This window comes from Bos indicus, chromosome 20, assembly GCF_029378745.1.
Source record: "Bos indicus isolate NIAB-ARS_2022 breed Sahiwal x Tharparkar chromosome 20, NIAB-ARS_B.indTharparkar_mat_pri_1.0, whole genome shotgun sequence".
In the NCBI taxonomy this organism is placed as follows: domain Eukaryota; kingdom Metazoa; phylum Chordata; class Mammalia; order Artiodactyla; family Bovidae; genus Bos; species Bos indicus.
This window is the reverse complement of record NC_091779.1, coordinates 50,244,486-50,316,574: the sequence shown is the minus strand read 5'-3', so window position 1 is coordinate 50,316,574 and position 72,089 is coordinate 50,244,486.

The window sequence follows — 72,089 nt, the reverse complement described above, 5'->3', positions numbered from 1 at the left end:
ATAATAGCCTCTAAGTCTGGCAGGCTTCTCAGGGAGTCTCCAATGGTAAACGAATCTGCCTGCAATGCAGGAGACCCAGGTTCGATCCCTGGGTCAGGAAGATCTCCTGGAGAAGGAAATGCAACCCACTCCAGTATTCTTGCCTAGAGAATCCTGTGGACAGAGGAGCCTGGTGGGCTCCTGTCCACAGGGTCGCACAGTGTCGGACACGACTGAAGCAACTTAGCATGCATGAATGCATTAAATATCTAAAATATTATTTCTTAACATCTCTTAACTACATGAAAAATAAAGAATAGTTCATGTGACATATTTTGTTATCTAAATCATGATTTACCTTCCATATTATATTTTTTACTCTGAAAAGAGTTCTTAATATATAAAAGTGAAATCATGAGAATCATAAGGAAAGCTCAGGCCATCATTAAGTTTTCCATTTCTTTGATTTTAATTGTTTCTTTTAGTTTTGCATTTCTTATTCATCTAGTTGTTTTCCTATATTCACCCCCTGCTTCCTCCATGGAAATGTGCATTTACCTGGATAGCAGCATTTGACTGAGAATTGGTTAATGACATGAAAACAAAAGGTGATACTTACAAGTTTAGGGTCTTATTTCTTTAAAGCAAGGAAGCCTCTTTCCTTCCTGGAGGTAATATCCCCTCATGAGCCATATGTAACTTTTATTCTTCCTGCAGTTGTGAGGGTAGGACCAGGAGTCACAGAGAAAAAAGTGTATTGAAGATGAAGATGACCCCCTAACCCTCCTGAAGCACTGTTGTATGAGTTGTTACATCTATGTTTATATGTTATTTAAACCTTTGGATCAGCTATATAAAAGGTAATATGTATCTTGCTTAAATGTTTGGGGTTTCTTTGTTATACCAGCTTACAGCTGACATCAAAGTTGGTTAAGAAAAACATAACCCCTGGTCTCCAGGATTAGATAATTATTATTTTTACTAAAGATAATATCCTTTCACAGTCTGATAGAAATTTATAATGGTTAGTTACATGTATTATAAAAGTTTATGTGATTATCCAGTTAATTTCTGATTAGCCGTTTCTCCATGTTCAGATATAAATTCTATCATTGACTCTTATTTGAAAAAATAAAAAAATGTTAACACACATCAATACACTTGTATTTCTGTTACCTTTCTTTCAAATAATTCACATGCCTTTTTAAAGTCTACAGTGATGATCAACCAACTATTAAAATGGATAATTCATTGGTAACTCTTTTGATAATCCTTAGTGACCTTGGATTTTCAGCTTTGTCAACCTCTCAATAACCACTTATAAAAGTCAGATGAAAGAATTGGTCCCTCAAGAAATCCCTTAAATGAAGTAAATTTTAAAATCTTTTCATGCATTACACTGCCAATCACTGTGGCTAGTCCCAGTCAAGCTCCATAATTAGTATTCCATGGTAGGGATTCCCACCTGTGCTATGTTGTACAACATCCTGAAGTGAAGAGGGGTATAGGAAAGAAAGGCTCCCCGCAGACCTCTACATGACAGAATGTGTGAATCAATTTTAATTAATTCTGCCTCTTTAAATCTGCATGCTCTTTAGGAAAGATCGCTATCTGCCTCAGACGCTGTGGCAAGATAATTAACAGAAGCCCTGCTGGATACTGATAACATAGGCAGCAGCTGATACCTGTGACACAAACTCCCTGGCATCCAAGTACCATAGAACTATGAGAGGAAAGGACATGGAGTGCAGCTCAGCATTAATTGTGCTAAATAAGAGCAACGTTAGCAGCGCACATTATAGGGTATTATTTATCTAGCATGTAACGGAAGTAAAGAAAATTGCTTCTAAAACACTGTCGCTGGTGATGTATAGAACAGTCTTATGGACTCTGTGGGAGAGGGAGAGGGTGGGAAGATTTAGGAGAATGGCATTGAAACATGTAAAATAGCATGTATGAAACGAGATGCCAGTCCAGGTTCGATGCAGGATACTGGGTGCTTGGGGCTAGTGCACTGGGACGACCCAGAGGGATGGTATGGGGAGGGAGGAGGGAGGAGGGTTCAGGATGGGGAACACATGTATACCTGTGGTGGATTCATTTTGATATTTGGCAAAACTAATACAATTATGTAAAGTTTAAAAATAAAAAAAAAAAAAAAAAAAAAAAAACACTGTCGCTGTTCTGCAAATATCTTAAGACCATTCTGGAAGAGTATCTCTAAATACAACCACCCATAGTTCCTATCATAAGCAGCAGTGTGTGCATGATACCCTGCATCCCAACTGGCAGAAAGTAAATAAGTCAAACAAAAATTATACCTAAAAGAAAAAACTAGAAAGTGGTAAATTACAAAAGTCAAGATTAAACATTATATGAATATCTCTAACATCCATTTATCATATAGTTTGTGTTTGTCAGAGCCTGTGCTCTTTCCTTTTTCTTATAAAAGTAAGAATTCTCTAATTAGGAATAATTGAATAGTATTAAGCAAGCCTTGTGTTGAGCTTCCTGGTGGTACAGATGGTAAAGAATTGGCCTGCAATTCAGGAAAGACTTGGGTTCCACCCCTAGGGTGGGAAGATCTCCTGGAGGAGGAAATGGCAATCCACTCCAGTATTCTTGCCTGGAGAATCCCATGGATAGAAGACCCTGGTGGAATATGGTCCATGAGGTTTCAAAGACTCAGACTTAACTAAAGAGTTGGAGACAACTAAGTGATTAAGTACACACACACAAGCAAGGCTGGTATACTTTGTTTGTTTTAACAATACTAGAACCCGACATCATCTTTTTTAGTTCCAAGATTTGTTCATCCATTCAATGACAATGTTCACTGTTACAAGAGCCTAATATTTATTTATCTATTTACTTACAGTGGTCAATGGAGAGGTCACAACATTTTATACTAATGTATACAGTGAGACTTTGAAGGAGGAAATGACAATCCACGCTAGTATTCTTGGCTGGATAATCCCATGGACAGAGAAGCCTGGTGAGTTACAGTCCACAAGGTCACAAAGTGTCAGACCTGACTGAACATGAACGCACAAAGTGGGGGTGATGGAAAAAAGAACCGTCTCTATCTTCAACACGATTCCAAGAGTCACTCTTTGTTAAGAAACATAACATTCTCTAGTTAATTTCAAATTTTCACTTCCAATAATGTTCTATCATACATCCTCTAAGGAGTCTTATATTTAGAGTTTGTATTCTATATTTTTTATTATCTATTGAGAAAATAAGAGGATTTTAAAAGTGGATAAGATCCATTTTGCATAAGGAAATGAGTGAACTCAGGCTCAGAGAAGTCAAAACACTTAACTAAGTCATGGAGGTGGAATTAGACTCGGCAACCTGGGCTTCTAACTTGTGATCCAGCATGTATTTCAGTAGCAAGACTGCTTTGCAATTTCAGAAAAAGAACACTTAGATTTATTTCAAGGAGGCCACCACAAATGGACTCTTTCTTCAAAAACCTTACTTTATTCTTCCCATTTTCTTCAACCTCTAGTTTGCACATACACACTTCAAAACTGAAATGATACTTTCCTGTCCTCGTTCTAAACAATTCTAAGAAAATGTTTTACCCTGTTTTTTGCATAAAGCAAAAACACTATGAATAAACAATATGAAAAAAAAAGTTTCTGCTTGCCTCAGGAAAACTGTTTTTTGAAGACATAAAAGTAATTGAAATAGCATACTTATCAATCAGTGCTTGCTTCAATGCCCTTTCCTATTTTCATTCATTCATAGAGAGCTCTCATGCCATAAATGACACCCAATCCAAACTGTCCCTTGAATTGCAAGACTGGACCTAAATTCACCAGGTTAGGAAATTATTTTTGTTACTTTTTTAAAAATTTTTTATTTATTTTAAATGGAGGCTTATTACTGTACATATTGTGGTTTCTGCCATACTTAAATATGAATTGACCATAGGTATACATATTTCCTCTATAACTCTGTCCTCAGAGTTCCAAAGAATAGCAAGGAAAGATAAGAAAGCCTTCCTCAGCAATCAATGCAAAGAAATAGAAGAAAACAACAGAATGGGAAAAACTAGAGATCTCTTCAAGAAAATTAGAGATAGCAAGGGAATATTTCATGCAAAGATGGGCTCAATAAAGGACAGGAATGCTATGGACATAACAGAAGCAGAAGATATTAAGAAGAGGTGCCAAGAATACACAGAAGAACTGTACAAAAAAGAGCTTCACGACCAAGATAATAATGATGGTGTGATCACTCACCTAGAGCCAGACATCCTGGAACATGAAGTCAAATGGGCCTTTTACCATCACTACGAAGAAAGCTCATAGAGGTGATGGAATTCCAGTTGAGCTATTTCAAATCCCAAAAGATGATGCTGTGAAAGTGCTGCACAACAATATGCTATCAAATTTAGAAAACTCAGCAGTGGCCACAGGACTGGAAAAGGTCAGTTTTCATTCCAATCCCAAAGAAAAGCAATGCCAAAGAATGCTCACACTACCACACAATTGCATTCATCTCACACGCTAGTAAAGTAAAGCTCAAAATTTTCCAAACAAGGCTTCAGCAATACATGAACCGTGAACTTCCAGATGTTCAAGCTGGTTTTAGAAAAGGCAGAGGAACCAGAGATCAAACTGCCAGCATCTGTTGGATCATGGAAAAAGCAAGAGAGTTCCAGAAAAACATCTATTTCTGCTTTATTGACTATGCCAAAGCCTTTGACTGTGTGGATCACAATAAACTGTGGAAAATTCTGAAAGAGATGGGAATACCAGACCACCTGACCTGTCTCCTGTGAAAGCTGTGTGCAGGTCAAGAAGCACCAGTTAGAACCGGACATGGAACAACAGACTGTTCCCAAATAGGAAAAGGAATCCATCAAGGCTGTATATTGTCACCCTGCTTATTTAACTTATATGCAGAGTACATCATGAGAAATGCTGGGCTGGAAGAAGCACAAGCTGGAGTAAAGACTGCAGGGAAAAAGATCAATAACCTCAGATATGCAGATGACACCACCCTTATGGCAGAAAGGGAAGAGGAACTAAAAAGCCTCTTGATGAAAGTGAAAGTGGAGAGTGAAAAAGTTGCCTTAAAGCTCAACATTCAGAAAACAAAGATCATGGCATCTGGTTCCACCACTTCATGGGAAGTAGATGGGGAAACAGTGGAAGCAGTGTCAGACTTTATTTTTCTGGGCTCCAAATTCACTGCAGATGGTGACTGCAGCCATGAAATTAAAAGACGCTTACTCCTTGGAAGGAAAGTTATGACCAACCTAGATAGCATATTCAAAAGCAGAGATATTACTTTGCCAACAAAGGTCCATCTAGTCAAGGTCATGGTTTTTCCAGTGGTCATGTATGGATGTGAGAGTTGTACCATGAAGAAAGCTGAGCGCTGAAGAATTGTCACTTTTGAACTGCGGTGTTGGAGAAGCCTCTTGAGAGTCCCTTGAACCACAAGGAGATCCAACCAGTCCATCCTGAAGGAAATCAGTCCTGGGTGTTCATTGGAAGGACCGATACTGAAGCTGAAAGTCCAATACTTTGGCCACTTCTTGAGAGGAGTTGACTCATTGGAAAAGACTCTGATGCTGGGAGGGATTGGGGGCAGGAAGAGAAAGGGACGACAGAGGATGAGATGGCTGGATGGCATCACCGACTCGATGGACGTGAGTTTGAGTGAACTCTGGGAGATGGTGATGGACAGGGATGCCTGGCGTGCTGCAATTCATGGGGTCTCAAAGAGTTGGCACAACTGAGTGACTGAACTGAACTGAACTGAACTGATACATATGTCCTCTTTCCTCTTTCATCCCTCCCACCCTATACTCTAGGAAACCAGAACTGAGAAAAGACATGTGTACCCCAATGTTCATCGCAGCACTCTTTACAATAGCTAGGACATGGAAACAACTTAGATGTCCATCAGCAGATGAATGAGTAAGGAAATTGTGGCACTTGTACACAATGGAATATTGCTCAGCTATAAAAAGGAATGCATTTCATTTTGTTCTAATGAAGTGGATGAGCCTGGAGCCTATCATACCAAGTAATGTCAGAAATAGTAAGAAATTATTTTTAATGAAACTCTATGTATATCTGTCCCTGATAGCTCCCTTCTGAGATGTCCTTAAAGTTCTGTCAAGATGTTGTTATCATTTGTGTTACTGAGGTTCTTGGGAGAAGCAGAACCAATAGAATGTGTCTTTATAGAGAGAGCTTGACTCTTGTGATTGTGGCAGCTGACAAGTCTGAAATCTTCTGGATGGGCTGGAAACCCAGAAAAGAAATGCTGCAGTTCTTGTGCTGGCAGAATCCCCCTTCCTTGGAGAAGATCAGTCTTTTTTTAAGGTTTTCATTTTTCTTCAGGCCTTAATGAGGCCCACTTACATTATGAAGCACAATTGCTTTATTCAAAGTCTATGGATTTAAATGTTAATTTCACAAAGTATATCCTTACAACAGCATCCAGATTATTTTAAAGACATATCTGTGTAGTAGGCCCTAGTCAAAGGGACACATACATTTAACATCACATATCTTATACCAGCAAATTAAATAAACATTTTTCTTGACTGACATTTTTTTTCTAGGGGTCTTTTTGAGAAATTGTCCACAGTAAACAGCTGACACACTGCTTATAAACGAAGTTTGTATGTGAGGGCATGTGTGCTCAGTCACTCAGTCATGTCTGACTCTTTGTGATCCCATGGACCATAACCTGCCAGGTTCCTCTATCCATGGGATGTTCCAGGCAAGAATACAAGTGGATTGTATTTCTTTTCCAGGGAATTCTATTTCCTTATCCAGGGAATCTTCCCAACCCAGGGATTGAACCCACATATCTTGAATCTCCTGCACTGCTATGCGGGTAGTTTACTACTAATGCCACCTGGGAAGCCCCAAAACAATGACTAGCAAATAGAAAATACTCAATAGGTACTTGAAAAATAGAAGAATGAAATAATAAATTAAGTCATATATTATGGTATATTATTTTCAGAGAAGGAAATTATGTTAAAAATTACCTCATTATGTAAACATATGTACTGTTTAAATACTGAAATTCTCCTGCATTGCAGTAATTGAAATTCAATATGAACAAGACATAATTAGAGCACAACCTCTTATGTATGTAACACAAATATCCAGACCCACAACACACACAAAAATCATTCACTACTTTGTTTATGGTTGACAATAATTGTGCTCCTATGGGAAATTAAAATTTTAAATTCTTTTTTTCATTATTCATGCAAGTATCATTTGCTTTAGTGATATGCTTAGGCTTCTTACATTGTTTCACAAATAGGGCTCAAACATTTTTTTATATCTCATACATAACTGTCTTTTTGTCATACTTCCTTAATATGTGTTTTTCAGGTGGCGCTAGTGGTCAAGAAACTGCCTGTCATTTTAAATGACATTTTAAAGGTTCCAAACTTACACTCATATTGACAGGTCTCCATCTCAAAAAAACCCAGGTAACAAAGATAACTAGAATTAAATTGATGTTCCCTTGTTCATGATATTTCAAGAAGTAGTAGTCTTCCTGATTTATAGCCTAGATCTTATACTAACAGCATTTCATGTTGAAAATGTTTTAATTATGCTATCCCTTAAATCTTTACAAAAACCTGTTAAAATGAACTAATTCTTTTTTTCTTTTTAAAAATAACTTTAATTATTTTTAATTTTTTATTTTTTTCTTTACAATATTGTATTGGTTCTGCCACACATCAACTAACTTTTTGTATTTCAGTAAAAAATGGAAACTGCCTGGGGAAGGGGGTACCTATATCTACTTGTATGAAGCGCATGTGACCTGCAGCATGCCACCTTGGACTCTGTGATTACAAAATAATGAATAATCCCAGTATTAAGTGCTACATAAATGTTTGTCAAACTGTACTAAACTTTTGTGGAAACATTTTAAAAGGCTAATTGTACTGAAACCTTCTAGATTTTTGACTATACAAGAAAATATTTTTCTGTGTTCATCCTTCTAATATAAGCATTAAGAAACATTTGAGAGGCTTATGATAAGGATATGCACTATAATAACTTTATGCCTTATCTCTCAAATCTCCTATGAATGCACCAGAGTAGGCCTTGGTATTTATCCCAACATTAGACAATTGTGAATACTAATAATTATTTTACTTTTTGATTCAGGGAATTATTTAAATCAATTTTTCTGTACCAAGAGTTAGCTCATCTGGGAAAGAAACTCTTCTATCAGAAAAAGTGATGCTTTAATTGGTCATTAAAAAGGTCTTAAATGTCTTATTTAAAGATCGTTAAAGGTCTTATTCCTCTTGCTGAATTCATAGTTAACTCTAAAGAAAATGTTTAATAAATTACAAAATGTAGGTGTTCCCCCATCAAGCTGTTCAATTACAAATAATAATCTATGTATAACTTATTGCACCTTAATAATTAAAACTTAACTTCTACAGAATTTCAGATTTGCAAGTTTTCAAATACACACACACACACACACACACACATAATTTAGCCTTAAAAATGAAATCGTTCTAGGTTATACACCTAGTAAGCAGACTGATAAAGTCAATCATATTTTAATAGAAAATTCAGCCCATGTTTTAATACTAATTACATGTGTGTGTTTGCACCTACACATGTGTACATATGTGTTTAAGCCTAGTCAAGCTATGATTTTTTCCAGTGGTCATGTATGGATGTGAGAGTAGGACTATAAAGAAATATGAGCACTGAAGAATTAATGCTTTTGAACTGTGGTGTTGGAGAAGACTCTTGAGCATCCCTTGGACTGCAAGGAGATGCAACCAGACCATCCTAAAGGAAATTGGTCCTGAATATTCACTGGAAGGACTGATGCTGAAGCTGAAACTCCAATACTTTGGCCATGTGATGTGAAGAACTGATTCACTGGAAAAAACCCTGAGAATGATGGGAAAGATTAAAGGCAGGAGAAGTTGGGGATGACAGAGGATGAGATGGTTAGATGGCATCACCAACTTGATGGACATTAGTTTGAGCAAGCTCTGGGAGTGGGTGATGGACAGGGAAATCTGGCGTGCTGCAGTCCACAGGTTGCAAAGAGTTGGACATGACTGAGCAACTGAACTGACCTTTGATATGTGGATATAGATGAACTCAGTTTTTTAAAGTGCATGGTTCTTATATAGAAAGAGTAGTAATAATAATATGGGGAGATTATTACTAATTGATCTTCACTTAAGAAAAAGAAATATCAATTCTATCACAGAGATATTTTGACATTTATATTTGTGTTCCAGGCAGTAAGTAGTTCTTAAAAAAATAGTATTACATCATTGTGTTTTAAAGTTTGTTTTTAAATATATAGCATAATAGAATAGTATTATTTATTTTAAAAACACTTATGAATCATTCATTTTATGTTAAAAAATTAGACATTCATTACTCTCAATGATTTAGATTCCAATATAATATACTGAGTGGGGCAGAAAGTTGTATTACCATCTTTTTGTCAAGAGAACCATTTATAACCTTGAAATCTGAGCTGAGACCATTTGAATCCACATCACTTAATGATCAGGACTGAGAACTGAAAAGGATTCCCTGGTGTCTCAGATGGTAAAGAATCTGCCTGCAATGCAAGAGACCTGGGTTTGATCCCTGGGTCAGGAAGATCCCCTGGAGAAGGGAATGGCAACCCACTCAAGTATTCTTGCCTGGAGAATCCCATGGACAGAACAGCCTGGTGGGCTAGGGCCCATGTGGTCACAAAGAGTCAGATATGACTGAGCAACTAAAATAGAACATCATCTGTGCTACACTGATAATTGTGTTGTCTAGGACATTCTTTTACAGAAAGATAAGAGTGTAAACTAGTAATTTTACTCTTTGGTTCAGGTACTTCCTATAAACATATTTATCTGGACAAAGAATGTATTCATCTGGGCAAACAAATCTTTATCAGGGTATTAGTTATCTTACATGAGCAAGCAATTTGATTTTCAAACAACCATTTAGTTTTCATTATCTGCTTGGAGATCAACCCCTTTTCCTGCACACCAATTCTAAACTACAGTGTTATAACCTGCTTATTTCCAACCACTGCCCTGCATGAAAATATCCTCCATAAACCACTTAAGCCCAGTTCCCCAAACACTAAAACCACATAACACTAAATATCTATGTTTACATCTAGATGTTTAAGGCACTTCACATCTACCTTGATTCTACCTAGAATCTATCTTGATTCTATCAAGAATCTTGATATTCTACATCACTGCCATAAGTCTAATACACCATGCTAACATGTGGGTGTGTCGTATTTTCAAAAGTCAAGAACTGACAATCTACTGGCTTTTTATCTGCACTGCAATCTAATAATCTAAGTATCTTAATAAATGTGCTGAATAATTGAACATTCTTATATATTATCAATAACCTCAGATATGCAGATGACACCACCCTTATGGCAGAAAGTGAAGAGGAACTAAAAAGCCTCTTGTGAGGTTTAAGTGACAGTGAAAGTTGAAAGTGGAGCGTGAAAATGTTGGCTTATATATTATCTTATATATTATCAATAACTTCAGATATGCAGATGATACCACCCTTATGGCAGAAAGTGAAGAGGAACTAAAAAGCCTCTTGTGAGGTTTAAGTGAAAGTGAAAGGTGAAAGTGGAGAGTGAAAAAGTTGGCTTAAAGCTCAATATTCAGAAAACGAAGATCATGGCATCCGGTCCCATCACTTCATGGGAAATAGATGGGGAAACAGTGGAAACAGTGTTAGACTTTATTTTTCTGGGCTCCAAAATCACTACAGATGGTGACTGCAGCCATGAAATTAAAAGATGCTTACTCCTTGGAAGGAAAGTTATGACCAAACTAGATAGCATATTCAAAAGCAGAGACATTACTTTGCCAACAAAGGTTCGTCTAGTCAAGGCTATGGTTTTTCCTGTGGTCATGTATGGATGTGAGAGTTGGACTGTGAAGAAGGCTGAGCACTGAAGAATTGATGCTTTTGAACTGTGGTGTTGGAGAAGACTCTTGAGAGTCCCTTGGACTGCAAGGAGATCCAACCAGTCCATTCTGAAGGAGATCAGCCCTGGGATTTCTTTGGAAGGAATGATGCTAAAGCTGAAACTCCAGTACTTTGGCCACCTCATGTGAAGAGCTGACTCATTGGAAAAGACTCTGATGCTGGGAGGGATCGGGGGCAGGAGGAGAAGGGGATGACAGAGGATGAGATGGCTGGATGGCATCACTGACTCGATGGACATGAGCCTGAGTGAACTCTGGGAGTTGGTGATGGACAGGGAGGCCTGGTGTGCTGTGATTCATGGGGTCGCAAAGAGTCGGACACGACTGAGAGACTGATCTGATCTGATCTGATATATTGTTTGTCTCTTAAAAAAGGACAAGCATCTCAGAACCACTTCTGTAAGACTTTACCTTCCCTTATCAATAAAATAATAAAAAGCTGCCTTATGTTTTATTTAACTTAATGTCAAAGCATATTTCTATGTGATACATTTTCCTTTAGTTCAAATAACATAAATGATCAGAAGCTATCTATATCAAAATATAAAGGGAAGCACTTTTATCTTCCTGTTTAGATTATGATATTAATTTGTGAAATAATGTGAAAGAAGAGTTACGATATGCTCACAATTTAAATGTAAATGTAACTGAATATACTTAAGTGATTAAATATGGTCAATTTCATTAAACATGTAAAATGTATGAATGTAAATTTCTATAGACATGAAAAATGAAATGTATCAATGGTTCTTGCACATGAGTTTCATAGACTTTTCTACTTGAATCTCTGAAAATTTGTTAAGTTAATTCAGTTTCTCGTTTAGCAACCTGTTCCATCTTTTGGTCTATAATCTATAAATAGTAAGAGTATAAAGCTTAAAAGATGGACCCACATGCCATTTCTCCCACTGTGCCATAAAAATGGTAAGCTACTGGCTAAAGATGTTTCAAATTTAGGTAAAACTTGATTGTTTTCTTTTGGATCATTGAGTGATTTTTCCCTTCTAAAATTTAGCTATGTTTATTCTATCAAGTGAAATTAACTCTACATAAATAATATAATATTTTAGAACCACAAAGAACACACAGTCTTGGGAAGGGAACAATAATAAAGATACGGAAATCCATCCAATTTCCTTTTTCATCAATTAGATAATTAAAGTCTAGAATTTTTACCCCAGGTTCCTTTGATTCTTTCTCTCTATGACTTACAGAAACGTGTAAGGCATTTTTATATTATATAAAAAGCTGAGATAATATGAGCTTGACAAATTTACATAAGAAACCTAATAAAAGTTTAGTATGTACATACATACTGTATCATTGTTCACATTTAACTTTGAAATAATTTGATTTTGCTGAAAGGTCGAAAGGAATCCTCAACATATTCTATACATTCTCTAATCAGATTCTTACATTGTTCATTTTGCCTCACTTACTGTGTTATTTATGCTCTAACATCCAATGTATGTTTTAATGAAACAGTTATGAGTAAATTGCAGATATTTTGAGTCTGTTCTTCTAAATTCTTTAGCTTCACTTCTCCTGGAAAATCACTGCATAGTCAGTATACAGGAATACATTTTTTATCAATAATTGCCAAATCCAAGCTGTAGTGATATCCCACTATTGTCCTTTATATATATTTATGAGTATGTGTGTGTATTTTTCCTTCTTTGCTATCATGGTTATATAAATACATGAAGGAAGGAAGGAAGAAAAGAATGAAGGAGAAGAGAGGGAAGAAAGCAGGAAGTAAGGTAGAAAGGTAGGAAAGAAAAATGCAAAACGTTTTCCTTATAGCAGACTTCTAAAAAATGTAGAATGAATTGCCAAAATGGAGAATGAAATTAGAGGGTAAAGGTATAATGAAGAATATGGCACTATATAGTCTCAAAGATTATCCCCCAAATTACTTTTTACATATGAAGGGAAATATTGCTCTATACTGGAAAAAAAAAACATCAAGTATCACCTAAATTACATTAATGAAGGCTCAAAGTGAACTTCAGCACTAATGGGAAACATTATTAGCACTTTCTTTGTGATATGATACCCTGAGAAGGGTATGACATCACTTCATGGTGCTGTGCTTAGTCTTTCAGTAGTGTCCAATTCTTTGTGACCCCATGGACTGTAGCCTGCCAGGTACTCTGTCCATGGGAATTCTCCAGGCAAGAATACAAGAATTGGTTGACATGCCCTCCTCCAGGGGATCTTCCCAATCCAGGCATTGAACCCAACCCAGGTATCCTGCATTGCAGGTGGATTCTTTACCATCTGTGTCACTAGAGGGGTATGACACCATTTCCATGGTATTCTTGCCTAAAATGACTAACCTGAATGCAGTCATGAAGAAATATCTGGAGAAGTCTAACTATGGGTTGGAAAAAATGGCGACCCACTCCAGTATTCTTTCCTGAAAAATCTAATGGATAGAAGAGCCTGGTGGCTACAGTCCAGTGGGGTCACAAAACACCCAACATGACTGAGTGACTGAGCATGAGCACATTGTTACTCAGTTGCTAAGCTGCGCCTGACTTTTTGTGACCCCGTGGACTGTACCATTCCAGGTTCCTCTGTTCTCCACTCTCTCTCAGAGTTTGCTCAAATTCATGTTGATTGAGTCCGTGATGCCAACAAACCATCTCATCTTCTGCTTCCCCCTTCTCCTTTTGCCCTCCATCTTTCCCAGCATTAGGTTCTTTTACAATGAGTCAGCTCATCGCATCAGGTGGCCAAAGTACTGGAGCTTTCAGCTTCAGCATCAAACCTTCCAATGAATATTTTGGGTTGATTTCATTCTATCAAATACATTGCCTATGCTCTTCACAAATACTAAGATCATGAAAGAAAGTCTGAGAGATTGTTACAGATTAAAGGACATTCAAAATATATAACAATGATATGCACTGAATCCTAGAATGGGGGGATACTGTGTATTTTATATGCATATAATTAATAAAAATGACTGATGTAATTCTTGTCTTTTTCCTTACATCAAATAAAAGAGCACAGTATTAGTGAAAACAATGAATTTCAAGATGCCATGACAATCAAACTTGAATTAAAGTATATGTTCACTTTATTCTTATTTCCATGATTCAGGACAAAAGACAAGCATCAGAGATTGCTATGAAATAAGGCCTATGTCTGTGCACCAAATCACTGAGTCTAAGACTGCTCCCTGTTCATCATTATTAAAGAAACTTCACATCCAAAATGCATACCTTTAGAAACTGAAGCAGCTGAATGACACTAATGATACACTAAGGAGTAAATTTTAAAATATCTATTGAATACAGAATATAAATATGATTGCAAGGCAGGGGAGAATGATATGTCCAGACTATCATAGTAATTAACTATGTGAGAAAGCCTTTGTTGATACAGGTCTAGTGAAGAGAGTCTATCACTCAGTTGAATAGGAGAGCTCCCTGTTTTTGGGCCAGCATAATTCACAGATTTGCAGAAGACTGTGAGAGATCTAGAATCCCATGTCACGTGAGTTAGTGACTGTTACCAGTAACTTCTAGAGTTAATCATTTTCACAAATTAAAGTACAGGAAACTTGTCAGCAAGAGTAATTTTTTTACCAAATAGTCAGCTAGACTATTTGCACTGCCATTTAAATACTCCAGAGTTTCAAAAACAGCTTGATTTTCATCTTGGGTGTATGTGTATGTATAGTTTCTTTCTACACAGACCAGGTAAAATCTACAGATCAGAATGGGACTGATTTTGAATTTTAAGTCTTTTGAGACATAAATCTTACAGAAGATATAATTTGACAGAATGCATTCAATAGATATATCCTTACTAGACATATCATATGTACACATATCTAGTTTACTACATGTATTATAGTTTAAAATAATTAAATGTTTTACTGACATTTTTCCTAATTTTAAAATCTGGTCACACCTGCACTGAGATGTACACACACCACACATTACTGATTTTATTTTTTTTTAAATTATGAGACAATTCTACTTGCAGTAGGTTTTGAAAATCTATTTTAAAAATCTAATTATACACTTCCTAAATTCCATGGTAAGAAGAGTTATCTAAATAAAGTAAATCTTCAAAACTTTCAGAATATATTTTATTTACATCCTTAGAGCATATATAATTTTTAAACAAGATACACACAAGTGTATGCTACTTGTATGCTACACAAGTAGCATAAAAAATATTTTAAGAAGTCAACTACATTAAAGTTTAAATATTAAATGTACAATCTAATTTTTAAAAGGGAAGAAACAAATGAAATTATTTATCATATAGAAATCAACTTATAGATATTGAAAACAAACATATGATTACCAAAGGGAAAATGTGAGAGGGAAGGGATAAATCAGAAACTTGGGAATTAAAAAGATTCATAAAAAGTACAATTTAACTATCATCCTAGCAAAACAACCACTGGATTTCTAAGTATTAACAAAGATGTAGACAATAGGGATAATTTCTTTAAATTCCATTTCAGTATATGTGCTCTTAAAAATGTGCATTCCATATCCACAAAATTCAACTTCCAGATATCCTAGAAATTTGTTTGTACAAGTACAGACAGACATGCATAAGAAGCTTTATAGTAGACTCATTTGCAGGAAGAAAAATTAAAACACCAAGGGAGGAATAAATAAATACCAGAATACATACATTAAAACTGTGCAGTAGTCAAAATGTGCAAAACTGACTACATTTGTGAAATACACATGAATTGTTGGAATATTATATTGAATTATAAAGTCATACTGCTAAGGATAGGCAAATTATAAGTCCATTTTGCACGCTTTAATATATTTAAAACAGTGCTCTAGAAACAGTCTGATGGGATGGGAGTGAATGAGAAAATGGAATATGCACTTGGGAGACTTCAATTTAATAAGTAAAATTTTATTCCTAAAGATAGGTGGTGAGTACACATTACACACTAAATTTCTTTGCATATTTTTATATGCATAAGAAATTTCATAATACACCTACATAGTTTTATACTTATTATATGTATTTGACCATGATTGGACTGTTTGCAAAATAGACTATACTGAATCTCATGCTTGTGGATTTTTAAAAATCCATTTTGCCTAGGAATTGATCTTATTTAATGTGATTTTACAAAGTTTTGGGACATTTTGAATACTAAGATGCTGCATGGTATACAGACAAACAGAATATTCAATTTTCTTGAGGTCTTTGAATGTATGTAAGTATAAAATTAGCTTGGACTTTGAATGCCACTTAATTGTGTATAAACACTAAATTATTAATCAATAGTCATCTTAGATTGACTCCTTAATGTTGGCATTTCAATAGAAAAGCATTATTTTTTGAACTGATAGAACTGTTTTGTTTGCATTTTCAACTAAACAGGAGAAAGTAAATTAAATCAAGATGCAGCTATCTCAAGAGAATATTAGGTTTATTGACTGATAAAACAGATTAAACCCAACCAAACCCATTCAAATCAGTTAATTAAAAATGAGGACAATTTCATGATATAATAATCACCTAAATATACGAAGCTTATAGTCACTGTGCAATATTTATTTATGGTTTTAAATGTACAATCCAGCTTGTTCCAAGGAGTTGTGAACCAAAATCAGTAACACCAATTATACCTAGCCACCTGAATGAGTAGTACTGAACAAAATTTTATACCTAAAATTTCTTTAAAACTATATCATTTGGAAGCTGGGGAATGAAAGCTTACTATAGTTAAACAAAATATAATTTTCCCTTATATCAAAGCTTTATTAAAAAGTAATTAATTATACCACGACTTTCAGTTCAGTTCAATTCAGTTGCTCAGTCGTGTCCGACTCTTTGCAACCCCATGAATTGCACCATGCCAGGCCTCCCTGTCCATCACCAACTCCTGGAGTTCACTCAGACTCACGTCCATCGAGTCGGTGATGACATCCAGCCATCTTATCCTCTATTGTCCCCTTCTCCTCCTGCCCCCAATCCCTCCCAGCATCAGAGCCTTTTCCAATGAGTCAGCGCTTCGCATGAGGTGGCCAAAGTACTGGAGTTTCAGCTTTAGCATCATTCCTCCCAAAGAACACCCAGGATTGATCTTCTTTAAAATGGACTGGTTGGATCTCCTTGCAGTCCAAGGGACTCTCAAGAGTCTTCTCCAACACCACAGTCCAAAAGCATCAATTCTTCCACACTCAGCTTTCTTCACAGTCCAACTCTCACATCCATATATGACCACAGGAAAAACCATAGTCTTGACTAGATGGGCCTTTGTTGGCAAAGTAATGTCTCTGCTTTTGAATATGCTATCTAATTTGTTCATAACTTTCCTTCCAAGGAGTAAGCCTTTAGAACACTGTCATTTTTAAAAGCCATATTTCTCTTTCAACTCACAGTTTCTGTATAGAGCACAGTCATTTAAACTATGGTCTCTGAGTAAAAACCGAAAATATTTCTTAACAGGATGATTGGATAATTCATTGTAGTTATCAGGTTATCAATATTGCATTTACAAATTCAGTGAAAGAATTCAGAAAAGTTTGATCTTGGCATTTGGAATTATTATCTAAATCTTCTTACTCTTAGGATATAGCAGAAAGACTGAACTCACATGAGTTTTCAACTTAGTATAACTATCTCAGGCTCTGTTTCTCATAAACTATAGGACTCATACAACCTATTTTCTTCTATAAATTGTAGTCAAGACACATCAGAAAGGCAGTATCTTAATTCAATTCTAAGTAAAATGCAGTTTGAAAATTCTATCATCTGGAAACTAAACATGTATCACAATGCATTCCAAAATAAATAGAACTGAAAAACTCCATTCAAAAGCATTCAGTTATTGAGTGTTTATTATATTGCAGGAAATAGACAAGACACAGGAGCACAATATTGAAAAGATACAGAAACAGCATTAAAGCATTTATAACATATTCTGTGTGTGTGTATCCCCAGTTGTGTCCAACTCTTTGCAATCCCATGGAGAGTAGCCCGCCAGACTCCTCTGTTCATGGAATTTTCCGGGCAAGAATACTGGAATGGATTGCCTTTCCTAAAGAATGCAGACAGATCACCACTGTGCCACCTGGGAAGCCCTATTTATAACCTAAATGGATTTAAAATGTAGAGTGTGATTTGTCCATACAGTATTGTTTTTTTGTTATTAGCATAATGGTAGAATAAATAAAGTTTTGTTTTCTGAGAAATAAAGGTGACAGGAACTTAGAACAGCAGCATTTCAGTAGTGTGAAACTAAGAGAAGCTATATTCAGTTGTTTAACTTTGCCTTTAAAGAGGGAAAGTATTAAAGATACAGGTGGGATGATCCCAACACTGGGAGCCAGGACAAATAGACTCTACTTGAGTTCCTGCCACTGGCTTCTTGTTTAGTCATAAGTGATCACTTTTGTTCTCTGGGATTCATTTTTTTAAATTGTTTATTAATCCTTTATTGGCCATATCATTTACAAGTATCTTTTCCCAGTCAGTAGGCTGTATTTTTGTTTTCTTTGTGGTTTCTTTTGCTGTTCAACCACTTTTAAGTTTCAATTCAGTTCGGTTCACTCACTCAGTCGTGTCCGACTCTTTGCGACCCCATGGACTTCAGGACCCCAGGCTTCCCTATCCATCACCAACTCCTGGAGCTTACTCAAACTCATGTCGATACAGTCAATGCTGCCATCCAACCATCTCATCTTCTGTCATCCCCTTCTCCTCCCGCCTTCAATCTTTCCCAGCATCAGGGTCTTTTCAAATGAGTCAGTTCTTTGTATCAGGTGGCCAAAGTATTGAAGCTTCAGCTTCAGCATCAGTCCTTCCAATGAATATTTAGGAGGGATTTCCTTTAAAGTTTAATTAGAAACAATTTGTTCATTTTTGTTTTTATTGTCTTTAAGAAACAAAAACAAACAAAAAAGATTGTTGCAATTTATGTCAAGGAATGTTCTATGTTTTCCTCTAGGAATTTTATAGTATCCAGTCTTACATTTAGGCCTTTAATTCATTTTTATTTTTTAAAATGTTATTGGAGAATGTTCTAATTTCATTTTTTTACATGTAGCTGTCTAGTTTCCCACAACATTTATTGAAGAAATCGTCTTTTCTCCACTGTATAGTTTTGCCTCTCCTGTCATAGATTAGGTGACCATAGGTGTATGGGTTTATTTCTGAGTTCTTTATTCTGTACCATTAATCTATATGTCTATTTTTTTTTCTGTCAGTACCATACTCTTGATTACTGTAGCTTTTTACTATAGTCTAAAGTCAGAGAATATGATTCCTCTAGCTCTTATTCATCCTCAAGTTTGTTTTGGCTATTTGAGGTTTTCAGTGTTTCAATACAAATTTTTAAATTATTTGTTCTAGTTCTGTGAAAAAATACTTTGGTATTTTGATAGAAAAAGAAAGCCATTGGTATTTTGATAGAATCTGTAGATAGCCTTGGGCAGTATGGTTATTTTAACAATGTTAATTCTCTCAATCCAATAACACAGTGCATCTTTCTACTTGTCTTAGAGTTTTATGGGTACAGGCCTTTTGCCTCTGTAGGTAGGTTTGTTTCTAGGTATTTTATTCTTTTTGATGTGACAGTAAATGGGACTGTTTTCTTAATTCCTATTTCCGATACTTTGCTATTAGTGTATAGAAATGCAATAGATTTCTTTATGTTACTTTTGTATTCTGTATCTTAACTGAATTCATTGATGAGTTCTAGAAGTTTTCTGGTGGTGTCTTTAGGATTTTTTAAACATATGACATCATTTTCAAACAGTGACAGTTTTATTTCTTCCTTTCCAATTTAGATTCCTTATATTTCTATTTCTTCTCTGATAACTGTGTGTATAACTTCAAAAACTATGTAGCATAAAAGTAGTAAGAATGGGCACCCTTATCTTGTTTCTGATCTTAGAGGAAGTGTTTAATTTTCTCACAATTAAGTATGATGTTAGCTCTAAGTCTGTCATATATGGGCTTTATTATGTTCAGGAGATCCTCTGGAAAAAGAAATGGCAACCGACTCCAGTATGCTTGCCTGAGAAATCCAGAGCAGAGAGGACCCTGGTGGGCTACAGTCCATGGGGTAGCAAAATAGATGCAACTTAGCAACTAAATAACAACATGATCCCTCTATACTCACTTTCTGGAGAGTTTTTATAATAAGTCGATGCTGATTTTTATCAAAAGTTTTTCCTTTGTCTATCACGATGATAATATAATTTACATTCTTCAATTTGTTAATGTGTGTATCACATTGTATGATTTGTAAGTATTGATAAATCCTTGCATCTCAGGGATAAATCCCACTTGATCACTGTGTATGAGCCTTTTAGTATATTGTTGCATTCAGTTTTCTAGTATTTTATTGAGGATTTTTGCAACACTATTCACTAGGGATATTGACCTATAATTTTTTTTTTTTGCATGTGATATTATGTCTACTTTTGGTATCAGGGTTTTGCTAACCTCACAGAATGAGTTTGGAAGTGTTCTTTAATATTTGGCAAAACTAATACAATTATGTAAAGTTTAAAAATAAAATAAAATTAAAAAAATAAAATAAAATCTATTATAAAAAAATAAACTGTGATTTTTTGTAAAAGTTTCAGAAAGATAGGTGTTATTTTTCTCTAAATGCTTTGTAGAATTCACCTGTAAAGACATCTGGTCCTGGACTTTTGCTTGTTGGGACTTTTTTTTTTTTTAATTACTGCTCAGATTTAATTACTGTTAACTGATCTCTTCCTATTTTGTATTTACTGGTTCAATCTTGAGAAATTGTATTTTTTAAAAAAAATTTCTTCTACAATGCCATTTTACTGGTTTGCAGTTGATTATTGTAGTCTCCTATGGTCCTTTGTATTTTTGTGGTATTGGTTATAATTTCTTCTTTCTCATTTTGTTATTTTATTGATTTGGGCCCTCTCCCTTTCTTTCTTGATGAATCTGCCTAAAGCTTAATCAATTTTGTTTATTATTTTCAAAGAACAAGCTGTTTGTTTCATTGATCTTTTCTATTGAGCTCATAAATGCAGTATCAAAAAAAAAAAAAAAACAACCTTATTATAAAATGGGGAGAAGAACTGAACATTTTTTTTCCAAAGGGAAAAATGCAGATGGACAACAGTTACATGATAACATACTCAACACCACTAATTATCAGGGAAATGCAAATCAAAACCACAATGAGCTCACCCTTCACACCTGTCAGAATGGCTATCATCAAAAAGAACACCAATGGCAACTGTTGGTGACTGCTGCTGCTGCTAAGTCACTTCAGTCGTGTCCAACTCTTTGCGACCCCATAGACAGCAGCCCACCAGGCTCCTCTGTTCCTGGGATTCTCCAGGCAAAAATACTGGAGTGGGTTGCCATTTCCTTCTCCAACACATGCATGCATGCTAAGTCGCTTCAGTCGTGTCAGACTCTATGTGACTCTATGGACAGCAGCCCACCAGGCTCCTCCATTCCTGGGATTCTCCAGGCAAGAATACTGGAGCAGGTTGCCATTTCCTTCTCCAATGCATGCATGCGTGCTAAGTCACTTCAGTCGTGTCAGACTCTATGTGACCCTATGGACAGCAGCCCACCAGGCTCCTCTGTACACAGGATTCTCTAGGCAAGAGTACTGGAGTGGGTTGCCATTTTCTTCTCCAACTGTTGGTGAGGATGTGGCAAAAAAGGAACCCTTATACACAGTTGATAGGAAAGTAAACTTGTGTAGCCACGTGAAAAATAATATGGAGGTTTCTAAAACTAGAAATTACACTACTATATGATCCATCAATTCTGTTCCTGGGTGTATATCGAAGAAAAAACTATTAATTTGAAAAGATGCATGCATCCCAATGTTCATAGCCCCATTATTTACAATAGTTAAGATATGGAAGCAACCTAAATGTCCATCAAGGGATGAATGGATAAAAAAGATGTGGCAGTGTACACATGCATGTGCACACACACACACACACACACACACACACAATGAAATACTACTCAGCTATCAAAAGAATGAAATGCTGCATTGATAGCATCATCAATGGACTTGGAGGTTATTGTGATAAGTGAAATAAGTCAGACAAAGACAAATACTGTACGATCTCAATTATATGTGGAATCTAAAAAGCACAATAAGCTAGTGAACATAACATAAAAGATGCAGAGGTACAGACATAGAGGACAAGCTAATGAATACCAGTGGTCAGGAGGGAAAGATAGGGGATGGAAGACTAAGAGGTCCACACCACTGGGTGTGAGACAGGCTCCAAGGACATACCATACACCATGGGGTGCATAGCCAATATTTTTAATAGCTGTATATGGTGAGCAAAGTTTAGAAATTTTATAAATATTTTTAAATTGTTGAGATATAAAGTGAAGCAAATATATTAGATAACCTGTATCCTATAACTATGAGAAAACCAATACCATGTGAAATTAAACATATAGCAACTAATTAGACATCCCTTTCCCAGTACCATTATTTTGTAGTGAGATAAAAATCAGATTCTTTATCATCTGAGCCACCAGAGAACCTGGCAAAAATTGTTAAAGGAATAAAACTATTTGAAACATAACTTTGTTAAAGAATTACATCCTCTCTTGGCTCAAACTCTTTTGACATCAGCATTCAGTATGATCACTTGTAGCAACAAACCCACCCTGCCAAACAAACAAAAAACACTTTTTTCTTAGGAAAAAAAAGCATCTTTTCTAATTACCTCTAATTCTCACATGCAGGAAGCTATTCTAATTTTTCTTTTTTTTTTTTAATTTTATTTTATTTTTAAACTGTACATAATTGTATTAGTTTTGCCAAATATCAAAATGAATCCACCACAGGTATACATGTGTTCCCCATACTGAACCCTCCTCCCTCCTCCCTCCCCATACCATCCCTCTGGAGGAAAATGAAGAGCTACATAGCTATATTATGAACAAATTCCTCAGACTAATCCTTGTCAATAACTAGACTGAGGACAAACATGATGAGTTAAAAACAAAAAAACAATTCTAATGTTTTCTTATGATTTTTATGGAAATCTAAGATTAGATGATGAATTTTGATGTAGAAAGAATGCCTAGTGATTGATATATTTAATGGCCCTTAAACATATTGCTGCTAAGTCGCTTCAGTCATGTCCAACTTTGTGCGACCCCAGAGACAGCAGCCCACCAGGCTCCCCTGTCCCTGGGATTCTCCAGGCAAGAACACTGGAGTGGGTTGCCATTTCCTTCTCCAATGCATGAAAGTGAACAGTGAAAGTGAAGTCCCTCAGTCGTGTCTGACTCCGACTCCTAGCGACCCCATGGACTGAAGCCTACCAGGCTCCTCCGTCCATGGGATTTTCCAGGCAATAGTACTGGAGTGGGGTGCTATTTTTGCCTTAAATTTGTGCCAACTGAAAGCCACTGTCTTTGACATCTTCTTTAATTAAAGACAGGCTGGCATACATGCACCACAACTTTTTATAACAAGGCTCATATAAAACACTCTGTACTTAGTGGGTTTCATTGACAGTTGCGTTTTAAAGTCTTAATCACATAATCAATACAAGGGGCGCCTCCAAGTTTCCACAGGCATTTGCATGTCCACATGCATTTGCATGTCCACAGGCATGGTCTTTCAAAGTATCCCATCCTTCCTTACATCTGTGTTAAGTTTAAAACCTGATTTCAAAAGAGCCTTTTTTCGGTACTGATAAACACTATTGGGAGAAAGGATGCCCCAAATCTCTGCCTCTCTTAGACACTTGTGGAAGAAGTCTACAAGGGGACAAAAGGTGAAAAAAAAGCAAAAACAGAGTTAACATACAGAGAATGAGGACATCCTATTTTGATCAAGTTTGGATTGTGTCAGCAACTCTTATAGATTTCTCATGACTGAGAATCAATACATTTATTTTAGGCTTTACTTGGTTGTAATCATTTTTATTTCCCTATTCCAACCACAAAAGACAAAGTAGGCTAATATTCCCATATGGTATATATAGTGGTATTCCTATCAAATCATGGTATTCCTATCAAATCCTTAGATTAAATAAGAATATTAAAGATGCTGCTGCTGCTAAGTTGCTTCAGGCGTGTCCGACTCTGTGCGACCCCATAAATGGCAGCATTCTAGGCTGCCCCATGCCTGGGATTCTCCAGGCAAGATAGTTTCTGTTTAATTCCTTTAGACACACAGGGTCATAGAATGAGAATAAAAGACTTCTAAAACATCCATATATGATGTAAAATTAATAAAAGCACTTGGTTATTAGCTTTAGAACATACTCTCCATTCTAAATATTTTGTAGTCTCATTGTGCAGTTTGTGTGATGCTATTTTGTTTGTTTAAGATTACATTGTTTTTGGTGTTGGGTAAGGAATATCTAAACTTCACATAGACATTTATTGTGTGCCTACTATAGGTTAAGTGCTTTACTCAATTTTATATTTAAATATTTCATATTATACTAATAAAATTTAAAATGTCTCTGCTGAAGTTAGTCAGTAAGGAATTTTAAGACATGGGTTCAATCCCTGGGTCAGGAAGATCCCCTGGAGAAGGAAATGGCAATCCACTCCAGTATTCTTGGCTGGAGAATCCCACGGACAGAGGAGCTTGGTGGGCTACAGACCATAGGGTGGCAAAGAGTCAGAAGCAACATAGCATACAACACAGGCATGCAAACACATCAATTGTGCCAAATTAAATTATAGTGTCCATCCTAAGTTCCCTAAGCTCAAACTCAATGCACAAGTGGAGAACACAAATTCACTTTAGAACACAGAGTTTAAGATATTAGAAAATTTACCTTAAAATAAATCCATATAGACCCATTTGATACAATGATAACACTACTGACTCTTTCAAAACATTATGGTTTATTCTGTCAGATCCTTGCCAGGATAATTCTATAATGCATTCCAAGTACCCAAGGAGGAAAAGATTCTACACTATCAACACTTCTTTTTGAAAAAGTGTTTTCTAGGTGTATATTCTCTCGCTGTAGCAAGTAGTAGTAAACTCAACTTTGTGTATTTCCAGAGGCCTTCATCTGGTTAGTACTGACAACGGAAGACTAGTACCTACATTTCATAGTAAAAAGATAGCAAATTCGAAAGAAGAAACTATATTTATACAAAAATCTATATGTAAGATCTTTAAGAAATAACAATAACCTAGTTCATCCTTTCAGCTACAAATGAGGCAAATGATGAAGGGGGAAAATAAATGACTTGATCAAAGTCCAGTGTTGATTACCCTTAAACTTTAAGTCAAGGCTATGGTTTTTCTAGTAGTCATGCATGGATGTGAGAATTATACTATAAAGAAAGCTGAGCGCTGAAGAATTGATGTGTTTGAACTGTGGTGTTGGAGAAGACTCTTGAGAGTCCCTTGGACTACAAAGAGATCCAAGCAGTCTATCCTAAAAGAAATCAGTCTTGAATATCCATTGGAAGCACTGATGCTGAAGCTGAAACTCCAATACTTTGGCTACCTGATGCGAAGAGCTGACTCATTGGAAAAGACCCTGATGCTGGGAAAATTGAAGGCGGGAGGAGAAGGGGATGACAGAGGATGAGATGGTTGGATGGCATCATGGACTAAATGGACATGAGTTTGAGTAAGCACCAGGAGTTGGTGATGGACAGGGAGGCCTGGCATGCTGCAGTCCATGGCATCACAAAGAGTCAGACATGACTGATCGACTAAACTGGACTGAACTGAAACTTTAAGTGAGACATATATTCTTTTTTCAATTTCCGTTTGTTATAATATAAAATGCTATTGTCATAATAACATACCAAAAACATCATCAACTTGTAACTGAAGGAAACTTTAGCTATAATACATCTAAATTTGTATAAAATATTTTAACATAGTTATTTTCATTTATCATTTACTAAAAAATATCATTATATTGTGTAGGCTGCTACACAATATATCTACATCATTATAAGAGATCAGTGAAATCTAACCAGTGTTTCTATAGTCTTTGGATTGCCTTTAGATTTGAGCCTCGGCTCAACTCATCCCTGGGTATCCCAACTGCTGGCCTACTCTGTAGAATTTGGAGTCATGAGCCTCCAAAAGCACATGACCTAATTTCTTTAAAATAGATACCTTTATCTCTGTGTGTGTATATACACGCACATGCACACACACATTGGTTCTCTTTCTCTGAAGAACTCTGACTAATGCAAGAGCCACAACTAACTCTAGCATCACATGAAACAAATGGGTAAACATATCACTATATAATAATACGAAATAGTGATGGAATAATATCAAGGAAGTGATGTTGATATGGTATGGTAGAGGGGCTACTTTAAAAAAGGATGACTAGAAAAAGTCAATTTAAAGAAGTGATATTATAGGAAATTCCCCATCAGTCCAGTGGTTCAGTTCAGTTCAGTTCAGTCCAGTCACTCAGTCGTGTCCAATTCTTTGCAACCCCGTGAATCACAGCACGTTAAGACTCCACATTTTCAGTGCAAAGGGCATGGTTTCAGTCCTTGGTCAGAGAACTATGATTCTGTAGGCTGTGTGGCACAGTCAAAACAAAAAGTGATATTTCAGTATACCTGAAGTAAGAAATTGAATTAACCATGGGACTTTTTGAGGGATCAGTTCTGCTGCAGGGGACTGCAAGTGCAAAGTTCTTGAGTAATGTGTGTGCTTGAGGAATAGCAAGAAGGCCACTATGATTTGCCTGAAGATCGGAGGGACTAAGTTCAGAGAGGAAGGCAGCATATGGAGCTGTTGCTATTATATCCCCTCTTGTAAGTATGGTGGCCTTTGGCAACAGTGCATGAAGAAGCTTGAATTAAAAATGAGCTCTACTTCTGTGGTGCTGAAGGAGATGCTAGTTACTGGGATCTCTGTAGGTTACCCCTTCTGAAACACCACCCAGATGAACCAGTGTCCTCAAAAGTGGAATGTATGGTCAGAAGCCAGGGTCAAGTTTGGATGTCATTGGAAAACACCAAATAAGGAAAACAACACATAAAATGCTGTGGACTCTTCACTGATATCACTCAAGAGTAAAAGGATCAACTCTAGGAATGAGTGGAAGGAGAAACTCTCCCAAAAATGAAGAACAAATTTGTTTTCTACTTTTATTTCACAAATTCAGGACTTTCAATAAACCCATTATTTGCATTTCTATGATAACTTAAACTTAACCAAGAGGGGGAAACATATATGAGAGCAAAATGCCATGTAAAGTGAGCAGAAATGATGCCTGATTAATGTGTAGAAAGTGTAGGATTCACAGCTAGTGTATCTGTACAAAGTGTAAGTCTGACATATCTCATGGTTCAATCTCAAAGTACTTCACGTTAAAAATAAAAGTGCCATTTGATGATTGTAAAAATACTAGTATCGAGAAAAGCCTAATGACATTTAAATATGCTTGTTTTTAATAATGTCCAGGATTCAGAAAAGAAATTCAGGCTCAAAATTCTATATACAGTAAAGACATTTAACAGTAACTAAAATTTACTGTGTTACCCTGCAATGCATGGAGTCTCAAAGAGTCAGACATGACTTGCTAACTGAACTACAACAACTCATTAATTATATATTACATATATGCATGTGTAAACGTATGGATAGATAATATCAATTACAGATATGTATATAAATTTTCCTCCATAGGTAATTATTACCTCAATGAATCAAATGGAAAAGCACAGGCTTTTCTCAAAGTAAAGTAAATTCCGTACATGGCTGTGCTTGGATAGATCAGCTTTGACAGCAGGAGGTATATTATAACCTTAAGATTTATCACTGTTACAGAGAAGTTACAGGTTACAAGATGCCACAATCAAAACTAGATTTGTGTCATTTCTGAAATCAATATATCACTGACATAAAATCACAGTCCATAACAGTACCCTGGGGTCATGGTGGTTCACAATGATACACTTGAAAATCTCATTTTAAGAATCTAGAGGAGGCTTGAGTTTGCCACGCTGCTGAGCCAGACTGAAAACTGTGTTTTAACCAATCTAATATATTCACTCTAACAGGTTAATTTTTATTTAATTCAGAGAGTTAGAATAATTAAATGATTAAAAGAGTAATTTTGGACTAAAACAAAATATGGGTCAACAGGGAAATGTGGGTAATAATGACATTGAGGTAAACACTATATTTTCTTTCACTTGGTGATATTCACACAGAGTGTATAAACTGGCCCCTTGAGATCTATGTAGGGGTTGGAAAGACAGAGAAGGCAAATCAAAATATAAATAGTGTATTCTACCCCAAATACAAAGTACATATATACTTGTTTGTTATATGGTCCTATTACTTCTCCATAATCACCCTGAGTATTTTTATGTTAAGATAGACTAAGTTCATGGACATTCTGTAAGGAAGTGGAAATGTTAGAATATTCTACCAGATCTTAACTAGTTAAAGACAAATAGGCAGCAAGTCAACAAATTCACTACAAATACACACGTGTAACGATATAAAGTTCTGGGGATTCTACTACTTTACATTTGATGTCTTTTCACTGTTTTAGTTTTTAAAACATAAATTGCATAAAATTGATGTTTAACACCTACAACGTGAGAAATACTAGATACACAGGGATAATTGTTCCAATTCTATTTTGCAAGGAGCTCAAAGCCTTTGCACAACTGTATATGTGCTCACATGTGTGGAGCTGAGGGAGGCTGGGCAATTATAGTACATTATGTTATTACTTACAATAATCTCTTACAAAAAGCTCTATAGGTAACAGAAGACTCATTTCTTTTTTTTTTTTTTTTTTTAGTTTACTGGTTTTTTTTTTTTATTTTTAAACTTTACAATATACTCTGAGATGGGAAAGGATTTTCAAACAGAAATGTATTTTAAATTTAGAGAAACAGGATTTTTGTCTAGGAAAAAAAGGTGTAGGCATAATATGAGGGTTGTGAGAAATTTAAAGCTATGAAAAGGACAGAGTAGTCACAATCAGAGAAATAATTTGTAACCAGTGTGGTGTTAACTTTTGTATATTGTTGTTGTTATTCAGTTGCTCAGTCATGTTTGAATCTTTGCGACCCCACAGTCTGCAGCATGCTAGACTTCCTTGTCTTTCACTATGTTCCGTAGCTTGCTCAGACTCATGTCTTTTGAGTTGGTGATGCCATCCATCTCATCCTCTGTTGCCCATTCTCCTCCTGCCTTTGATCTTTCCAGCATCATGGTCTTTTCCAATGAATTGGCTCTTCAGATCAGGTGGCCAAAGTGTTGGAGATTCAGCTTCAGCATCAGTCCTTCCAATGAATATTCAGGGTTGATTTCCTTCAGGATTGGCTGGTTGGAACTTCTTGTAGTTCAAGGAACTCTTAAGAGTTTTTGCCAACACCACAGTTCAAAAGCATCATTTCTTCAGTGCTCAGCTTTCTTTATGGTCCAAATCTCACATTCATACATGACTACTGGAAAAATCTATTGCTGTTGTTCAGTCACTCAGTCATGTCTGACTCTTTGTGACGCCACGAACTGCAGCATGCCAGGCTTCCCTGTCCTTCACTATCAACTGAAGTTTGCTCAAACTCATGTCCGTTGAGTTGGTGATGCCATCCAACCATCTTGTCCTCTAGCATCCCGTTTTCCTCCTGCCTTCAACCTTTCCCAGAATCAGGGTCTTTTCTACTGACTCGGCTCTTCACATCATGTGGACAAAGTATTGAGGCTTCAGCATCAGTTCTTCCAATGAATATTCAGGATTGATTTCTTTAGGATTAACTGGCTTTATCTCCTTGCAGTCCAAGGGACTCTCAAGAGTCTTCTCCAGCACCACAGTTCAAAAGCATCATAGCTTTGACTAAATGGATCTTTGCTGGCAAAATGATGTCTTTGCTTTTAAATATGTTGTCTAGTTTTGTCATAGGACAAGGAGCAAGTGTCTTTAATTTCTTACAAGGAGCAAGAATCTTTTAATTTCATGATTGTAGTCACCATCCACAATGATTTGGAGCCCAAGAAAATAAAATCTCACTGTTTCCCTCCATTGTTTCCCCATCTATATGCCATGAAGTGACGGGACTGGATATCATGATCTTTTTTTTTTTTTTTTTTTTTTTAGTTTTGAGCCAGATTTTTCACTCTCCTCTTTTACTTTTATCAAAAGGCTTTTTAGTTCCTCTCCACTTTCGGTCATAAGGGTGGTGTCATCTTCATATCTAAGGCTATTTATATTTCTCCTGGAAATCTTGATTCTAGCTTTTGCTTCATCCAGTCCAGCATTTAGTATGATGTACTCTGCATATAAGTTAAATAAACAGGGGGACAGTATATAGCACTGATGTGCTCTTTTCCCAATTTGGAACCAGTCCATTGATCCATGTCCAGTTCTAACTCTTGTTTCTTTACCTGCATACAGATTTCTCAGGAGGCAGATCAGGTGGTCTGGTACTCCCATCTCTTCAATAATTTTCCACAGTTTGTTGTGATCCACACAGTCAAAGGCTTTAGCATAGTGAATGAAACAGAAGTAGATGTTTTCCTGGAATTATCTTTCTTTATCTATGATCCAATGGATGTTGGGAATTTGATCTGTGGTTCTTCTGCCTTTTCTAAATCTATCTTGTACATCTAGAAGTTCTCAGTTCATATAATTTTGTTTATACACTACAAATTTACCTCATTGTCCAGTTTGCAAATTGATGCCAAAATTTGTCTTTTCTAAAATTATCAGCAGTTTCACCTGAAGCACACTAAATTGATAAGCTAAAAGAAATGATATTTTGACATTACAGTTTTAGGCAAAGACATATCAGCAATTAGGATAATAGCATCTAGTTAGAAATATTACACGGGACACATTTGAATGGTGCACGAGTCTGTTCATAGAAAAAGCAAGAGAGTTCCAGAAAAACACCTATTTCTGCTTTATTGACTATGCCAAAGCCTTTGACTGTGTGGATCACAATAAACTGTGGACAATTCTGAAGGAGATGAGAATGCCAGACCATCTAATCTGCCTCTTGAGAAACCTGTACGCAGGTCAGGAAGCAACAGTTAGAACTGGACATGGAACAACAGATTGGTTCCAAATAGGAAAAGGAGTACGTCAAGGCTGTATATTGTCACCCTGCTTATTTAACTTATATGCAGAGTACATCATAAGAAACGCTGGGCTGGATGAAGCACAAGCTGGAATCAAGATTGCCAGGAGAAATATCAACAACCTCAGATATGCAGAGGACACCACCCCTAAGTCAGAACGTGAAGAAGAATTAAAGAGCCTCTTGATGAAGGTGGAAGTTGAGAGTGAAAAAATTGGCTTAAAGCTCAACATTCAGAAAACTAAGATCATGGCATATGGTCCCATCACTTCATGGCAAATATATGGGGAAACAGTGGAAACAGTGGTTGACTTTATTTTTTGGGGCTCCAAAATCACTGCAGATGGTGACTGCAGCCATGAAATTAAGACACTTACTCCTTGGAAGGAAAGTTACGACCAACCAAGATGGCATATTAAAAAGCAGAGACATTACTTTGCCAACAAAGGTCCATCTAGTCAAGGCTATGGTTTTTCCAGTGGTCATGCATGGATGTGAGAGTTGGACTATAAAGAAAGCTGAGTACAGAAGAATTGATGCTTTTGAACTGTGGTTTTGGAGAAGACTCTTGAGAGTCCCTTGGACTGCAACAAGATCCAACCAGTCCATCCTAAAGGAGATCAGTCCTGGGTGTTCATTGGAAGGACTGATGTTGAAGCTGAAACTCCAAAATTTTGGCCACCTGATGTGAAGAGCTGACTCATCTGAAAAGACCCTGATGCTGGGACAGATTGATGGCAGGAGGAGAAGGGGACGACAGAGGATTAGATGGTTGGATGGCATCACCGACTCAATGGACATGGGTTTGGGTGAACTCTGCGAGTTGGTGATGGACAGAGCGGCCTGGCATGCTGTGATTCATGGGGTCACAAATAGTCAGATATGACTGAGCGACTGAACTGAACCAGTCTGTTGGTATACCCAGAACATTTGATTTAGCCTATGTACAAGTGAAAAGTTTGCAGACTTGGCTTTTTTTCTACACATACGTTAGTCTCTTATGCACATGCATTATCCCTATGCTTCAACAAGGCTGACAAAGATTTGTATAGTTAAAGCTATGGTTTTTCCAGTAGTCACATATGGATGTGAAGAGTTTGACTACTAAGAAGGCTGAGTGCCGAAGAACTGATACTTTTTGAAATGTGTTGAAGAAGACTCTTGAGAGTCTCTTGGACAGCAAGGAGATCAAACCAGTCCAGTCGATCCTAAAGGAAATCAACACTGAATATTCATTGAAGGAGTGATGCCGAAACTGTAGCTCCAATACTTTGGCCACCTGATGCAAAGAGATAACTCACTGGAAAAGACCATGATGATGGGAAAGACTGAAGGCAGGAAGAGAAGGGGATGACAGAGGATGAGATAGCTGGATGGCATCACTGACAGGAGATAGTGAGGGACAGGGAAGCCTGGAGTCTATGGGTTTGCAAAGAGTTGAACTCAATTTAGTGACTGAATAACAACAAAGCTTTCAATTATTCTAATCTTCGGTCTTTGTGTCATTTTCAAGATGTTTAGTGTGATACATTTGTGCTTGTGTGTGTGCTCAGGTGTGTATGAGTTTTTGCGACCACATGGACTTTAGCCTTCCAGGCTCTTCTGCGTGTGGGATTTTTCAGGCAAGAATACTGGAGTCAGTTGCCATTTCCTTTTCCAGGGTATTTTCCTGACCCAGGGATGGTATGCATGTTTCTTGTATCTCCTGAATTATAAGGCAAATTCTTTGCCACTGTGCCTCCTGTGAAGTCCCACCATTGTGCTTAGGTGTAATTTAAGTACTAGCTAGCCATGAGTTACCCCATTGTCCAGAAAAAAGAAATAATGGATATAGAAAGAGTGAAGAAAGAGGAAAAATCTTCTAAAGAATGATTCTTACCCCCTTCTTTCCCCAACTATTAATACTTCCAATCTAATCTTCTATTTTTCCTGGGATGAGTAATATAAACCAACAATGTATTGCATTTATTATATCATCCAATGAATTGTGTAAATTGGTGTCTATTATATAAACTTATTTTTCACTTTGTTGTGCAGTGAATACATTTCTCTATAAAGATTGTTTTGGTGGTTTGGTTAGGAAGATCATAATATTTCTCACTGGAATTACTGAAATATCCTTTCATGTAACTACTTCTAGTCTAAGGTCAGAATTTTATAGAGTGAGTTATTACTAAAGGGTAGACATGTATACTGTAGTGTTAAGGATGATTCTATGTACATTATCTGAATTACTGCATTACGTTTGTAGCGGCTATGGCTGAACAGCTTTCATTTCCGTACTGACTGTGGCTGTGTTTTCTATGAATGTCTCTTTATGCAATTTACCCATTTTCCTGGTAGTAGTGGTTTCAGGAAAGAATTATATTCTTTTTTTCACAGTTAGAAAGAAATTCCTGAATGTAAGGAAATAATTTATCCTATATAAATTAAAAATTAATTTTCTCAACTGGTTATATTTCCTTTAAATAGATTAGTTTGCCAAAATGATAATAGTATTTTTATGATCAAAATTACATGTTTGGAAAAATGTTTACAACTCCAAAATTGTAAAAATATTTACATAAGTTTTCATCTAATTTGGTATACTCCTGTAGTGATTAATGTAACTTAGATCTTTCAGCCTTTTGGCTTTGCTACTGTCTCAATACTCCCATTAATCAACATCCAGAAAAAAACAACACTGATGGAGCTCACAGAATAGAGGCCCTTCTCATGTGGATCTGCTCTGCACAGAAAGAAAGAAAGAAAGAAAAGGAAAGAAACAAAGAATGTACATTTGCTATAATCAGATCTATTTCTCAAAGAAGATGAGGAAATGGCTGAGAGTCAGCTATACTCTTGCCACCTTTTGAGTCATTCTGGTTGACCTTTGAATTATTCCTTCTTTGATGAGAATGGGAGGGTGTATGGGCGAGAGATCAGGATTGTCATCTTCCTTCCTTCCTCCCTAAAGTCGCTCAGTCGTGTTCAACTCTTTGCAACCCCATGGACTGTAGCCCACCAGGATTCTCTGTCCATGGAATTCCCTAGGCAAGAATACTGGACTGTGTAGCCACTCCAGAGGATCTTCCCAACCCAGGGATCGAACCCAGGTCTCCTGCATTGCCCACAGATTCTTTACCATCTGAGCTAACAGGGAAGCCCATGAATACCTGAGTGTTTAGCCTATCCCTTCTGCAGGTGGTCTTCCCAACCCAGGAATTGAACTGGGGTCTCCTGCATTGCAGGCGGATTCTTTCCCAGCTGAGCTACCAGGGAAGGCCCTTGCTATCTTAGAGACATTAAAATCTACCAGGAAGAGGCATAGCACTCTTCCTCCAGCAGATTAACTTGAAAGCTAAAAAAATAAGTGGATTGATTTGTAAAACATAGTATGTTCCACTTTGATCAAATGTAATTCCTTTTGAAGTTAAAATAACTGTCACTTACATTTTTCTAATTTCTATGTTTATTAAAAAAGATAGGCTATTTTTCAACTGGGCTTCTCTGATGGCTCAAATGGTAAAGAATCTCCCTACAATGCAGGAGACCTGGGTTCCATCCCTGGGTCAGTAAGATCCCGTGAAAAAGGGAAAGGCAACCCAGTAGAGCATTCTTGCCTGGAGAATTCCATGCACAGAGAAGGCTGCAGGTCTACTTTACCAGCCCCAGTTCGCGGAGTTGCTTTAATCAGAATGTAAAATCAATCTCTACTTCTAAATCAGTTTCCCAGATTGAAACTTTTATATCATTCTGGAGAGAAGATGCAGCTTAACAGATTTTACTGACTTGAAATAATTTGGTTGCAATGTCACATTCCCCAAGGGAAAGAAAGTTCAAAAAATAGCGTATGTGAGAGTATCTCCCTAAATCTGTTTTTTTTTTTTTAATTTCCTTGCTTAGCAATATGTCTTTCAACTGTTGAGTAACCACTAACCCCCAATTTTATGCCTAGAACAAAAATATTAAATATACATATATATATGTGTTATATCAATATATCTCCATGTTCAAGGCCAAAGACAGAATGCTAGTTCATAATTTCTGTTCCTTAAAATAACACAGCACACATATGAAAGCTTAAAAATATATATATTACAATTTTTGGATTTGTCTTATACTTTCAGTTTTCAATGACTTGTATGTGCTTTAATCCTGAAGAAAGTTTGTAAAGCAAATTGTCTACCTTGGAATCTAAAAGCCTCTATTTTTTCAGCATTAGTACTTTGATGTTTATCAAAGCCTTCTAGATGAGAAACACTGAGCAAAAAGTACAGAAGTGGCTGTCTCCAAATTATTTATGTTTAATTATGTTTTAGACCTATGGGAAACTATTTTCACTATAAACACACACATTTCATAAGGGACATTTTCTACGTATGCCAAAGAATTAAAAATTTAGGTTATATGCACCTAGTTACATAAAATAAAATGTTAATTACTGTTTTATTCTGAGTCACTCATTTGTTCAGGGAACTTCATTATAACATTAAAAAATAATTATCAGAGCTTAAGTCAATAATTAACCCTATTATTGAAGACAGATATTATTTTTTCCATCTTTTATCCTTAGGGCCTCACTCAGAATTCAGATCCTAGCATATAATATATATTCAATACAGTTTACATGTTTGCATTTATATACTCAAAGTCTGTCTTCTCTATGCTGCTGCTGCTGCTAAGTCGCATCAGTCGTGTCTGACTCTGTGCGACCTCATAGATGGCAGCCCACAAGGCTCCCGTCACTGGGATTCTCCAGGCAAGAACACTGGAGTGGGTTGCCATTTCCTTCTCCAATGCATGAAAATGAAAAGTGAAAGTGAAGTCGCTCAGTCGTGTTCGACCCTCAGCGACCCCATGGACTGCAGCCTTCCAGGCTCCTCCGCCCATGGGATTTTCCAGGCAAGAGTACTGGAGTGGGGTGCCATTGCCTTCTCCAATCTTCTCTATAGCAAAGGAAAAATTTTTCATAGCCAAATTATACTGCTGGTTTTGGTTTTTAAAATGTATGATCTATGGATAAATATGCATTTATATTTTTTGTAAAACTGGTTTCCCATATACCTTTGGTAGAAATACTTGCTTTCAGAGCTTATAAATAGTAATTTTAATAATAATAGGAACAGCCCACTGTCAGCTTAAACACAATCACTGCTGACAAAATAAGTGGTTTTCGGGCAAAGCAAGCACTGTGTAACCTTATTCATTCCTATAAATGTGACACACTGATGAAGAGAGTGAATATTTGGATGAACAGTGCATGATCACTATCAGTCAGCTGATTATTCCAAATACTCAAGTTCTTACATTTTCAAATATATTTCAAAACCTCTATAAATATAAAGTGTGCATTCCAATTTTGTATGATGTTATGCAAAGTGCTGTACTCAAGAAAAAATGAAGCTTGATTTTTCTAAGCAAAGCTTAGTGTCTCAAAACTGTGGCAAGAAACTTGGTCATGTTCAATCTCATTAATCATTCCAAAGATTAAATATTTTTGCATGGCCCAGAATCGATACAAATCTTCTGGTTCAGCAACAGGAATAGAAACTGAAAAGTGCTCGGGGCACAGGGTAAGTGTAATTAATATAATGAGGCTTTTGCCAATGTCTTTCTTTCTTCTTCCTTCTGGTCTGTTTCTTCACTTTGGCTGCGCAGTTACTTAGCTGACATTCCTCAAATCTCCTTCCAACAATGGACTCTTCATTTCTCATTTCTTCCCTTCTACTGACCTATTTTCTTCCATTTTAGCTTCAGCCTACAATTGAAAAGCTTTGTTAGCTGTTATTCTCAACAGCAATGGGCAGCTTTCCTCTGGAAATAAGTGAGTGCAATTGTCCCCTAATAGACTCCACTCTGTAGTCCAGAGTAATTGAACCCATTACTTTTCCCTGCTTCTTGGGCCAGAATGCAGCACTTCCAGGGGAAGAATGGTGAGATTCAAGCTTCCAGGAATACTTTAAAATGGCAGGCAAGGAACTTAGGGAAATGGTGAAGATAATGCTTTGGAAAAGAGTATATTCAAAAAGAAATGGGTGCCTTTGAATCTTGAGATTCCTATCTATGATTTAGCTTACCTACTATTGGCAGTCCAAACTTTAAAATTTGATATTTTCTATGAAATATACAATTTTGGGATTTTTTTTTTGTTTCTTTTTTAAAATTTATTTATTTTAATTGGAGGCTAATTACTTTACAATATTGTAGTGGGTTTTGCAATACATTGACATGAATCAGTCATGGGTGTACATGCGTTCCTTATCTGTTCTTAATTGGAAAATGTATGTGGAAATTATGGACTGGATTTGGCTGAGAAGCATGTGTAGATCATGTGTTAGAGGTTACACTTTACGTATTTACAATGAAACTAAAAAAATGGGATCTGTTATGGATTGTGAATTCATACAAATACTAACTGGAAGTTACTATACAGAAGAAGTACCTTCCCCCAATAAAACCACTTTCATTAAAAAGTACTACATTTGGATCTTTTTGTTTGTTAAGTATAATATAAAAAACAAATTGAAGTAGATTTAGATTCCACTGTATCATGCTTTAAAAAGTATTGAAAAACAAGGTCCTATACTACAGGACAGATAACTATATTTAATATCTTGTATTAAACCATAATGGAAAAAATATGAAAGATTATATATATATATATATATATATATATATATATATATATATAACTGATTCACTTTTCTGTGTAGCAAAAACTAATACAACACTGTAATTCAACTATAATTCAATATTATTTTAAGTAATAAAAAGTATTTGGTTACTTTATGATGCAATGCAAAAATTAAATTTTGAGAACTTTGATACCATATAGAAATAACTAAATCTTACTTTGGGGACCAAGGTTCAAAATCAAACCTACATTTTGTACATTTTAAGCACTAAACCATATTCAAAAATATTCATCTGACACTTTAAAGGTTATATTATGAGCAATGTTCATAAAATACCATGGAAAAGTTCACCTCTGTTTATAAATATATGAAAGACACTCTTCTGGTGAATTTTATCCTTAAGTAAAAGGCAAAACTGTGAATAACTAGAAATTAATAGAAACGAGATCAGCTCAGTTCCTCAGACCTTTGCTGAGTTCCATGACTCATCCTGGCTCTATTAACCCATGTAGAAACCTGGGTTAGTATACGTGTCGTTAAAATCAGATGATTCACTGAAAATAGGTTTTCTCAGATAGAGGAGTTTAAAACCATAATATTAACAAAAGTGTTCTACAGTTATAGATCTGCCAACTCATAACTCTAGAGAATAAATGCAGATGATTTTTTGTTACAGAAATTACCTGGGGAAATACAAAGCACAATATAAAAATTATATATATATATAGTTGTTGCTGCTATAATTAATATTACTTATTTAATATTAGAAATGTATACAAATATGCTCAATTTGATAAAACAACAAAAGAAAAGAAAGCAGCTGGCATGGTGAGGAGTCTTGGTCCAATAAGATGTTTGTCAAACAACGTAAATGACTGTGAAATAATGTGAAGTAAAAGATTTGTATAGAAAAATGGTTTCACAGGTTCAGTTTTAAAAACTCTTCTGAATAAGCTAAACATGTGCCCACAATGACAGCAACTTCATTTTATTGAACAACACTATTCCCCTCACTTTTTCTATCAGAATATAGCAAATTCTCTATTGATATATTACAGCAAAGGTTTTTAAAGTAACAAATATATATTTATATGTCATCTACTGCAAGATTTTCTCCTGTTTTGTGTATATTTGGGGTGGTTTACTCAATTACTTTTTCTCTATATTTATATTATGATTTAAATATTTATACCTTTTTTTTTCTTACCTATGTTCAGTATATGTAATTGTATTTAGTTTTACTACCTTTTTTCACAAGGGACACTATGCTGCTGCTAATCGCTTCAGTCATGGCTGACTCTGTGCGACCCTATAGATGACAGCCCACTAGGCTCCTCTGTCCCTGGGATTCTCCAGGCAAGAACACTGGAGTGGGTTGCCATTTCCTTCTCCAATGCACGAAAGTGAAAAGTGAAAATGAAGCTGCTCAGTCTTACCCGACTCTTAGTGACCCCATGGGCTGGAGCCTACCAGGCTCCTCCATTCATGGGGTTTTCCAGGCAAGAGTACTGGAGTGGGGTGCCATTGCCTTCTCCGAGGGACACTATAAGTTTTGTTAAAATTTCTCATTTAAAAACCACTATATTTTTCTTTGGGTTTCCCAATGGTGTTGGGGGCCAGAGTGAGGTACTCCGCCTGTGACAAAGGTCATGAGGAAGGAGGCTCGACATACGCAAAGGCGGGATCGAGCCTCAGGAGTCCCCCTGGAAATCCTCGAGCGTCTACCCCCATAACCAGAGCCTGCCTACTTTACTACTTTGTGCTCTTACCTACACCTCTGACTTTACGGGGGACTGTCCCCCACCACCTCTTTCGGAGAAGGAGTTAACCTAGAGCTCCAGTTAATAATAATTCTTGGGCGTGATAAGAGTGTTTTAACCTACAAACTCCTCTGAAGGTTCTCTGGCCTGCCTGACAGGCTCGTCGGGCCACATGTGATTGCTCACAGCCTCCCAACCGTGAGAGGCACGAGATGCTTTAAACCTTCTAAAAACAGGTTCCTTAGAAAAGTTAGAAAACTATTAGTATAAGTATAATGGGCTGATTAGAAATTGTATTGGTGAAGGGTTTTTCATTTGTTGAGCCAATGTTTGTTGCTAAGTCTCCATATCCCCTGCCCTTACACACATTAATGAATATATAGAATTAACCTTTGATATTAATCACGTTAGACCTTAGGCTAAGTAAATTCTTTCCTTAACTAAAACCCACTACACCCTCACCCTGTAGGAATGTAACTTTATTTGGGTGGCGTCTGTTTTGAGAATAATCAGCCCTGGAGAAATAAGTGTCCTGATTGACTGACCGATGTCACAAGGAGAGGGTCGTAAATTGTCAGCAGGCCCCCCTGGCCAGAAGATGATGTAACACCCCTAAGACCTCTGTATACATTTGTGTGAAGCACCTGACTTTAATAAAAGTCAGGACTGCTGTCCCCACGTGACTTTTGTATAACATCTCAGTGTATAAAAACAGACTCCGGAAAATAAAGAATTGGGATCAGTTTCTCGAAATACTGGTCTCCCCATGTCGCTCTCTCTCTCACTCTGGTTGAGTCTCCATCTGGAGCGCGGAACCCACCATGCTTACTAATTATGCCTGGGCTTCTAAGATCCGACCGGGGAGGCCTCAGTGTCTCCTCTCCTTCGGGAGAACGGAAGGACGCCTGCGGCCTACGTAAGTGGTGCAAACTTCTTGTCTTGAAGTTTTATTGGTCTCCCGCGTAAACCAAGCTACTCAGCCTCTTTTCTCCACTGAATTTTCCTACTGAGCTATCCTTATTCTATTACTCTTTATATCTTTAATTAATATCTAATTGAAGCTATTGTATCCTGATCCTCACCTACGCCGTCTCTCCTTCGAATACCCTGGATCAGCCGGGGCTGGTCCCCGGCACAATGGTAAAGAATCCACCTGCCAATGCAGGAGATGCAGGAGATGCAGGTTCAATCCCTGGGTCGGAGAGATATCCTGAGGGAGGAAATGGGAACCCACTCCAATATTCTTGCCTGGAAAGTTCTATGGAAAGAGGAGCCTAGTGGGCTCCAGTCCACGGGGTCGCAAAGAGTCAGACATGACTGTGGATGGACACACATATATTTTATTTATATTCATATTCCAGTACAAGCAATGTTATATTAATAGCAAATATATGGCTATAATTCAATTATAGCATACCAGCTTTGTCTATAGTGTTTTTCTTAGTACAGCAAGGCTGTCTGCACTCCAAGGTTTGTATTTACAATTCTTACTATATGTTCAGTTCAGTTCCTCAGTTGTGTCCGACTCTTTGTGACCCCATAAACCACAGCACACCAGGCCTTCCTGTCCATCACCAACTCCTGGAGTTTACCTAAATCCATGTCCATTTAGTCAGCGATGCCATCCAACCATCTCATCCTCTGTCGTCCTCTTCTCCTCCTGCCCTCAATCTTTCCCAGCATCAGGGTCTTTTCAAATGAGTCAGCTCTTTGCATCAGGTGACAAAAGTTTTGGAGTTTCAGCTTCAACATCAGTCCTTCCAATGAACACCCAGGACTGATCTCCTTTAGGATGGACTGGTTGGATCTTGTTGCAGTCCAAGGGACTCTCAGGAGTCTTCTCCAACACCACAGTTCAAAAGCATCAATTCTTTGCTGCTCAGCTTTCTTTATAGTCCAACTCTCACATCCACAAATGACCACTGGAGAAATCATAGCCTTGACTAGACAGACCTTTGATGGCAAAGTAATGTCTCTGCTTTTTAATATGCTGTCTCGGTTGGTCATAACTTTCCTTCCAAGGAGTAAGCATGTTTTAATTTTGTGGCTTCAATCACCATCTGCAGTGATTTTGGAGCCCCCCCAAAAATAAGGTCAACCATTGTTTCCACTGTTTCCCCACCTATTTGCCATGAAGTGATGGGACCAGATGCCATGATCTTAGTTTTGTGAATGTTGAGCTTTAAGCCTACTTTTTCACTCTCCTCTTTCACTTCATCAAGAGGCTCTTTAGTTCTTCTTCACTTTCTGCCATAAGGGTGGTGTCATCTGAATATCTGAGGTTATTGATATTTCTCCCAGCAATCTTGATTCCAGCTTGTGCTTCATCCAGCCCAGCATTTCTCATGATGTACTCTGCATATAAGTTTAATATTACCAGCTTCTAATTTGTATTTATTTATACCCTCTATTTTCTTGGGCTCCAAAATCACTTCAGATGGTGAATGCAGTCTTGAAGTTAAAAGATTCTTGCTCTTTTTAAGAAAAGCTATGACAAACCTAGACAACATATTAAAAAGCATAGACATCACTTTGCTGACAAAGGTCCATATAGTCAAAGCTATGTTTTTTCCAGTGGTCATTTGTGGATGTGAGCATTGGACTATAAAGAAAGCTGAGCCAATAGTCATGCATGGATGTGAGAGTTGGACCATAAAGAAATCTGAGTACCTAAGGTTTGATGCTTTCAAACTGTAGTGCTGGAGAAGATTCTTGAGAGTTCCTCAGACAACAAGGAGACCAAATCAGTCCATGCAAAAGGAAATCAACCCTGAAAATTCTTTGGAAGGACTGATGTTGAAGCTGAAGCTCCAATAACTTGGCTACCTGATGTGAAGAGCTGACTCACTGGAAAAGACCCTGATGCTGGGAAAGATTGAGAGCAGGAAGAGAATTGGGTGACAGAGGATGAGATGTTTGGATGGCATCATCGATTCAATGGACATAAGTTTGAACAAATTCTGAGAGATGGTGAAGCACAGGGAAGCCTGGCGTGCTGCAGTCCATAGGGTCACAAAGAGTCAGGCACGACTGAGTGAATAAGCAACAACAGCACATCCTCTCCTTCCCCTTAACATTCTCCACATCATATACTTCCTAGCCTAGACAAAGACCTAAGGTACTCTCTACCCAACTTTTCTTCTCTCTTGCAAACCATCCCACTCTAATTAAATAGGACACCACCAAGTGCTGATATTTTTTCCTTCTTCATTATGCCTTAGATTTCTACTAAAACTTTTCTATAATAGCAATTAATATCACATCTTAACCTGGATGAAAAAATTCATCATCTACCATCCCATCCTACTTCACGCTAATCTGTTCTCTTTATTGAACTTGGCATAACTCAGCTGTTCTTCTTCTTCTTCTTCTTCTTTTTTTTTTTTCTTCTGCTGTATTAAAAAGCAGGCTTTCAGTCCCAGAGATATTGGCAGGCAACAATACCTAATTTAAAGAGTTATATATTGCTTCAGGATATACAGGTGGTATGATATCTTCTACATGATATGTTATATAAAGTTTATACTCAAAATTTGAGCACATTCTTGATTTTTCAGCTAGAGCAGTGTTACTGAAATTTCATTATATGAAATCTGTCCTTTTCTACTACCTCTAGTATTGTCTGCCAAATATTTTTCTGATGTTTGGATTAGCAGGATTTCTGAGAAAAATATTTCTTAACAGATTATTACTTATCTCTTAATGTCTGTTTCTTCTGACCAGAGTATTAAGGTTGGTGATAACAGGACTTTAAATTTTGAAGAGTCTTAAGGCTATATAAGACAGTCTTTAATAGTTTTGAAGAAGCTTTGAGAATAATGATAGTCTTAATAAATCACAATTGCTTGACAAGTATCCACGAGGAAAAATAAGCAATAATATTAGAATAAAATTTTATCATTGCAAATCAATTTCCTTTATCACAGTCTTTACTTTCTAAGGAGGTTGATAATCTATTCAATATAAACCACTCTGCTTTCTTAATGCAGATTTTGGGAAACGTTTTTGTAAATATCAATTAGTAAACGTTCTTGGCTTTGCTGACCCTGAAGTCTCTATTGCAACTACTCAACTCTGGTTGTGTTGCAGTAACAGCCATTGACATAAACAAATATATGTGTGGCATGTTCCACTAAAACTATTTATTTTATAGAAAACAAACATATGGTTATCAAAAAGGAAAAGGGGAAGGGGTAAATTAGGAGTTTGGGATTAAGAGACACAATACTATGTATAAAATAAATAAAAAGGGCCTACTGTATAGCACAGGGAAGTGTATCTTATATATTTGTATATCCTATAATAACCTATAAAGGAAGAGATATTGAAAAATAACAAATATATATAGATAGATATATACAGATATATATTATATATAAGGATATGGATAACTGAATCATTTTGCTATACACCTGATATGTTGTAAACCAACTGCAGTTCATTAAAAAAATTAAACATTTACAAAAGCAGTCAGCAGTCCAATTCAGCCCACAAGGTTCAGTGTGCAAATACCTGCTCAAAAGGAAAGTGTGTTTGACCGCAGGGTCTGTTCTAACAGAGTATTGGGCAGATACAAGCCTAATGCCCATTGTCACAGAGCACCAAGTTAGCAGGGCAGGTATGAATGAATATCCATGATTATAATAGCTTCAAGATTCTAACACATTTCCTAATCAAGTTATAAGTAATACTGTATAGAAGTTCAGAAGAAGAAATTAAGAAAAACTTCAGATATGAAACATTGAATGGTCCTTAAAGAATCAACATGATTCAGGGCCATTTCATTTGAGACTTTATATAACAAGAAATACTTTCATATTCAAATATGTATTCAAAAATGTATATCCACAGTGCAGAGGAAAGAGTTAACAGAGCAGACCTGAAGTCACTATCTTCAGCACAGCCCATTTGTGGAGTTGGCCCATGGCTAGCAGCTGGCAACCCGGCTGTTTTTTTAACCCAACCTGGTTGGCTGAACACCTGCTTTCCTTTGTGAAATCTGGCTTTTCAGCGTGTGCGGCTGGTTGTTGCTCTTACACAACCAATAAAATCTGAGTAAAAATCTTGGGCTTTGAGTGTGAAGCAGGTTTTCCTGGGTTGTACACATGCTTCTGCATTTTGCTGCTGGGTTGAGGAGTACATTCTGCATGACCCCTCTCTGGCAGGTAGCAGGAGTGGGGGTAGAAGGGAACACAGCAATCTATGCCTCAGCCTAATCCATCTGTTCCCCCGTTGATTGTGCTAATAAAATATAGCTATGAGCACAACTGCCTCTGAGTACTGAGAGTCCTTCCAGCAAAGCAGTGAATATATACATGTTCTTAGGATCTGTGTGACTCACACATACACAGGACTGATACTTATTCTGATTACTTCCAAAACAAGCAGCTATTCCTCTCATGTTCTCTCCTATTTTATTTTCTTCCATTCCATTTTATTCTAATGAGCTTAATGTGAGGGCAGTATAATTATATTACTCTTAAAAGCCATTTATATCCTAGTATATGATTTCCTGATGCCCTAATGTGACACTTCTTGGTAACCTACTGAGTGGTCATCATAACCTATGTACATAGTTACAATGGTAATGACATAGCATTGTTTACTATCCTCTGCAAAAAGCATAGTCTTCCTTTTTAAGAACTTCAACTCTAAGCAATGCCAGAAAGACATAGCAGTAGTATTTCTGTAATTCACTGTTGCCTAACAAATTATCCCAAAACTTAGTGCTTTAAACCAACAAGTTTTTAGAGAACCTCCATACTGTTCTCCATAGTGGCTGTATCAACTTACATTCCCACCAGCCATGCAAGAGAGGCTTCCCTGTTCTCCACATACTCTCTTCCATTTACCATTTACAGATTTTTTGATGATGGCCATTCTGGCCAGTGTGAGGTGATACCTCATTGCAGTTTTGATTTTCATTTCTCTAATATTTAATGAAGCTGATCATCATTTCATATGCCTCTTGGTCATTTGTGTTTTTTTCTTAGAGAACCTGTTTGCAGGGTACAAATAGAAGCACAGAAACAGAGAAAGGACATGTGGACATGGCGGGGGTGGGAGGGTTGGATGAATTGGGAGGATGAAAGTGAAAGTGAAAATGAAGTCTCTCAGTCCTGTCTGACTGTTTGCGACCCCATGGACTGTAGACTACCAGGCTCTTCTCTCCATGGGATTCTCCAGGCAAGAGTCCTGGAGTGGGTTGCCATTTCCTTCTCCAGGGGATCTTCATGACCCAGGGATCAAACCCAGGTCTCCCGCATTCCAGGCAGATTCTTTAACCTCTGAGCCACCAGGGAAGCTCAGAGGATAGGTGTGACATATATACACTGCTGCTAAGTCACTTTAGTCTTGTCCGACTCTGTGCGATCCCATAGGCAGCAGCCCATCAGGCTCCCCCATCCCTGGGATTCTCCAGGCAAGAACACTGGAGTGGGTTGCCATTTCCTTCTCCAATGCATGAAAGTGAAAAGTGAAAGTGAAGTCGCTCAGTCGTGTCCGACTCTTAGAGACCCCATGGACTGCAGCCTACCAGGCTCCTCCATTCATGCGATTTTTCAGGCAAGAGTACTGGAGTGGGGTGCCATTGCCTTCTCTGATATATACACGACCATGTGTAAAATAGATAGCTAGTGTGAAGCTGCTGTACAGCACAGGGAGCTTAGCTCAGTCTTCCGTGATGACCTAGAGGGGCAGGATAGGGGGTGTGGGAGGGAGGTTCAAGAGGGAGGGTATATAACTATATATATATAACTATATATAAAACTAAACTATATATATATATAACTATATATATATAACTACATATATATTTGATTCACTTTCTTGTACAGCAGAAACTAATACATCATTGTAAAGCAATTATATCCTGATTAAAAAAAAAAAAAACTGAATTTTTATTATTTCAAGTTTCTATGGTTACCCCAAGCTCAAGGTTTCCCACTAGGCTACACTTAAGGTGTTAGCTATAACGACAGATATTTGAAGGTCGAAGTGGGGAATCCGTTTCCAAGTTCACTTACATGGCTGTTGGCCAATTCTCATGGTCCTGAGAGACTAGGGCTTGCATTTGGGCATCTCCTTAGGACAGTTCATAATATGACAGCTGGACTTACTCAGGGCAGGCAAGAGAGCAAAAAGGGGCAAGAAAGACCCAACTCCAAAGTCTCTTTTGTAATCTAGGAAATGGCATACCAAGAGGTCTTCTGTATTGTATTATTAGAGACAAGTCAGCCAATTCAGCCACACTCAAGGAAGGGGAATTACACAAGGTCATGAGGGAACGGGGCAGCAGAGGATGAAATGGTTGGATAGTATCACCGACTTAATGGATATGAATTTGAGCAAACTTTGCGAGAAGTGGAGGACAGGAGCCTGGGGTGCTACCGCATCGGGGTCGCAAAGAGTTAGACACAACTTGGTGACTGAACAATAACAACAAAAAAGAATGAAGGGTAGGAGAAAAGGGTTTTGAGAGTCAGCTTAGAGTCTGTTTACCACAATATCAAGAAAGAAAATAAACATCATGAAGCTAAAATACTGTGTGTATGTGTGTACAGTCTTCTTTTGAGGAAGCTAACTGCCAAAGCTTTTGACTGTGTGGATCACAATAAACTGTGGAAAACTCTGAAAGAGTTGGAAATACCAGACCACCTGACCTGTCTCTTGAGAAACCTATATGCAGGTCAGGAAGCAACAGTTAGAAGTAGACATGGAACAACAGACTGGTTCCAAATAGGAAAAGGAGTATATCAAGGCTGTATATTGTCACCCTGCTTATTTAACTTATATGCAGAGTACATTATGAGAAACACTGGGCTGGAAGAAGCACAGGCTGGAATCAAGATTTCTGGGAGAAATATCAATAACCTCAGATATGCAGATGACACCACCCTTATGGCAGAAAGTGAAGAGGAAGTAAGCCTCTTGATGAAAGTTTAAGAGGAGAGCAAAAAAGTTGGCTTAAATCTCAACATTCAGAAAACTAAGATCATGGTATCAGGTCCCATCACTTCATGGGAAGTAGATGGGGAAACAGTGGAAACAGTGTCAGAATTTATTTTTTGGGGCTCCAAAATCACTGCAGATGGTGACTGCAGCCATGAAATTAAAAGACGCTTACTGCTTGGAAGGACAGTTATGACCAACCAAGATCCATATTGAAAAGCAGAGACATTACTTTGCCAACAAAGGTCCATCTAGTCAAAGCTATGATTTTTCAAGTGGTCATGTATGGATGTGAGAGTTGGACTGTGAAGAAAGCTGAGCGCCGAAGAATTGATGCTTTTGAACTGTGGTGTTGGAGAAGACTCTTGAGAGTTGCCTGAACTGCAAGGAGATTCAACCAGTCCATTCTAAAGGAGATCAGTCCTGGGTGTTCAATGGAAGGACTGATGCTAAAGCTGAAACTCCAGTACTTTGGCCACCTCATGCAAAGAGTTGACTCATTGGAAAAGACCCTGACGCTGGGAGGGATTGGGGGCAGGAGGAGAAGGGGACGAGAGAGGATGAGATGGCTGGATGATATCACTGACTTGACGAATTTGAGTTTGAGTGAACTCCAGGAGTTGGTGATCAACAGGGAGGCCTGGCGTGCTATGATTCATGGGGTCGCAAAGAGTCGGACATGACTGAGTGACTGAACTGAATACTGTTATGCCCATGCTATCGATCAGGAAACTGAAGATGAATAAGGTTACTGCTGCTGCTAAGTCACTTCAGTCGTGTCCGACTCTGTGCGACCCCATAGATGGCAGCCCACCAGGCTCCCCTGTCCCTGGGATTCTCCAGGCAAGAACACTGGAGTGGGTTGCCATTTCCTTCTACAATGCATGAAAGTGAAAAGTGAAAATGAAGTCACTCAGTCATGTCCGACTCTTCGTGACCCCACGGACTTCAGCCCACCAGGCTCCTCCATCCATTGGATTTTTCAGGCAAGAGTACTGGAGTGGGGTGCCATTGCCTTCTCCGATGAATAAGGTTAAGTTCATCCTATTAGAAATAGAATTTCAGCCCCCAGTGAGTCTGGTTATGAAGCTTTCGTTTCTAACTCCATAACATTTCCTTATATGAATTCAAACATAGAATCCAGCATTTAGGTCCTCATGCTTAATTAATTAACATTTAAAAAAATAAAAATTAGGGACTACATCCTTAGTATGTATGTCAAATATTCAAATATTATAGGGGCTTCCCTTCCCAGGTGGCACTGTGGTGCAGAATCCACCTGGTAATGCAGGAGACACTAGAGATGTGGGTTCAACTCATGGGTCAGGAAGATTCCCTGGACTAGGAAATGGCAGCTTGCTCCAGTGTTCTTGCTGGGAAACCCATGGACAGGGGAGCTTAGCAGGCTATAGTCCATGGGGTTGCAAAGAGTTAGATACAACTGAGCAACTAAGCATGCAAAATCAAATATTTTAGATAAATAGATGAACATCATAGTCTAAGTCTTCTGGAATGGGCTATTTTACAAATCATAAATCAAAATCCTTGCTTTGCATATAAGAATGAGAAAAAAATAGAAGGAAAATATTACAAAGTAGGAGCAAGGACTGAGAGAAGAAAGAAAGAAATTAAAGGGAGAAAAAGCAAAAGTTGATTTGATTTTACAGTTAAGGAATCAGAATGGAAATTTTATTCCAGTTGTATGTCTCATGTTGTATATAGTTAAAGCACAGCACAATGAAACATTTTAAAATTTAAGAATTAGAGTGATATCATAAAGAACAAAAAACTTTTCATGTATGGCATAATTGTATATAACCAAGGAAAGCAGGATTTGTAAACACAAATTAATTATGCTTCGAGGTTTAAAATGTAGCAGTAAACTGTAATAAAACTTATTATCAGCATACAAATGTTAGTATGAATATTTCTTTTTAGTTACAAGAGACAAATTTATAGTTATTTTTCACTAAATTCTGCAGGGTTCTGGAACAAAGCAACTTATTGGATTTAATATATTTCTCATAAAAAGTGTCTCAGAAGTATTACTTTCATGCTTCACACAACTTTTCATTGGCTTTCTTATTTTATATCTCTGATTTACAACAGGCTAGCTTTGCTGGATGATAAACTCTCAAATTGCAGAAATGTAAAACTGCAAGATTTCTTTTTTAAATGTAACAAGGAAGTTTAGTTGATTCAATATGAAATATGAACCTTTATGTGAGTCCATTTTACCAATGATAAAATCACTATAATAGTTGCATATTTAATTGAGAATAAAATATAAATTAAAAATTAAATATTTGTCCAATTTTACTTTTTCCCATTTAGTATACTTATTTGAAATATATAAAACCTCATAGAACAAAATAATCAAGAATTTAGGAATCCTTACCATTTCCTATCAGATGCAGATACAAAATGGCATAAAATAAATATTTGTTGATGAGTACAGTAGAAATTCCTGAACTTGTAACAAACACATAACATACACAGGCAAAAGATTATTTAAAGTGGTAATATGGTTTATAAGAGAGGTATTCCTTCTAAAAGAATAATATAAATGATGCTAAAACAGTTGCAAAGTGATTTGTTCAGTTCATTGCCAAAGAGAAACAAAAACACTTGTCCTGTTGGGCAAGTGACATACATGAGAGGATAAGTTTTCCATTAAAAAGGAATGATGGGAGAAGAAGAAGCTTAACTTGGGGGTGAGGAGTGATAACAGCTAGGAAAACAGACAACAGTTTCAGTAATGGGTTAAAGATGGATTAGATATTTTATCAATTGGAAGGAATCCAAGACAAATCAGTAACTCTTAGAGTTCTCCAAAGGCATCCTATTTGCTAGCATATAGATGGATTATTCCAAAGGCTGCTTGTGGACACAATGGGGGAAGGAGATGATGGGACAAATTGAGAAAGTAGCACTGACATATATACACGACCATGTGTGAAACAGCTAGCTAGTGGGAAGCTGTTATATAACAAAGGGAGCCTAATTTGTGGCTCTGTGATGACTTAGAGAGGTGGGATGGAGGGGACTGGGAGGGAAGCTCAAAATAGAGGGGATATATAAATAGTGTTTTGAAAAGCAGAGACATAACTCTGCCAACAAAGGTCCACATAGTCAAGGCTAGGGTCTTCCTAGTGGTCACATACAGTTGTGACAGCTGGACCATAAAGAAGGCAAAATGCCAAAGAATTGATGCCTTCAAACTATGGTGCTGGAGAAGACTCCTGAAACTCACTTGGACAGCAAGGAGATGAAACCAGTTAATCTTAAGGGAGATCAACCCTGAACATTCACTGGAAGGACTGATGCTGAAGCTGAAGCTCCAGTAATTTAGTCATCTGACATGAACAGACAACTCATTGGAAAAGTCCCTGATGCTAGGAAAGATAGAAGGCAGAAGGAGAAGACAGCATCAGAGAATGAGATGGCTGGACAGCATCACTGATGCAATAAGCATGAACTTATGCAAACTCCAGGAGATGGTGAGGGACAGGAAGGCCCAGTATGCTGCAGTCCATGGAGTTACAAAGAATCGCACAATACTGGGAGACTGAACAACAACAACAATAATAAATATGGTTATGGCTGATTCACATTGTTGTAAGGCAGAAACCAACACAACATTGTAAAAAAAACTGAAAGTGAAAGTCGTTCAGTCAGGTCCAACTCTTTGTGACCCCATGGACTATAGCCTACCAGGCTCCTCTGTCCCTGAAATTCTCCAGGCCAGAATACAGGAGTGGTCCCTTGTGGCTCAGCTGGTGAAGAATCCGGCTGCAATGTGGGAGGCCTAGTTTCGATCCTTGGATTGGGCAAATCCCCTGGAGATGGGAAAGGCTACCCACTCCAGTATTCAACCTGGACAATTCCATGGACTGCATAGTGAAAGGAGTCACAAAGAGTCAACACAATTGAATCACTTTAACTTTTTCATCAGCCTTTCTCTCCTCCAGGAGATCTTCCCAAACCAGGAATTGAACCCAGGTCTCCTGCATTACAGGTGGATTATTTGCTGAGCCATCCAGGGATTCCTAGTAAAACTTCAGTTTAGTTCAGTTCAGTTCAGTCGCTCAGCCGTATCCAACTCTTTGTGACCTCATGAATCGCAGCACGCCAGGCCTCCCTGTCCATCACCAACTCCCGGAGTTCGCTCAGACTCAAGTCCATCGAGTCAGTGATGCCATCCAGCCATCTCATCCTCTGTCGTCCCCTTCTCCTCCTGTCCCCAATCCCTCCCAGCATCAGGTCTTTTCCAATGAGTCAACTCTTCGCATGAGGTGGCCAAAGTACTGGAGTTTCAGCTTTAACATCGTTCTTTCTAAACAAATCCCAGGGCTGATCTCCTTCAGAATGGACTGGTTGGATCTCCTTGCAGTCCAAGGGACTCTCAAGAGTCTTCTCCAACACCACAGTTCAAAAGCATCAATTCTTCGGCGCTCAGCTTTCTTCACAGTCCAACTCTCACCTCCATACATGACCAATGGAAAAACCATAGCCTTGACTAGATGGACCTTTGTTGGCAAAGTAATGTCTCTGTTTTTGAATATGCTATCTAGGTTGGTCATAACTTTCCTTCCAAGGAGTAAGCGTCTTTTAATTTCATGGCTGCAATCACCACCTGCAGTGACTTTGGAGCCTAAAAAATAAAAGTTTTACAGTGCTCACACTGTTTTCCCATCTACTTCCCATGAAGTGATGGGACCAGATGCCATGATCTTAGTTTTCTGAATGTTGAGCTTTAAGCTAACCTTTTCACTCTCCTCTTTCACTTTAATCAAGAAGCTCTTTAGCTCCACTTCACTTTCTGCCATAAGGGTGGTGTCATCTGCATACCTGAGGTTATTGATATTTCTCCCGGAAAACTTGATTCCAGCCTGTGCTTCTTCCAGCCCAGTGTTTCTCATGATGTACTCTGCATATGAGTTAAATAAGCAGGGTGGTTCCTATTTGGAACCAGTCTGTTGTTCCATGTCCAGTTCTAGCTGTTGCTTCCTCACCTGCATATAGGTTTCTCAAGAGATAGGTCAGGTGGTCTGGTATTCCCAACTCAGAATTTTCTACAGTTTATTGTGATCCACACAGTCAAAGGCTTTGGCATAGTCAATAAAGCAGAAATAGATGTTTTTCTGGAACTCTCTTGCTTTTTCCATGATCCAGCGGATATTGGCAATTTGATCTCTCGTTCCTCTGCCTTTCCTAAACTAGCTTGAACATTTGGAAGCCTGGCTTGGAGAATTTTGTGCATTACTTTACTAGCATGTGAGATGAGTGCAATTGTGTGGTAGTTTGAGCATTCTTTGGCATTGCCTTTCTTTGGGACTGGAATGAAAACTCACCTTTCCCAGTCCTGTGGCCACTGCTGACTTTTCCAAATTTACTGGCATATTGAGTGCAGCATTTTCACAGCATCATCTTTCAGGATTAGAAATAGCTCAACTGGAATTCCATCACCTCCACTAGCTTTGTTCGTAGTGATGTCCACTTGACTTCATATTCCAGGATGTCTGGCTCTAGGTGAGTGATTCACACCATTGTGATTATCTGGGTCATGAAGATCTTTTTTGTACAGTTCTGTGTATTCTTGCCACCTCTTCTTAACATCTTCTGCTTCTGTTAGGTCCATACCATTTCTGTCCTTCATCAAGCCCATCTTTGCATGAAATGTTCCCTTGGTATCTCTAATTTTCTTGAAGAGATCTCTAGTCTTTCCTGTTCTCTTGTTTTCCTCTATTTTTTTGCATTGATCGCTGAGGAAGGCTTTCTTATCTTTTCTTGCTTTTCTTTGGACGTCTGCAATCAGATGCTTTTATCTTTCTTATTCTCCTTTGCTTTTTGCTTTTCTTCTTTTCACAGCTATTTGTAAGGCCTCCTCAGACAGCCATTTTGCTTTTTTGCATTTCTTTTCCATGGGGATGGTCTTGATCCCTGTCTCCTGTACAATGTCATGAACCTCTGTCCATAGTTCATCAGGCACTCTATCAGATCTAGCCCCTTAAATTTATTTCTCACTTTCACTGTATAATCATAAGGGATTTGATTTAGGTCATACCTGAATGGTCTAGTGGTTTTACAACTTTCTTCAATTTAAGTCTGAATTAGGCAATAAGGAGTTCGTGATCTGAGCCACAGTTAGCTCTTGATCTTGTTTTTGCTGACTATATAGAGCTTCTCCGTCTTTGGCTGCAAAGAATAAAATCAATCTGATTTTGGTGTTGACCATCTGGTGCTGTCCAAGTGTAGAGTCTTCTCTTGTGTTGTTGGAAGAGGGTGTTTGCTATGACCAGTGCATTCTCTTGGCAAACTCTATTAGCCTTTGCCCTGCTTCATTCCGTATTCCAAAGCCAAATTTTCCTGTTACTCCAGGTGTTTCTTGACTTCCTACGTTTGCATTCCATTTCCCTATAATGAAAAGGACATCTTTTGGGGGTGTTAGTTCTAAAAGGTCTTGTAGGTCTTCATAGAACCGTTCAACTTCAGCTTCTTCAGAGTTACTGGTTGGGGCATAGACTTGGATTAGTGAGATATTGAATGGTTTGCCTTGGAAATGAACAGAGATCATTCTGTCTCTTTTGAGACTGCATCCAAGTACTGCATTTTGGACCCTTTTGTTGACCATTATGGCTACTCCATTTATTCTAAGGGACTCCTGCCCACAGTAGTAGATATAATGGTCATGAGATAAATTCACCCATTCCAGTCCATTTTAGTTCACTGATTCCTAGAATGTTGATATTCACTCTTGCCATCTCTTGTTTGACCACTTACAATTTTCCCTGATTCATGGACCTAACATTCCAGGTTCCTATGGAGTATTGCTCTTTATAGAATCAGACCTTGCTTTTATCACCAGTCACATCCACAACTGGGTATTGTTTTTGCTTTGGCTCCATCCCTTCATTCTTTCTGGAGTTATTTCTCCACTGATCTCCTATAGCATATTGGACACCTACTGACCTGGGGAGTTCCTCTTGCAGTAGCCTATCATTTTGCCTTTTCATACACTTCATGGTGTTCTCAAGGCAGGAATACTGAAGTGGTTTGCCATTCCCTTCTCCAGTGGACCACATTCTGTCAGACCTCTCTACCATGACCTGTCAGTTTTGGGTGGCCCCACACAGCATGGCTTAGTTTCATTGAGTTAAACAAGGCTGTGGTCCATGTGATTGACTATTTTTCTGTGATTATGGTTTCAGTGTGTCTGCCCTCTGATGCCCTCTTGCAACACCTCCCATTTTACTTGGGTTCCTCTTGCCTTGGACCTGGGGTGCTAATAAATAGTGATGCACAGTAGGCATTTGTTGAAAGAAGGAATCTGATATCAAATTCTCCTTATAGAACTGATCTTAAGGTGTCTTCTCATTACATCCGAAGTTAGTACCATGACTGTGTCAGATCACCCTATCACTGAGAATTTTAAATTATTAAATTATAAAGTTCCTCATTATATAAACTGAGATTTAAAGAAAATCTATCTGTTAGTTTTTTATTACTCCTCAGAGATGGAATTAAAATGAATCCTTCTTCTGCCTGGCAATCTTTCAAATATTTGAAGTCAGCTGTCTTTAAGAAACACTGCAGAGATACTAATTTATAATTTCTCTGCAGTATTTCTTTGACCTACCTCACCCCACACACAGTTTCAAAATATTAGTCAGATAGTTGTGGGTAGAGAAGCTTGCAAGGCCACACCAAATTTACCTGAACATATTTTCTCTTGTCTTCTATAAACATCTAAATTAATTGAGCATTATGTGAAGTGTCAGAAAGTATTTCCCACTGCCTAAGACAAGCATTTTTAGCAATGAGCAAGAAGCAAATCATAGACCCAACATGACCTGCTAAGCATGAGGAAAAAGAGTCATTTGCCTAAGGGATCAGCCAGCTTCTCCTGAGAGGACATCTGTGGCAAACATTATGAACTACAAACAAGGGATCCCACTATTCAAACAGTATCAGGTAAGTGTTTTAGATTCTTATGGAACTCTGTGGAGGGAAGAGCCCCAGTTACACCCAAGATTAATTTCCCTTCATTCCTCTGGGATGGTGGCAATATATCTAGATTAATTTTAGTCAAGAAACCTAAAAAAATGAGGGTTACCTCACACACTCTATTTGGACACAATATATATCATTGATATAACAATTAAAACCTCCTTAAAACCTGTTGAAACTATAAGTCTAAGCTTCATTAGACTCCCCTCCTCACCTGCTAGTCTACAGGGCAATGGAGTGAAAGTGTTAGTTGCTCAGTCCTTTCCCCAACTCTGTGACCCCAAGGACTGTAGCCCACTGGGCTCCTTTGTCCATGGAATTCTCCAGGCAAGAATACTGGGTTGGGTTGCCATTCCCTTCTCCAAGAGAACTTCCTGACCCAGGGATTGAACCCAGGTCTCTTGCATTGCTGGCAGACTCTTTACTGTCTGAGCCACCAGGGATAGTGAAAAATAGAAGGCACAGTGTCAGAAAGAAAATAAAACAGATTGGAAAAAATAGGCAAAGAACATTTCACCTGAGTCTAAGCTCTCCAGGTATACGATAAAAAGAGTAACGCTATTAGGTACCATTTGCACCATAATCACAGGACACCTACCACTTAAAACAGGCATACAAGTCAAATAACAATATAGCCTGAGAGTGAAGTCTATATTTAATGCCTTAGAACTGAACCATGCAAAATCCCTTTAATATAACCAAACATTTCTCGGGTTGGCAAGACTGTGTGTAACATATTTCATCAATTCTTGAACATACCATTTTGTTCATGTTATAATATTTCTAAATAAATGGTTTAGAATCAATGGATGCATTTTTCTAATCAGTGGATGCATCTTCTAATCCACGATATGTCAGAGTTAAACTGGGGACATTTCTTTAATTTTAATCATATAAAAATGATGGTACTCATATAAGCACTATTTAGAGATGAGGATGTCTAGAATCAGGTCTTTCATGTATGTGGTTTTATACTGAATCTAGATCCCTTAAGGTAACAGATTCATCAAGCTACCTTATGATTACAACTTGCCTTACATGTGGACATTGTCAAAGTATGTTGGCCAGAAGCACCTGTTCCCTTATCAGTTTTAGTTTTTGTTGTTATTAAAGTGTTTTTTGGTTGTTTGTTTGTTTGTTCCCCTAAGAACTACTGACCTGCCAAATTGGGTGAAATCTGGTTTTGTGAGCTTAGTGAACTTGAGTTAACTCTAAGAGATGTATCCATTTAAGCTGTGCTGATCAAATGCATTTTCTGGTCCATTATGCAGTCAGAACACACATGCTGGACCATCAGGGTCACTGGACCTGAGAGGCCCCTTGGATAACAAGCAGATAACTTCTGCTAATCTCACCCATAAATATTTCATCTTCATCACCTATCTCACATTCTTCTTTTCTTCTTGTTTTCTGAGATAATGAAAGTAGCTTTAATTTAATTATAGACTTCCCTGGTGGCTCAGACGGTAAAGCGTCTGTCTACAATGCGGGAGACCCAGGTTCGAGCCATGGGTTGGGAAGATCCACTGGAGAAGGAAATGGCAATCCACTCCAGTACTCTTGCCTGGAAAATCCCAATGACAGAGGAGCCTGGTAGGCTACAGTCTATGGGGTCACTAAGAGTCGGACACGACTGAGCGACTTCACTTTCACTTTCAAAGTAGCTTTAGTAAATCAATTATAAGTGTTAGCTACCTAGATGCCTTCAGTAACAATTACTTTCATTTATCTGGTTGTCATTTTCTCAATTTACTCTAATTTCACCAAGCACTTTCAAGTACAGTACCCAGAGCTACCAAGATTCCTGAGTGGCCTGTAAATTCTTCAGTCCTGTTACTATAGTTCTGCTCATGAAATATATGATCCCATTAGCTATGCTGGAGCTACATCACATTATTGATTGGTATTGATCTTCCTGTCAAGCAAAACCCACAATCTCTTTTACACATGCAATTGCTAAGTGATACTATCCTTTGTATGGTTGGCTTTTTGGAATTGAGAACAAGACCTTGCATTTATCACTTTAAAAATGCTTATTAGTTTTGGTCCTTTTCTCTTTGTTTTTCAAATATTGTTAGTTCTTTATTCTGTAATATAAGGTATGTACCAATTCTCTCGAACTTTTGTCATACACAAATCTGGTGGTTACAACTATTTTATAGTTTTCAAGTTACAATGTGAATTGGTTACAGCTATTGAAATAAACAGAACTGAATTTATATCATAAAGGGATATGCTAGAATCCTCTCTTTAGGTTGACACCACTGTATACTACCCTTCTCCTAATTATTAATCCATATCTTTTATCACAAGTTCACATTGATGTGTCAGGCACCAGGATCTTAGGAGTAATGCTTTGATCAAAACCAATCTACTGCATTTCTTTGATCTGTTTCTCTAATGTTGTTTAAAAAGAGGGTAGACTGTGACGTAGTCTTAAAAATGTTTGCTGAAGCTAAACAAAATAAAACTGAAACCAAGACATACAGTCACCCTTTAAGTGTTTTTCTTGTTCATTTTCAATCCCTACTTGTGGACTATCAAAGAGAGGCATAAAAATGACAGAAATCCCTCCTTCCTTCCAAGGCACTGTGTGCTTCCAAAACCTTTTTTTAATAACTTGCTGTTGCTGTTACTCTTCCTAAAACTTATTTCCCATTACTATTAATGCCCTCATTTTGATCATCTATATTTATTATCACAAATACTATCAAAAGTTTTGTCACTGGCCTTGACATGTCCTATCATTTCAGTTCAGTTCACTCGCTCAGTCATGTCTGACTCTTTGCAACCCAATGAATTGCAATACGCCAGGCCTCCCTGTCCATCACCAACTCTTGGAGTCCACCCAAACCTATGTCCATCGTGTCAGTGATGCCATCCAACCATCTCATCCTCTGTCATCCCCTTCTCATCCTGCCTTCTATCTTTCCCAGCATCAGGGTCTTTTCAAATGACTCAGCTGTCTGCATCAGGTGGCTAAAGTATTGGAGTTTCAGCTTCAACATCAGTCCTTCCAATGAATATTCATGACTTATTCCTTTAGAATAAACTGGTTGGATCTCCTTGCAGTCCAAGGGACTCTCAAGAATCTTCTCCAACAATACAGTTCAAAAGCATCAATTCTTCAGCACTCAGCTTTCTTTATAGTCCAACTCTCACATCCATACATGACTACTGGAAAAACCATAGCCTTGACTAGACAGAACTTTGTTGCATGGTGCATCATTAAAATGCTACCTTCAGAATGTCACTGAAAATAATCTACTAAAATGTCCAGTATATTCAGGCCTAACTGCTATTTATCTCTCAAACTCCCTATATCTGGTCATCTATAATGACCTACATTACAAAATGACAACTGTACCAAACAGTCCATAGGTCCTATTCATGCATCCTTGTTATCCTACTGATTGTTCCTTCTTTCTGCAAGTTGATCACTAATCAATGCTCATCCCACCCTGAACCAAATGTACAAACAGATAAAGAAGTAAATGGCCAATTTTGTTAACAAATCACAACTAGAGTATTAGACGAGTCCACTACTTTCTGAATGTCTGACATGTCCATAGCTCCATCAGAATCAAGTAGCTAGCATAATTCTGCATGCAGCTTAACATGCCTCATGTCCTGAAGTGAAGAAGTGAAGAAAGTCTTTCAGTCATGTCTGACTCTTTGTGACCTCTTGGACTGTAGTCTGCCAGGGCTCCTCTGTCCATGGAATTCTCCAGGCCAGAATACTGGAATGGGTAGCAATACCCTTCTCCAGAGGATCTTCCCATCCCAGGGATTGAATCTAGGTCTCTCGCATTACCGGCGTATTCTTTACCATCTGAGCCACCAGGAAAGCCCAAGAACACAGAGGTGGGTATCCTATCCCTTCTACAGCAGGTCTTTCCAACCCAGGGATCTAACCAGGGTCTCCTGCACTGCAGGTGGATACTTTACCAGCTGAGCTACCAGGGATGTCATGGGACCTATCAATTCTGACTGCAATTAAACTGGGCCAGGGCCTGGGTCCTGAGTCAAATAGGCCATCTAAAAGAAAACCTACGACATGTGAGGAGACTTGGTATGAGAAATCTGCACAATAACAAGAATAATAAGACCAATCATTGTCTATTTTTTAATCTATTTTTTAAACTTGATTTAAAATGTAAGTTTCACAGAAAGGGATGGAGATTTACAGAGGTTAGGAGATAAAAATGTGGCAAAACACACCAATAAGCATGGAGTGGGACTTCCCCAGTGGATCAGTGATTAAGAATTCACCTTTCAATGTAAGGTGTGAGGGTTCAATCCCGGGTCAGCAAGCTAAGATCTCATATGCCTCAAGGCCAAAGAACCAGAACATAAAACAGAAGCTATATTGTAAAAAAACAACAACAAAAAAATTCAATAAAGGCTTTAAAAATGGTCCACATTAAAAAAAAAATCTTAAAAGAAAGGGTGTGATAAGCTGAATAATCCACCCCTCCTACACACACATACAAATATGCTCACACCCTCATGCCTGGAACCAGTGAATATGTCACTTACAAGATGGCAAGAAGGGCTCTGCAGATGTGATTCAGCTAAGGATCCTCTGATGGGTGATTACCCTGGTGGGTTCCCCCATAATCACAAGAGTTCTTAATAAAAGGGAGGCCAGAGAGGCAGAGAGAGAAGTTAGGAGGACTGGAGAGAAGGGAGTGATGAGCTTTGCATAGAGAAGGGGACCACAAGCAAAGGGCTGCAGGTGGCTTCTAGAAGCTGAAAAAGGCAAGGAGATAGATTCTCTAGGAGTTCTCCAGAAGTAAGGTTTAGAACTCTACTTTCCAAAACACTGATGTTGATTGTAGGACCACTGACCTCCAGAGAGTTAATCATAAATGTATGTTTTGTAAGCCAGTAAACTGATGGTAATTTGTTATGGGAGGAAATTAATACAAACAGTTATATTTAAAATCTGCATTTAGTTATATTCACCTACAACTCAGATGCCAACTTAATCTCCAAAGTCAATAGACTGAGAGACTGAAGGCACATGGCTATTACAGCGTCTCTGCAAGTACATTTTTTCCAGCACACTTCAACAATTACACACAATCTTGATTTCCTGATCAACATGAAATTTGGATTTAATTCTGAGGAAATATATTCTTCTATTTCTGACAACTCATCACATTTACAGATTTCTGTGGATATACTTACTGGTAGTTATTTATTCTTTATTTTAAATTAGTTTTTAATCTGTCCTTAAATTCCTTGTTTCTGTATCTTAAATGTATGCAAAATAGTCAGTGGGAGATATCATCTAGCAGAAAAAAGAAGTTTGGGAAAATAGCTTCCTTTGTGGCTTAGCTGGCAAAGAATCCACCTGCAATGAGGGAGACCTGGGTTGATCTCTGGGTTGGGAAGATGCCCTGGAGAAGGGAAAGGCTACCCACTCCGGTATTGTGGCCTGGAGAATTCCATGGAGTTGCAAAGAGTCGGACACAGCTAAGGGAATTCTACTTTCACTTGTTAAAAACTGGCCCATGTCTAATCATGCAGTGCATTGCAAAGAGTGAATAAAGAGTGGTCTTATCAGTGTGAGACAGAGCAAATAGGTTAGGTCTTTTGGGGACACATAAGATTATTACTAGGTGATATCCTGGAGGAAGTATTTACTTGTCACCACACAAAAAACCTTTGTTCTCAATAATTGACTTCTGGGTCTAATACTAAAAGAATGCACCAGTGAAGTTAAGAAATTAGACATATTTTACTCAGAATATACTCCTAGAAGCTGAACAAGAAATGAGGGTAAGAAAAATAGATTTCTGAGAGTCACTGAATAAAAATTTGCGAAGGAATTATCACCTGTATAGAAATAAAAGATTTTCAACATACTTATAATCAAGGAAACCCCCCTTGTGCCTGAAATATTAGAGGACATTACTATTTTTGTCTCCTTTAACTTTTAATTCCCAATCTTGAATTAGGGTATTATTTATAATTAGACATGAGAATATCTGGTTTGAAATTTTGAGTTCCCTACTATCTGGGTGATTTTTAGAAAATACGGGCTTTGTTTCTCCTGTATAATATAATAACAGTCCTGGCTCATAGGATTGCTTTTGAGGAATAAACAACATATTTCATTCTCCCTATGAAATGCTAGGCACATTGTCATGTCAGTGTTATGTCTTGTTGAACACTGAACATTCTCACACCAACTTTGTCTTATTCAAGAAGACTTAGGTGAAGCTATTAAAGAGGAATATTTCTTTTTTATCCTACTCTCACCTATTTTGGTTCTATTTTACATATGCCTATTATTCTTATCCTCTCCCTGAAAAAATCACCTGACAGGGTATCCTTGGTTTCACTTTATAATGCTTAATTTAGTCCAGTTTTCTTCAGTTAACTCCCCTATATCCAGTCTTCCTACTCTTCACTTTTGTTCTAAATCTACCTATCTCAACTTCTTCTTATCTCCGATGTCTATGATTTGATAACCAATTTGATGAAAATATCACTGGTAGATATATGCTACTGAAAGAAAATTACAGTAGCTTAAATAAACTAATTTATTGATGGATTCTCTGAACTCCAAATTTTTACTTATTTATACACACACACACATATATACTGTCATCACAGACAGATGCATAAATATGCAAGCACACTTTGATTTGTCTCATAAAACATGTTTTTGAAAAATACAGATAAAAAAACCTGATACTAGACCTAAACTAAGAAAATGATCTCAACTTTACTCACAAAATAATCCAATGAAAGACTTAATCATTTTATATTATTGCATTAAATGGTAGTTTCATATATTTATGTAAGCATTTTTGTTTTAATAATGGAAATTCTCAAATAGTATTCTTTATAAATGCTTCCTTTTTACCTTTTAACTAAAATGTTCATGCTGATGATGAAGATAAAGTGTCTATATATGTTCGGTTCACTGAATCAGTGGCTTAAGCATTTCCCCTATCAGGAGGAAATAAATTTGTAATAACAATTCTTAGCATTTGATAAAGCTTTTAGAATATATGTCATAAAAACAAAATTATAGTAATGCTACAAGTCATGCAGTAATGAAATATGTTCTTCTCTAAAATGAATAGCCTAATTCAGAGGTTGCTAATGTAAATGCACTGCAATCTGTAATTTCTATCTTGGTATTACATAGCACTTTCAATACTTTGTTTTAATATATAAATGTGTTTGTGTTAACTTGTTAGAGTTAATGGATTGGAAACCAATATGCTAAAGAGGACAGAGAGGAATAGCTCTGAAACTTTTATTTTCAATGAGGGATGATGAGCTACTACAATGAGAAAACCTACATATGAAACATGTTTTTTTAAATATTAATACTTCTGCTCTTTAACTGAGTTATTGTAATATCAAACAACTGTCTCATTGAAACATCTGTTGGAAATTATATATGAAAGTGAAGTCGCTCAGTTGTGTCAGACTCTTTGCGATCCCATGGACTGTTGTCTACCAGGCTTCTCTGTCCATGGGATTTTCCAGGCAAGAATACTGGAGTGGGTTGCCATTTCCTTCTCCAGGGGATATTCCTGACCCAGGGATCGAACCCAGGTCTCCTGCATTGCAGGCAGACGCTTTACCCTCTGAGCCACAAGGGAAGCCCAGAAATTGTATATATTTATATATATAAATCATAAATTATCCCTACACATCAATTTAATGAATATTTATTAAACACTTTGAACACATATTTTTGTTAGCATACACATACATGTTTAGAAGTCCTAGAATGTATAGACATTTACAAAATACAAAACAAAATATGTACATTAAGAAGCACAACTTCTGTTTTCAAAGATTCTCTCTTGGAAGTCTAATAAAATTGTAGAAATTACAAAACTACATAGTAATATATAAATATTATTTGATGGGAAATTTTAATCTAATTTTTGATTCATAATTATATTTTAATGGATTTCACTGTCAGTCACATGAATGCATTAGGAGAGTGTTCTGGAGAAATGGTTTGGTTATCATTGAGAAGGTAGTATCTAATTCAGCTAGAAAGATACAAGGATTCAAATCTTGGAGAGGCTGTCTTTGTGCTTTGTGAACTGCCTGTTATAAATAGTACTGGAAACACAATTTCAATTTTCACTTGCATCTTTCTTTTCTGCTTTACCGATATGGGGTTAAACTAGCTTAAAACCTAACATACAAAAAATGAAGATTATGGCATTGGCTCCCATCACTTCATGGCAAATAGATGGGGAAACAATGGAAACAGTGACAGACTTTATTTTCTTGGGCTCCAAAATCAATGCAGATGGTGACTAAAATCAGAGATATTACTTTGTGAACAAAGGTCCATCTAGTCAAAGCTATGGTTTTTCCAGTAGTCATGTATGGATGTGAGAGTTGGACCATAAAGAAGGTTGAGCACTGAAGAATTGCGGCTTTTGAACTGTGGTGTTAGAAAAGACTCTTTAGAGTACTTTGGACAGTATGGAGTTTAAACCAGTCTATCCTACAGGAAATCAACCCTGAATATTCATTGGAAGGACTGATGCTGAACCTTAAGCTCTAATACTTTGACCACCTGATGCAAACAGCTGATTCATTGGAAAATATCCTGATGATGGGAAAGATCGAAGGCAGGAGGAGAAAGGGATGACAGAGGATGAGATGGTTGGATGGCATCACTGAATCTATGGACATGAGTTTGAGCAAACTCTGGGAGATAGTGAAGGACAGGGAAGCCTGGTGTGCTGCAGTCCATGGGGTCCCAAAGAGTCAGACACAACTGTGTGACTGAGCAGCAACCAATATGGGAAAACAAGTCACAGCATCAATAACAACCCATTCCTTAATTAACTTGAAATTTCTTGATTAAAGGAATTTGTTTTATTTATTACTGTTTAGAACTAGTCAAGTTCAGATTTCTCCCGTTTTTGTTCTCCATAAACTTTTAGTTGCAGTACTTTAGCACAACAGAGGACCTGGTCCCATGGGGAGCTCCTTTGGCCAAATGTAGTATTTAGCAATGCATAGCTGATTCTCTTTGGTGTGCAACAGAAACTAACATGACACTGTAAATCAAATATATTCCAATAAAAATTAATTTAAAAAATAAACACTTAAAATCAAAACAATGCAGCCTTTCCAACTGAGCAGCAAACAGCTTTGAGAAGTCTTTAAAGATATTTTTTATAAGTTATTCAGGTAATTAACTTTAAAACCATACTTATGCACATTTTAGGCTGCTTATCAGTTTTCTTTGATTTAGAAACATTAACTTTTTATTTTAATTGTTGCCTTAAATTTGCATAACTGTTTAGATTCACTTGTGTGTTTATCAACTTTGCTCATCAAATTATTTTGAATCCTTTGTCCTCTTTTCAGAATTTGTTTTTTTTTAAAATTCTGAAGCATACTCTTTTATGGTTGTTTTACTGAACGTCAACTATAATTTCTCCCAGAAATTGATTTTTTTTAAAAAATTTGTTTCACTATCTATTTTTAATATTTGTGATTGTGATATTTTTTACAATTACATCTCAGATTCTGAAAACAGATATCATTTAATTTTGCCTTCATTGCTTCTTACTCATTTAATCTATATATACCACCTTTCATTTTCTTTAAATTTTCATTCTTAAATCTCTGTTAAACATAGGCATACTATCTAATTCTATCCTTAACATTCATAATATTTTCCACATCTTAATCTTCCTAGACAGTGTGGTATATCATTTTCTATAATCTTCTAATTCACTGATACTCTCTTCACCTATATCTAATTGTGCTAGTCAAATTGAACATTAAATACTAATTCCAAAAAAATTGTCATTTTTTTCAAATTGCTTTATTATTGCAAATTATAGATTATTTCTATAATTTCTATTGGATCATAGACCCTAGTCACCAAAATATAGTTTTCCCTATCCTCTGGTGCTTGTTAATTTGAACTGTGAAAAAAATATTAAGACAGATTTATTGCAGGGTCATCCCTAGATAGCAAGTTGAGTCTTCTATTTTCAAAGTGCCTTTTCACATGCTTATCCCAGGCATTTCAGGAATATAATCAATTTCAGATAAATTTTGTGTTAATTTTCATCTGGGTGGTTAAAGGTGAGGAACCAGAGATCAAATTGCCAACATCTGTTGGATTATGGAAAAAGCAAGAGAATTTCAGAAAATCTACTTCTGTTTCATTGACTATACTGAAGCCTTTGACTGTGTAGGTCACAACAAACTGTGGGAAATTCTTCAAGAGATGGGAATGCCAGACCACCTGACTTGTCTCCTGTGAAAGTTGTGTGCAGGTCAAGAAGCAACAGTTAGAACTGGACATGGAACAACAGACTGATACCAAATTGGGAAAGGAGTACGTTGAGCCTGTATATTGTCATCCTGCTTATTTAACTTATATGCAGGGTACATCATGTGAAATTCTGGGCTGGATGAAGCACAAGCTGGAATCAAGATTGCCAGGAGAAATATCAATAACCTTCGATACACAGATGAAACCATCCTTATGGCAAAAAGTGAAGAGTAACTAACGAGCCTCTTGACGAAAGTAAAAGAGCAGAGTGAAAAAGCTGGCTTAAAACTAAACATACAAAAAACTAAGATCGTGGTGCATCTAGTCCCATCACTTCATGGAATATTGGTGAGGAAACAATGGAAACAGTGACAGAGCTTATTTTCTTGGGCTCCAAAATCACTGCAGATGGTGACTACAGCCATGAAATTAAAAGATGCCTGCTCCTTGGGAAAAAAGCTTTGACAAACATGGACAGTATGTTAAAAAGCAGAGTCATTACTTTGCCAGCAAAAGTCTGTATAATCAAAGCTATGGTTTTTCCAGTAGTCATGTATGGATGTGAGAGTTGGATCATAAAGAAGGCTGAACTCAGAAGAAATGATGATTTTGAACTGTGAAGTGGAGAAGACTCTTGAGAGTCCCTTGGACTGCAAAGAGATCAATCCAGTCAAACTAAAGGAAATCAATGCTGAATATTCATTTGTAGGACTGATGCTGAAACTGTAGCTCCAATACTTGGCTTCCTGATGTGAAGTACCAACTCATTAGAAAAGACCCTGCTGCTGGGAAAGATTGAAGGCAGGAGGAGAAGGAGACGACAGAGGATGAGATGGTTGGATGGCATCAGTGACTCAATGGACATGAGTTTGAGTAAACTCTGGGAGTTGGTGATGGACAAGGGAGGGCTGATGTGGTGCAGTCCATGGTGGTTCAAAGAGTCAGACATGATTGAATGACTGAAAAATAACAAGGTGGTTAGCAGACCTGGTAAATAGTGTAAATTATTATTTCAAACACATGAGATAGTCTGAACACTTCGACTTTTTTTTCCCTTGAAGTACAGTCAATGAAGAGCAGATTTTTATATTATGAAATTTTACTTTAAGGTACTTTTTAAAATGTTATATTTAGTCTATGTTTTCATTTAATTTTCCAAATGCTTCATGGCTACAGATTTATGAATGACTTGAAATGGAAACTTATCAAAAGTCTACAGTCCTGGATGCTTGGGGCTGGTGCACTGGGACGACCCAGAGGGATGGTATGGGGACGGAGGAGGGTTCAGGATGGGGAACACATGTATACCTGTGGCAGATTCATTTTGATATATGGCAAAACCAATACAATATTGTAAAGTTAAATAAAAAAAAAGAATTAAATGGAAACATGTGAAGGAAACTGACACAGTACCAGTCAAAAAAATGTTTTTCTTAGCCTTTGGAAAGACAATAGAGATTTCAAAGTTAATAGCCCTTATTAGAAGATTTCTTTAACACAAGAAAAAGAAACAACATCTGCAGTTGTCTTATTTTTTCCCTCTTAAATCAAACGCATTCTCCATTTAAGATATTTTAATAGCGTTTTACTGGCTTCATATTTTGGGATGCAGTACAGTAGCTTTCATTTAAAAACAAAAGATTTCGTTTAAAAAAAACATAAATTAATGCGTGAAACACAATGCTGTTCCTTTCTTTGGATGAAATAAATTTAATTGAAAAAAAAAAAAAAAATCTACAGTCCTGGCCTTATAGTGGACATTAAATCTAAAGCTTCTAGGCTTCAAAGATCAGCATTTTCCCCCAACTCCCTACTATAGAAAAGTTCATCATCAACTTTTCCACTTATCACACTAAATGGCTTTTTACCAATGGGGAAGTTTTTTCTCTCTCAAGTTCCTCTGCATTCAAAATATTTTTTTGTGTTAAATGACTGCATTTATAGACATTTCTATCAGGCATCATTTCAAGTTATTTTATCTACCACATTTCCAGTAACAGAAGTTACGATTTTATCTAAAGAATCAATTTGTAAATTTTTGCTCCTTTTAAACCATGATTGAAAATGTGAATGGCTTTCTAATTATATAAAAAAATGTATCACAAGTTCAGTAAAATTTCTAAAAACTTGATAAGCAAGGATTTTCTTCTCTTTTTTACTACTGTAAGCACACTAGAGTAGCTAAGACTACAACAATTATTGATTGTGAAAATCCTTCTGAAATACATTTCAGTGGATTCACCCTAAACTTACTCCCTATAACATATGTGTAATAAAGAATATGACTCTTCTTTTTAACTTTTTTTTGTTTTTCATTCAAATAATTTATTACCCACCTTTTACAATAAACTTTTTTAGAACACTTTTAGATTTACAGATTCCTAATAAAGATAACACAGAGAGTTCCCATATGCCCCACACCCAATTTATCCTATTAATATTTTACATTATACTGGGTACATTTACAAGTACAACATCATTAACTGTGATTTTTTTTTTTTAAATGTTTGATTGTTCAGAACTTTTAAGCATCTCTCCTTTTTCTCCTGCTTCTTCACATCTGGAAAATCTGATAAGAAAGCCCAAATGTTCCCTTTACTAGCATCAGCAGGAAGTTTAAACCACACAAGGTAAACCACACTCTGGCCACACTCTTCACCCACCATAAAACAACCATGCCTTCCTCATTTCTCTGCTCTCTCAAGCCATAATAGATGTGCTTGGGAAACCTTCCTGCTTTCCCTAGAAACTCTTTTAATGTGAGAGACACACCTCCAACCCCTTTGTGATGTGTGTGTGTGGTATCACTGTTCTTTACATCCAAATCATATGTGGGCTAGAAGTCTATAAAATTTCTGTGGGACAGCTACACAACAGCAGATTATATATTTGATGACATGCTACTGAGAAGATGTAAGTCCTATGACTTTTTGAGAGTTATTCAAGTTAATATTAGCCCTTATGTTTTTAAATAAAAAGTAATTAGCTACTGTTTAAAATTTTATTTAAATAAAAATGAGACAACTGCTCACATTTTCAACACAATGAATAAACTTATTCAAGTATAGAAAAGTAAAAAGGTATAATGCTATATTTTGAGGTTTAAACAACTTTATTTAAATCCATTCTACTTCAGAAAGATTTTTGTTCCTGATATTCACATGTCATTAAATAGGAAACAAAACAACTCTGATCAAAGACTTAGAAATATTATAAATTTCACATTCGAATTTGGACACATTTTCCCCTGTGCAATATATTTCTCTATGAATATATTAATAATGCTCCAAAGTTTGTTCCCCAAACCTATTTTTTGTTGTTAGATAGAAGAAAATTAAATGTGTGTGTGTGAGAGAAGACAGAGAGAACTGAAGCCAAAAAGAGAGAAAGGAAGAGAGAAACCCAATTTGTAGCTCAGTCTGGAAAACTGGAGCCTTAGACTAGATTTGATATTAGTCATGAGATAGTATTTCTTCTCTGTGAAACTTGTCTTTGCTGTTAATACCTTCAAATGATTAGATGAGGACGACACACATTACTAAGGGTACTCTCCTTAACTTAAAATCAACTGATAACAGATGTTAACTGCATTCACAAAATACCTACACAGAAACAACTAGGTTAATGATTGATTAAATAACTGTGTATTAGGGCATAACCAAGTTGACACATGGAAACAACTGTCCCAGATATAAGATTAAATACTAAATTCTTTTTTTTTTAATTTTATTTTATTTTTAAACTTTACATAATTGTATTAGTTTTGCCAAATATCAAAATGAATCCATCACAGGTATACATGTGCTCCCCATCCTGAACCCTCCTCCCTCCCCATACCATCCCTCTGGGTCGTCCCAGTGCACTAGCCCCAAGCATCCAGTATCGTGCATTGAACCTGGACTGGCATAAATTCTTGTGAAATTGCATATACACTATTGTATGAGCCACTGAAATTTAACTTGTGGCAAAGTAAATGTGGTTTCGGTCGCGAAGAGTCAGACACGACTGAGCGACTGATCTGATCTGATATATATATATATATATATATATATATATATACACACACACACACATATATAAAACATATCAAAAGCATACCTAGAAGCAGTTAAAGCTATAAAGAGTAGGCAAGAATATGAAGCAGCAGGAAAGACGTACACTGCTGGTGAGGATGTAAAATGTTATTAATAACCGGGCAATATAACAACATTACCTGACACATTCTAAAATGTGCAAATCCTTGATGTAACAATTTCCACCCCTTTTAAATCTTTGCATTTGTACACTGTTTTATAGCATTATGTTAACAGAAGCAAATATTTCAAATACAAATTGACAGAATATCAGATAAATGAGGTAACATTTGTATAATAATGCACTACACAGCATGAAATTGAATGTGCTATAGTTTTGTGTGTCAATGTGGTTGACCTCCCAATCAGATTATTTGCAGAATGTTTCCAGTTACACGAAAATGTATTCAAAGTTTGCAATATAATTTAAGAATGAAATAAACACCAAAGGAGATCATTTAAAAATCAGAATAACAACTGCATCCAAAGGAGAGAAGCTAGAATGCAACTGAAAGACAACATGACAGTTTAAAAGATATTGTTGATTTTCTATCTGTAATGTGTTTTTTTTTTAATATGATTAATTTGTGATCATTACATATGTACGATATATTATGGTAGCTTTTTTGGCAATTATATTGATTGTAAAACATTGAGGTAGCCTTGAGTGACTTACACATAGGACAAACAACAGAGAGGCGTTGTATCAGAATTTAAGAGTGGTTACATCTGGATGATGTGGTGGCCTTTATATTCTTTATTCTCTGAAATTTCAGACATTCCTCTGTGTGCATACCTGCACACATGAATGTTTATGTATTTTTAGACTATTAACCCGTACCTCACACACAGTTAAATATACCTCCAAAATAAGAAACAGAAACTTTCTTTCTGGATAAAAATATTTAAACCATAAGAAATGAAAACAGTCCTATTTCAGTGTGGCTACACAACACAATTTCAAATAACTGAATTAGAGAAAAGACTGCATATAATTGTTTGGAGTATCCACATTATCCACATGAAGAACTCACTTGAATGTTACGAGAATTAATTACAGTCATGCTAACCATTCCCCGTGTTTGTTTCCCTGTTCAATACTGAATAGTCTGGTAAACACAATGAAGTCATTTAAAGCAGAGGTAAATGATACTTTAGAGATTAAACTGTCTGCTATACAAACCACCTTATTACATCCTATAATGGATTCAAATCACACTTGAATAAGAAAAGTGAATGATACCCTCATAGTCTTTTTTTAGAGCTTTTAAACAGCTCAGTTTGTTGAACATTAAAAACAGATTGAAATGAGGTTTTAATGAACTTACTTTTAAAGTAAGAAGCTTGTGTTAATATACATGTATTTTATTATTACATGTAATGGAAATAGCAGTAAAGAGAGTACCTTACAATTTAAACATAATAAACTAATCTTCACCAAATATTTAACTTCTGACTGAGGTAAATACAGAATATATTAGTTTTACAAATTCTTTTGAAGTAGTTGTACTGTGAAATAAGTCAAAAAGGACCTTTATTGTAGGACAATTTTTTCAAATCTATCTGATGGCAAAGAAACAAACAAAAATTCTGAGGACTCTACAGTTACATCATTTGATTTTTGAGATTGAAGTAATTTTTATTTGAAATGCAGACTTTCAAATATATTTAGGGAATTGTTATACATTTATCTTTTTCTATGACAGGAGTCAGTTATATGAACCCAGACACAAATATATCTTGACTTCTGAATATGCAATAATTCTGTGCTTATTCTCTGTCAAGTCTAACCATGCAATCCAATGTAAAAATGTAAAATAAGGGAATTTTATAAAGAACATATTCTAGAAAGATATATATATATATATAAATAAGATGCACATCACTTGAATAAAATAATTTTAAATGAATGTGTATATATATTTTAGAAATATGCATATTCATGAATTTTGTGCTCATCCTAAATAAAACATTAAGCAGAGTTGGATATAGGCAAACTGGGCATAGATAAAAATAACTAATATTAAAAAGAAACTGAAAAAAATGATTCATTCAGCAGACCAAAATTTAGAATCTATGGCTCTAGTTTGATCAAAAGAAAATGTTACAAGGAAGAACTTTCTTACAGACTCCAGAAGGTAAATCTTGTCCTTTGAGGAGGAGTAGTTCTGACATTTGAGAAATATAACATGGTTTTTAACAGCCAAGAAACATGGTTTCAGACTTTAATTACTTAGTGTCATTTAACAGATCAGTGACATAAAATATTTCTGTAGAAGTACCAATTCAATATCTACTAGTTAAAACAGTAAGATGCTAAAACATTCT